Below are 72,089 nucleotides of genomic sequence, written 5' to 3' on the forward strand. Positions count from 1 at the left end.
TAAATTATAACGTGCTCCGTGTTTTGATCTCTAGGTTTATTAACGCGATATATTAACTTTTTTGCTTATTTAAAATGACTTGTTTTGTTTTGAAGTCTTGGTATATGTTGTGTAAGCACAGGCCACGGATAACTCCTGAGGCTATACAAAAAATTGCTTCTCCATAAATTGATTATCGGATTTCCCATCACTGTTGCGGGTTCGAAACCTCCCTTGGGATGAAAAACTCGTTCATGTAAGGAAAACATCCAGTCGGCTTACGGGAGGTCGGTGGTTCCATCAAGTGCCCGCTTCGCAGCTGAGGTTTTCCTCCGACATTTACAGCATGACCGGCGTTAAAACAAACAAAAATATAATTGGACCGTAGTGGGTTAGTAGAAGTGAAAAGACAGAAATGAAGAAACAGCCTAATGATGTCAATAAAAAATATCTAGTCAGACAGAATTTAGCGCCTGGGTCGCATTTGAAATAATAGCCCAAAAATCACTATTCTAATTGGGTTGTTGCTGATATGTTTTTTTTTGTCCTGTAAATAACTGTGTTATAAAGACATTCAAACTGAATCTGTCTGGACTCTTGAAACATAAAAAATATTAGTAACGCTGTTCCAAGAACTGTTACCATAAACCTAAAGTGTGCAATATGCTCTGCATAAATGTTATCATAAACCGTATAAAAAGTGTGCAATATGTTCGCAAAAATGTTATAAATCGTACAAAAAGTGTGCAATATGTTCCGCAAAAATTGTATCATAAACCGTGTGCAAAGTGTGCAATATGTTCTGCAAAAATGTTATCATAAACCGTACAAAAAGTGTGCAATATATTCCGCAAACATTGTATCATAAACCGTGTGAAACGTGTGCAATATGTTCCGCAAAAATGTTATCATAAACCGTACAAAAAGTGTGCAATATGTTCCGCAAACATTGTATCATAAACCGTGTGCAAAGTGTGCAATATGTTCTGCAAAAATGATATCATAAACCGTATAAAAAGTGTGCAATATTTCCGCAAACATTGTATCATAAACCGTGTGCAAAGTGTGCAATATGTTCTGCAAACATGTTATCATAAACCGTACAAAAAGTGTGCAATATATTCCGCAAACATTGTATCATAAACCGTGTGAAACGTGTGCAATATGTTCTGCAAAAATGATATCATAAACCGTACAAAAAGTCCGCAATATGTTCTGCAAAAGTAAACATCATGCTGATCTCACTTGATCTTTATTTAAATTTTGCCGATCTCATTATATCTTATATGTCTTTTACATAAGCGCAAATAGGAAACTGCATTACACTTAAATAGTTTCCAAACGCAATCACTGTCATAAATAACCAAAAGCGTAAAAAGATATGCAAATAGCTTTTCAAATGTCTTATCTCGTGGTTTTTATGCAGACGGATGCGGTATCTGCGTATTTATATCTTGAAACGTTATTGAAATGGAAGCTTATAGTAATAACCATCTTGTTGCTTTAGATTTATGGGCTGGTTAATAATAATAATTGTACATAACTTAATTGTTAACTAATCTATATGGTACATTTATGACGACAAAATTTCAACTCATGTCAAATGCGCTCCGTAAATCCTACCACATTATTGTTAACGTTCATTTTTGAATAGGTTTCTAAAAGTTTTTATGATGCTTTACCTCTCTTTGATATAGCTTTTGATAGGCGCAAGAAAGGTTATTTATGGGAATCTTGTTATATTTAATTTATTTCATATTCGACCTCGTGCTATGTGCAGATTTAAAATCGGAGAGATAACATTGCCCTAAATTGCCATTAAAGCGGTGTGCTTGGCCGCACTTTTTAACGTGAATATTAGCATAAATTTGTAATTGTTACAGTGGTTACAATAAGAGCTTTTATAGCAACAAAATGCGTTTGTTACACCTCAGATGCTTAATACTGAAACACCCTCGCAATGTTCATTTCCTTATTTCGGATGTAATGGTTTTTCGACGGTATAGGCATCTGTATTTACTTGTAGTTAATTATATTTTTATGGAAATTTTCTAACCTTTTACAAATATAAATTTTATTCGGCGTTTGACTCTGCTTTTATTTCAAAACTGGTTATTATTATATTTTTATTAGTGTATTGACATTGAGTCCACTTTTTGCCACCTTAAGTTAAAGAACTTTAATCTTTTCTTTTAATCCAAGTGCAAAAAAAAAATCTGGCGTGAACGAATGTATTATAATCAATTACATTTACCCGTATCTACAATCTATACCCAAAATCTATACATTAAACTTTTCGTTACATGCATCTGACCCTTCAAGACTTTTGAGGTAATATAGATCTAAAGATCTGCGATTAACTCAACGAACATTGATATTAACCCAAAGAACACGCTTTTCAACAAAAAGAATGCTGGTTATCACTTAAACCACGTAAGTATCGAAACAATGAATCATTGTTAAACAACAAGATGCTAAGTGCAGATAGATATGTGATATTCTGCAGTACTGTTCCCTCCTCAACGGAAACATTTTTTGTGTATTGCACTGTCAGATCCGAAGATAAAACAAGCGGTCTGAAAGATTTGAAAAATAGGTTCTTCAAAGGTTTGATTGAATTAGTGCAGAATAATTGCACTATAAATAATGCTAAATGTTACAGATCTGTAGAGTTCATTGCAATGTTTATTTATTTGACCAAAATGTTTGTTTTGTTATACGTCCGTATATTTGTATATTTTAATAGTTAAGAAAATGATAAACGTTACAAAAATGGATATAGCTTAACATAAAAAACAACTACGACATGAATGACTAACGCCCCCGAAAAAGAGTCCCCTTGTCTTTGACCTGAACAGCGCAGGAATTGACCTGAATCATGCGCGAAACATTATGCACCGTGCTTTAATTGTATGTAAAGTTTCATTGGATCCCCTGAATCGTATATAGGTTGAACTTAACACTGATTCTTTGTTTTTGTTGCATTAAACAACACACCGACACAATTATAGGTCATATGGCGACTTTGGTACTGATTCTGAAGGACAGTGAGATTACCATTCATTCGGATGCATAAAAAACATAGAGAAATCATAATTAGGAAATAAATCTTTTAACCAGACTCTTCAAAATTTGTTATAATCTGACTTTGAGAAATAGATCATAAAAATACACTGGTCCTATGTTGGCTCTTAAAATTATTTCTGAGTCTATTGTTTCTAATTTCCAATTTCCATTTTGACTGGATTTGCGGAGCATTATCAAGTTAAGTCACGGACGGGTACATGGATAAAACCACCGACCTACTGTAAACCGGCTGGATGGCTCACATCAAAATATTCTACACACCTGCGAGGTTAAGACTCCACAGCGGCGATGTGTAAACGACACGAAGTCAGCGACTTTAAATTTAACCTCTTGGCCGCGGAGCCCCATTCCCCACCCTGTGTTGAATGGAAGCAAAATATCTCAGGCTTTGTGAAATTCATACTAATAGTAAACATTCAGTTAACTTATTATATACATGCTTTCGTATAGTTTTAAAATTGTAATGTGTTGCCAAAGTTAGTAAAACGTTAAACAAACAAACAAATGCAAAACAAGTTTTTGACAGAAAGACAAAAAAATATATATAGTTGTAGACATTTGGTATGAAAGCACAATAATTATACACAACAGTGTTCAATGTCAACTTGTATATAGTTCACTATGCAAAAACAACAACAACATGAAAACTGTGCATACAAAAAAAAATCAAATTCGTAGGAGAAAGAAAAGCTAAAAATATAACCCAAGAAATTTAGACTTTTTTTTTTTTGCTTAACATAATTCAAGACCCGTTGTAACATCTCAAGTGATCATTGAGGGTTTTCTTTACAAGCATTCAACTTGCAATATGTGGTGTTTCTTTCCATCAGAGATCGCAAGGTCAATAAATTAATTTAAATGTAGGACAGTAGCGCGATAGGAATGAAGGAAAATACAAGTTGAGACCACATAAAACTTCTTTTTGGCAGTTGCGCGCCGTAAATATGCCACTCTGTATAAAATACATACTGCCAGAGCTCGAGTAATGAATAGATTTTTTCCTGTTGGCTTAAATAGCGTCTTAAGTGTATGAATGTATGAATTGGGCCGAGATAGAAATAGTTGAGAAACGAAAAAGAAAAATGAAAGTTATATAAAAAGAAACCAACTTTCTTAACGCAAAAAAAAAAAAATATAATTGTTAAACAGATCTGTTCATGTTTTATTATAGCATATATCTGCAAAGGGGATTTAAAGGCTCATAGTGCGTTTGTTTAAACTGTGGCTGCCACATTTTCCGTTATGGACATAAAATATATTTATTTCTTGTAAAATCTTATTTCCGATAATTGTTTTCTCTAATATTTGTTTAATGTTTGAATATTGACGAACACAGAAAGGAGTTTTATTGAATCTATTGTTTTTATTACCTCCCTTTATGGCTCTAATTGTGAATGCTCATGCGCAGTATTAAAAGTAGCGTTTTTTCTACCCATATAATTATGTATAACATCTATTTGGGTAGCTGTTACATCTGTTTTTGACATAAAATTTAAAGCCTTGTGGGACCATTTTAAAGACCTAGTTAATCCTTTCTATTTTCTTGTAAAAAATCCTAGTAGAAATGCATATATACGTAGTCAGAATATTCAAAAAGTAAAGTATCAACATGAAGTGTTCTATTATCTGGAAGTGTTGTGCATCGGATGCTCACATTTTCGCTAGGTGCTGTTATTATAGTCAATGCACATGGTTATATTTGATTGGGTTCCACTAAATCAGCTGAATCAACCGTGTTTCATCCTTCTATAGCCACTATGATAAATGTAAAATAATCCAACTCTTGCCTTTAAAATTCCTTCAATATCGATCAACTTATACAATATCAACTCGCACTAATATCAATCTATTCAATATCAACTTATACAATATCAACTTACATTAATTTCAATCTATTCAATATCAACTTATACAATATCAATTTACACTTATATCAACTTATATAAATATTAACTTATACAATATCAACTTATACAATATCAACTTATACTATCTAGCAATTTATTCAATGTCAACTTATACAATATCAACTTATACCAACTTATACAATAACAACTTCAAGTTCAAATTTTATTGCAAATTTTCGGCAGATCCTTGCCTTTGGCAATACATACAAACCATAATATATAACAACATATTCAATATCATCTTTTACAATACCAGTTCATATACTCTCAACTTAACTAATATTGATTTATTTTATTTTTTACCATTTTAAAGACATGGATATAAGCTCTAAAACATATATAACCAATATGATGTACGTCTAAGCTATGTCCCTGAAAGAGCCTCAAAACCGAGGCATTGAATTCTTCATGTGAGGAAGCCATCAAGCTGGCTTACGGAAGGTCGGTGGCCGGGCCGTGCTGAAATAATGCACGGAGGGACACCTGGGGTCTTCCTCTACCATTTAAGCTAGAAAGTCGCCATATGACCTATAACTGTGTCGGTGCGACGTTAAACCCAACAAAAAACAAAAACAAAAAATATCTTTGAAAAGTGCAAGGAAAACGCTCATTTCGACGGATAAATATCAAAGTGTGCATAACGTACATTATTAAGAGAAATAAAAAGGTTTATTACCATTGTTAGAAATAATCTAACATCATCCGTCTTCATAAATTGTTTCAGAAGAATACTGCTGAAACTCAGAAACAAAAATATTCTGAAAACAACATGTAACAAGTGCTAGTGTAACCGCCAATCTGATTAAAAGGACAAACCATTAAGCAATATGCAGTATGCAGATAAGAATTTATGGTCCTTGTCTCTAAAACTAATTTTAAGCTAGTGTGAAGGTGTAGCAAGTAGTTTGGCTATTACTCAAGTAGTATTTAAGACAAGTTTGTCTGAATAGACATGGAAAGAAATAAAAACAACATATTCACATACTGTAGAATCATTTAAATTCATGGGCATAAAATTTCGTGGTTTTTGTCTAAACGGCAATTTCGTGGGGATTTGAATTCGTGGATTTCAACTTTTGAACATAAAATTAATGGGAACTTTACTTTTTCGTTGGGATTAAATTTCGTGGATTGACTCAACCATGAAATCCACGAAATTTGGTCCCCCACGAATATTAATAATTTCACAGTAGTCAAAAAGGGCCATAATCTACAGATCATGCAAAACAGAGTTGCGGTTCTTGTTCTCTGTCGGATTTCTTCATGAAGATGAGCATTGTAACATGTTGTAAGACCATATCTTCAACTTGAGAAAAGCCGAAAACACAGACTTTTGCAGAAACACACATTTCAAAGTACAAAGAGGACATGTAAAACAAAGTTACAAATAACTTTTACGATCAATGTTTCATGCTTTTTTAAAGAAAACAAAGACATGTGTTCCAAATCCAATTGAATTTTTATCCATAACAACGAAATTGCGAAAGGGTTTGGGCTTCTTGTATGTAAAATCGTGGATATATTAAAACAAAAGCAGCTGTACTGAAAGTTTGTGTACAGTTTAAATTTGAAAGTAATTACGACATAAACTAAAAGAAATTAGAGAAAATTGTTAATTTCGGTTTATATAAACTCACTTAGCCTCAATCCTTCCAGAACATTAGCATGAAACCTTATCTACCGAATTCGTCATAATAATTTAGATAATTTATCATGATTTGCCCATCACACTTGGCCTAATTCTTATCCACTGAAAAGCAATTTTCTTTTATATTATGCATGAGCATAAAACATATTATATAGACAGTATCTAATAGCGTTCTCGTTTGATCACTTTAGTATGAAACAATAAATAGTTTTTGAAATGACCTCTGCTAGGCAATTTCAGAACGAACTTTGAGCTAATTCTAAAATTAACTGATACTCGACAGTTCTTTACAATTCTATTATATGACTATGAATAAATTTGAGAAAGCAATCATTTAAAATGCCTCTTTATCAATAACTCATAGAGATTTTCTTTTCATAACATCAGTCAAAGTCTGCAGTGTTCCGATTTTAGCACAAATACTTTTATCGGATATTGTTGAAAACTTATTTCTTATCTGGTAGACGATGATGCACGTTTCTACGCGACGTCAGTTCCAGTCTCGAGCTTTGAACGATCTGGCCACACTTTCTTATTTGCTAGGATATCTTTAGCTGATAAAATGGTTTGCCGATGCTCAGTTTCTTGACACTGACACAAATTTGTCGACTCGGCTCAAGATATAGCACTCTTTAAATTGTGAAACTATATATATAGATTAAGTATAAGATCGAACAGTTTTGAGTTATGGTGTATTAGCCTGACCTGGAAAAAAGAAAAACAAGAAGTATCTTTAAAAAAGATACACGGCCGCATTAGTCAATGCACGCGTGCATGCACTCTGCTCTTTTACATTATGATCAGGTATTTATAAAGCAAAACAAAATGTAGTTTTTAAAGTAAAATTTTCATGTTTTTTTATGTAGAACATATATTAGAGAACACATATTTAACATCATAATTATATTAATCATAATCTAGGAAACTTTGACAAAAAAAAAGAAGACTAAAAAGGAGGACCCGGAAAGTGATGGATGAAATGACCAATTCGAAATCGTCAAGGGATCAGAAATGACCAAAATGAGGACATGTTGACTGAGGGACGAGTTGACTAGGGGACGAGTTGACTGTAAATCGTTTAAGGGAGATCACTCCGTGTCTGGATTTATTCAAGAACTTGGCCCATATGGGCACCAGCCTTGTAAAGGCGACAGACTTTACATGCAAATACATGCACATAAGACAAAGCGCATACATGTAAAAAATACATCACAGTGGCGTAGTCGAACTCTGCTGCAGTTTCACTACCAATAGGATTCAACTTTTTCCACAGGAGTCTTGCAACGGATTATGCTGTGTGACAATAAAAAAATATTATCTATTCCAATCGGAAACCTGTGAAATTTTTCATCCACCAATTAAAATGTACTGTTTTAATCAGCTGTTAAATGACCTTCACCCCAGATATTCATAGGAAGTAAAGGTGAAATCAAGACCGGCCTGTGGCCGGAAAAAAGTCTGAAAAAAGACTGCGCATATTGCAGATCTGGTAAATATTGTACGTATTATTCATTCAAAGATTCGCATAAAACGATATCGTATTAGATGTTTTGAATTGCTGCATTTCACGTGCAGGACATCGCATTAGGCGCTACCAAGGTAAACCTAGTCAAAAGAAAGTCAGGCCGGTCAATCTTGATTATATTGATTTCAAAATACTCTTGTCTATTTATTACAAATATTTTTAAAGATGCCATAATTATTTGCTGTTTTTATTGCTGGCAAATCTTTTAAATATTTAAGCAACGTCGATAAACAAACTGATTCTTAAGCGCTCTTATATTAAAATGTTCAAAAGGAAAAAAAACGCCCATCTTGAGGTAAAACAACATACATGTACATTCAGGCGGAAGCGGAAATAAATCATTAGGCTACACCTTGTTTTTGTTCTGTTACCTACAAACATTTATCATTTTGAAAACTTATGTTCATGAAAATACACGAAATATTATTTTAATTATTTTTAAGTATAATGCCACAATTTATCAGATAGATATATAACTTTTAAAACCTTTCATGTTCTTAGTTAATGTCTCGTGAATTATAAATGTTCTCAGATCCCTGGGCATGCAAAAAAGTTACTCTTGAGAATTCAAATCTGCATTTGAGCCGCGCCATGAGAAAACCAACATAGTGGGTTTGAGACCAGCATGGATCCAGACCAGCCTGCGCATCCGCGCAGTCTGGTCAGGATCCATGCTGTTCTCTTTCAAAGCCTATTGCAATTAGAGAACCTGTCAGCGAATAGCATGGATCCTGACCAGACTGCGCGGATGCGCAGGCTGGTCTGGATCCATGCTGGTCGCAAACCCACTATGTTGGTTTTCTCATGGCGCGGCTCATTTTGTTATGAAATATATCAAAGTCAGTTTTGTTTTGTTCGTTTGGTTGGTTTAACGTCGAACTGACAAAATTATAGTTATACGGTAATCTTCAAGCTCTTGGTGGTGGCAAAAGATCCCAGGCGTCCCGGGCATTATTTCAGGCACGATGGAGCGGACACATGGGGAGAACCACCTAAGCCAGCTGGATGGTTTCCTCACATAAAAGAATTCTACACACAAGCGAGGTTTGAAGCCCACAGCGGTGAAGGACCAGTGATTGGAAGTCAGGGACTCTAATCACTGGGTCACAGAGGCCCCTGTATTAAGGTAGGACATCAGCAAATAGCTTACAGGTTAAAAAATTGCTTGAACAATTAAGCAGAAGAATTGGGTGAATATACCAGATTACTTAGAGAAAAATCAAATTTTTATGGACAAAATCTTTGGACATATCTCAACGCTTACATTGAAAACAGATAATGCTTTTTATGTCTTGTAGGAACCAAAACATGTTACATTACTTTTTAGTGTCAAAATTTATATATAATTATACATTGCCAACTTGATATTTAGATACGTCCGTTTGTATGTGTTTACTTACAATTAAGATTTTGTTCATAAAAAACTGAAGTAATCTATCCGAATTAGATTTTTCGTTTACATAAATAAATACAGAAGTAATTATAAAGATTCTAATAATTAAGGTTTTAAATTTAATAAACAAAGCTTTAAAATAAAAACAGTATTCAAAAGCAGTCAAATATTCTATACTGACGTATAAAGGGACACAACTACTATATAAAGTCATTGCACTGACATCAAGAGTTAAAGAAAGCAAGCGATACAGTTGACTTAAATTACACAAAAATGTAATACATAACTGAATATATCTTTGTAGATCTATCTTTCAGTTAACAATGTGCATGTTTTCTTTGTTTTGATTTTTTTAAAATTTAGAATGCTAACTATTGCAAATAAGAACTTTTTCAACTTTTCGAAGTTTTGATTTCAGTTTTCTTTCTCCCCTTCCCTCTCCGCGTAAAAAAGACAAATGAGATTTTAATGATCATATACAACTCTAATGACCAATTTACCACTTCAAAACCTTCTATATTCATTGACTATGATTCGTCAAAATCTGACGATACATATCTATGGTATATCTTTCGTATTAATATCAAGTTTTTGAAAAACGTGTACATTTCATTTGTTTAGATATCATCTCCAAGAACATTTTGACTGATGTATTTGCACGCAGTAAACCGAGATAAATTTGAAGTCTTGTCAATTTCACAGTAGAGGTAATGATACACTTATCAATCACCATTACACGTCTAAAATATACACTTATATCTGTTCTCTGTTGTTAGCAAAGCTCTCACGATAAAATACATTCTTTACGTTATTACACGTGTTTCTTATTATAACAGCACCGGGGAAGCCAACGGAAGTAGTTAACTAGAATCTCACGTCCGACTGTGAACACTAATCGGACGTCACACAATTTCGGACATTATTCAAAACAGGAAACACTCGGTGACCTATGGACATTATCATATTTGATAAATTTACTAAAGCTGACGAAACTGCAATTTATTCGACCGTATTTTTTATGAAAATGTATTTCTTTTTTCATTTTTCATTGTATCATTGTGTGATTTTTTAAAATTTAAATTCTACAGATATTCGTAGTTTTCATTAACATTACAAAAAATTAAAAAAATAAAACAAAAATATGAGTATTGAATTTCTGGAAACAATTTTCAGTCAAATAAAAGTACGCATTCCTAAAACGTATACTATATTTAATCTTATTAGAATAGTTCTTGTTGCTAGGGTGCGTGAGGGGGTGTTGCAAATTTCTTGTTGCTAGGGTGCGTGAGGGTGTTTGCACATTTCTTGTTGCTAGGGTGCGTGAGGGATGTTGCACATTTCTTGTTGCTAGGGTGCGTGAGGGATGTTGCACATTTCTTGTTGCTAGGGTGCGTGAGGGATGTTGCATATTTTTTGTTGCTAGGGTGCGTGAGGGATGTTGCACATTTCTTGTTGCTAGGGTGCGTGAGGGATGTTGCATATTTCTTGTTGCTAGGATACGTTAGGGGTGTTGCATATTTCTTGTTGCTAGGGTGCGTGAGGGTGTTTGTACATTTCTTGTTGCTAGGGTGCGTGAGGGATGTTGCATGTTTCTTGTTGCTAAGGTGCGTGAGAGTGTTTGTACATTTCTTGTTGCTAAGGTGCGTGAGGGATGTTGCATATTTCATTAACTCACAGGTAACAGACTGACTCAACCCATGTGTGCTATATATTTGCTTGGTTGCGTTCTATGCTACCAAAGGACCTCCTTAGATTTCTTTGTTAAAAAATCAGTTTAATGCCATTTTTCAAACACTTTTTAGATCAATGAACATTACTGGAATTAATTTGGTCTCTACACGTACCAGTCAACATCACAACAAAAAACGAATGACTAAGGTTGCAGATCGTTCACATCACCTGGGGACCGAAACTCTGTGCTCTACCTACGCACTTTGTTGGCTATAATAATGTGCTGTAAGGGAAGTAACTCTGGCAGGCTTGTTAAAAAATTAAATCATAACAAACAGTTACGCTCATTGAAATAATGTCTCACTACGTATTTTTACTTCTTTCTGAATATATATAATTATCTTGTGCACTACTTTGGTAATAGGTACTTTTACGCTGAAAGAAGCAATTTGGTAATCCCGAGACAATACGGCAGCCTTAAGATCTGGTAGGGTAAAGCAAGGACGCATACGTCTATGCTTAGTGATGAACAATCAAACCGTTGAGGAGAAGTTATTTTAAATCAGACATCAGACTCCTGAGCGTCCGCTTATACTAACAGCCAATACAGAATATAAATACTGGCATTGGTAAATGTGGAAGGTTCATCATTATCATCATTAAGTCTCTGATAAAGATGAATCATCAACATCATCATAATAAGTTTCATCATCATCATTATCATCATCATCGTCATCATGATTATTCAAAGTCGCTACCGTCATCGTCAGTACTATTATCATCATCATCATCATCATCAACCGCAGCATCATCAACAACAACATCAACACTCATGGTTAATATATGATTGATATGGTGAATATTGCGTGGATGCTACTGGTATTAATGTTGATGATAGTGATGATAAACAAGAAGCTGGCGATGGTAAAGATGACTATTCTGGTGATGAAAGAGATAATATAATAATAAAAAAGAATAATGATGAAGAAGATCAAACTAGTGTTTATGAAAAATCGATAATGGTGGTGATGATGGTGATGTTGTTAATAATAATCATGATAAAACTGATGTTAATGACTAAATTATGAGGTGGTGATAACGACGATAGAAAGTAATAATGACGACGACCTTGATGACAATAATGCTTATTTTAATGAGAATAACGACGACCTTGAAGATGGCAATGTTGTCGACAAAATATCAAAATACGTTCCTCTCAAAAATCCGTAACATCTTTGCCACGCATTTTAACGCTATCAGAAACGTGTCCGCATTTTGGCTAATACTAACATACTGTTTTACTGCAATTTTGGGGTGTAAAATGCTGCACTATTTCTGTGACTGAGTTGATATTTGTGTATAACTGAGACTTTAATATAGCTAGAAAAAGAAATATGCGATGGATAGCCATTTACCTGGTTTGACTTAGTATAACTTTATCAAGTTCGAACAAATATACTTAAGGTAGCTGACATATAATGATAAATGGCAATTTTCGTGCTATTGAGTATTCTACCTTATGCGATTTCGGCGAAAAGTACCGAAATTACAACACATAGATTACATCATTGAACGGAAAATGCTGATTTTTATCACAGGTCCTCCATCTTAATTCGAAAAAAGGAGTTTCCTTTGAATATGACATTAACCGGAAAAGATAACCCTTGTATTATTTCAAACAAGTACATGTACCGCATTATGGAACCAAATCTCGTTAGAAACTGGTTATACATTTTGGTAATAAAGAAGCAAAAATGCTAAGAAGTACAAAAAGTAAGAATACAAATGGCCATAAAATGGAAAATAAAGTATAATAATGAAATAAATGCAACAAAAACAAAATTTCATAAAACAACTAGGTCGATATTGTGATAAAATATTAGGATATTTTGCCTGAAGATATGTATAACTAAGTTTCAAAATGACCGTAACTTTGATAGATTCTAAAACAGGGTCATGGCTTTTGTCCAAACTACCTATCTAATAATGTTGTACAACCAAAGGGTTGAAAGGGAAATGAAGTTTGAAAGCTACCACTCATACAACAAAACTTTGCAAGACAAAAGAATCTAAAAATAACCTTTGTACCATTTTTTATGTAGAAAAATGTCGATAATAACTAAAACTAGTACAGAGTAAAACGTTATAAAAGTCAAGAAGATGGAGCGTAACAGAAAATAACTAGATTTGTATCCATAGGACAACCAACAACCAAGCCCGCCCCCCCCCCCCCCCCCCCCCCCCCCCCCCCATCCACAATCTTGTCACTGTACATGGTTTCATGACTGTAGGTAAACTATTTTTGAAGACATATGCAACACAAACAATTAAGCACTTTTTGTGTATTTTTCACCAAGTGAAGGACCAAAACTCTAGTTAGCTGAGTGAAATCCCACAGAAAATACCCGGGGCACAGCTTTACATGCTATAGAAATATCCCCTAATGTTTATGACACTAGGTCAAGTACATTTTGATATACATGGCACAAAAACTTTTATTTTTTGACTAAGTCAAGGGCCATATAACTCTGGTCTTACAAACTGAAGTGATTAAAAAAACATAGACCTGTGCACAAATCCGCATGCTGGATAATAGTCCTACATGGTTTCATGACTTTAGGTGAAAATATTTTTAAGATATATGCAACACAAACTTTTAAGCACTTTATGGGTATTTTTCTCTCAGTGAAGGGCCATAACTCTAGTCTGGTTGAGTGAAATCCCAAACAGAATACCAGGTGCGCAACTTTACATGTTATATAACAATTCCCTAAAGTTTTATGACTCTAAATCAAACACTTTTTGAGGTACATGCGGGACAAACTTGTATGTCCTGTATGCATATTTTTGACAATCAAGGGCCATAACTCTAATCTGACTGACAGAAGTCCGGAACAAAATCCCAGGTGAACAACTTCAAAACTGCTGAATAATATTCCTATAATCTTTCATGACCTTAGATGCAACACAAACTGTTCTGTCCATTTATGCATATTTTTACTAAGTCAAAGGCCATACTTCTGGTCTGGCTGAGTGATATCTCTAACAAAATCCCAGGTTCACAAATACAGAATAATATTCATGTAATATTTCAGAATCCTGGTTCAAATACTTTTCAAGATACATGCAACACAAATTTAGGCCCTTTTATGCATATTTTTAACTACTTCTAGGGCTATATCTCTGGTTTTGCTGTGTGAGATACCAATTCAATCCCCTGGTGAACAACTTCCTATGCTGAATAACAATCCTGTGAGGTTTGATGATTCTGGGTCAAAAACTGTTTTAGATATGAATGACAAATATTCGGACGGACTGACGGATGGACAAGGGCAAATCTAAGTGCCCCCCCCCCCCCCCCCCAAAAAAAAAAAAAAAACTCAAAAAGTTTTCGGGGGCACAAAAAATAAATACAAGTATTCTAAGTATTCAGAGGGTTATCATTTTTGACCTACTTATAAATATGTAAAACGTATCAAAATAGTAGAGAAATGCTATGAAATTGACAGTAGGGGATACATATCATGTCCGTATTCACAGTATTAAAAACAAACTTACCTAATCATCAAGTCACGGGATTTAGGCTAGCGCATTGGAAAGGGCAAGTGTTACTGACATGTACATACATGTATATAGTACTCAGGCAGCACACGTCTCGCTGAGAATTTAAACTATCAAATGACACCTGGGATATTACCCATTTTTAAACTAAATATATCAGTTTCTCTATTTATTATTTATTCTGCGTGTTATCCAACGATAAAACACGAATGAGGACAAAGGGTCAACGACACTGGAATACCAAAACTAATAGCGTTTCAACATGATATATGCAATGTAATTCTAAAAATATTTTAAAGAGAAAGTTTATAGATCTCTTTTTATGGCGCTACCAAGGATATGTTTAAATTGTTAAATTGTATATTCATTATTTCTTACCAATAACACGCAACTTGTATCTGGTTTTACAAATGGCGATTTATAATCTAAGGGAAGTAACTTTTTGATGAAACAGTATATTACATCGAATTCACAGGTCTGATATCGAGTTGTTTTTTCTGCTTTGACGATATACTGTTCGGACCATTGTTAACACACCAAATGTAAATAAGCTCATCAAAATTATTTTGTTTCATGTTGTTGCTACTCTCGTATCTATTGTCCACTTGTAAAAACTGCAATTTAGATATAAGGGACGTAACTTATCAACGATTTATTAATACTGTTGTTACAAGCATATAGCTATATATTTGCCAGCCTGTATAATTTTGGAAGAATCTAAGAAACGTATTGTCCAAAGTGTTAAACAAGAAAATGCAAAACTACTTCAGACACAGGCGAGTACCTGAATATGACTGGGTAGAACCAACGACCTTCCGAAAGCCAGCTGAACAACTTCCTCTCGTGGAAGGATTCTACTTCCCGAGAAGGGTTCCGAACCCATACCGACGTTGCTCAAGTTATTAGAAGTCAGCGAACTTAACCACCTTATCACGGAAGACCATAAGTGTATAGCTTGTTTGACATCCATCTCTTTTTTCATGCGTGGAAGTTGTTAGATACTACGGAGAATAAGTTCATACAGGTACGGAACGTTGACTGACCGCCGTGATTTAACTGAACATACTATTAAAACATGCTTATCACAATGAAAACATGCGAAAGATTTATAGAACGGTTAAATATATAAATACTACGCTGCAAGTATTGAGACTAAAGAGGTACTTTTCTGAATATATAGCTAATGAAAGCGATTTGTCCTGACATTTCTGATCCCTGGTATACCTGACACAACTAGTTTTTGTGTGGAAACAGAAAAAAATTAAGAAGATAAATGTGCGCTTCCGTACTATGCGGATACATTACAAAAATAGTTACAATTTATATGCCACAATAAATTAATAGAGCAATCATTAGATAAATACTCTACAGCGCCATATTCCTACTGCCGTAATGTGTCAAGAGTCATTATTGCGACACAGATTTTAGTGTAAATAATCATTTATATTGACTATATTTGAGCTTATGTCAATCAAGGATTATTGTACGTGAATTGCTACTGTGAAATTGGTTAGTATCTCATTTTATACAAGTATATACAAGATTAAAAAAAAGTGTAAATATTTGTAGTTATAATTTCTGTTCCTGATATTTGTAATGCGTGCCCATCTTGATGTCATTTTCATTTTTTGCAGTATCAATTCGTTGAGGAGCAATGCAGTTTGGGTACCCTGGTCTTCACACAGCACGTACCTCTCTATGGAATCATATGATTCACTCCGGTGGAATTAATTCTTACAAATCATGGATATCGCAGACACGCGACAGTCAGTTGGATTCAGTCCTTACTTTGTGCGCAGACAATGTGAGAGATGGAAAATTTAATTTTCTAAAAGTGATTTACTCATTATTCAAATGTATATTTAATGGATAGTTTGAGCTGTTAATTGGTAGTCGGAAAGACATTCTAGAATGCTTTATATCAGTTACGTTTTAAATTAAACGTATTTATTATATGTATTATTGAAAAGACTTATGTTAATATCAATCTCTTGTATAGATCTGATTTAAGTATCATATCATAAATACCTAGTATAAATACTTATTAATATTCTAAATTAATTTCTGTGCATATCATGACTGCTCAAAATGCTGAAAGTTAAGCAACGCTTTAATAATTCGTTATCGCGAAATGTATAGCACTCAAGTTAAGTGTAATGCAATTAACTGGGATATGCATCACTATTTTCTTTATATATTATCTAAATCGTATTTGATTTCAGCCATATCTATTGCTGTCTAAATACTTTCGATTTCGATTTAGACATTACTATTAATAGAACTTGTGGTGTAACTATATACTTAACAGTGAACATAGGACTTTCCTAGTAGTTTTATTTCGATTATCTACTAGGAAAATCAAAAATGTATAACTCTGTCAGATACGATACGATAACCAATGATATCTGTACTTATTTGTGATTTAAATTTAGTGTGTATGTATGCATTAGAAAATATTCTCGTGTAATACACTGATAATTGATTTTCCTTTTAAATTATTTTTAAGGAGACTTATATTTTGTAAATAATGTTTGATATATATTATATAATTACCCGTGTTAATGATAATTGGATTTGTTCTACAGGTATATCAAAATGTCTGTCTGTAAATATTGTCGAATGTGTATGTTTGTGTGTATATATGTTCAGCTCTTCATGTATATTGAAGGAAATAAAGTATCTATCTATCTAACGGTCTCACTCTATCCTGATCCGATATTTACCTGTTGAAACTCATAACATAATAGCCCTCAATATGTTTGGCGATATCCGTTTCATGATTCTTTTATGCATTTATCAAATTTCTTGTACATTTAAATAAATATATTTGTAATAGCATAGATCAATCGTGCAAAGATTTTTTCATTCAGTTGGCGGTCCCTATTTTGTTTTTTAAAAGTCACTAACAAAAAACAAACACATAAAAGTTTGTTTTATAAAAACGAGTAAATAATAAGAGTACATTGATACTGACTTTTCACTGATATATAGTTAAATGCAAAAACAGATTGAAATGATTATATGCGTTAGAAGTTTCGTTAAGTGTATCTGGAACCAGGTTAAAGAAGAGTTTCGTGGCTGGCTACAAACTCGAGTGGGCCTCCATGGCCGAGTGATTAAGGTCTCCGACTTAGAATCACTTGCCCCACACCGACGTGGGTTCGAGCCTCACTCGGGGCGTTAATTTTCCATGTGAGGAAGCCATCCAGCTGGCTTACGGAGGGTCGGTGGTTCTACCCAGGTGCCCGCCCGTGATGAAATGATGCACGTAGGGGCACCTGGGGTGTTCCTCCACCATCAAAGCTGGAAAGTCGCCATATGACATGTAAATGTGTCGGTGCGACGTTAAACCCAACAAAAAAAGAAGAGTAGAACTCGCATTTGCACACATTGAATACAATATAGTTGATGGTGTAATAACAATATTTCGATTTTATTTATTTTTTTTATTTTTAACATTCTTTCAGGAGTAAACTTATATAGATAATATTGACCTCTCTCCTACTATAAATTCTGTTCAGTTTTCTTACATGCTTATCCTGTATTAGCATCTATGCACTCATTTGCTTATTTACATTTAGAAATATTCGGTTAATTAATTAAATACGGTTCCCAAGTAGGAAGGCCAATTCATAATTTTGTCAGAACATACACATGTATTTTCCAAACCCATTTAGCATTTTGCTATTGTCACATTGTGGAATCTGTGTATAAAAATAAGCGTTCTTTCATTCATTCTTTGTTTGATACTTGCGTTTATGGGAGCCCGCTGTGACAGAAGCTGGCTTCGTATCATTTGCTCCTCATCGCTGTGGGTTCGAAACATACCTTGAGATGTAAAAATCAGGTGCCTACCCGCGATGAAATAATGCAAAAAGGAACACCTGTGATCTTCCTCCACCACCATCAAAAGCTGGGAAGTTGCCAACCGATCGTTGGACTGCTATCCTGCCTAACCAGGCCAACTCTTGCATACTCCTGATATCATAGGGGGAAAAAAGACCATGTTCACATTCACGTTCTTGTGGGATACCGCAGCAGGCCTATACCATGTTCACATTCACGTTCTTGTGGGATATCCGCAGCAGGCCTATATGTATGCCGTATTTTTCATATTTTTCTCGCAGTAGCTATATACACTGTGCTGAGCAACGATATTTCCTTCTCTGGCCTCTCGGCAAAAACGTATGCGGGTTCGAATAGGAGAATGAAAAATGAGATTGCGTGTATTTTTAGTTATAAAATTCAACATTCTTACGTATCAACAGGTAAGGCTGCTCACTTCGAATCACTTTCCAGTCACTCCTGTGGGTTTGGCCCCCTGCTCGGGGGACTTCCGGAAGGTCGGTGGTTCTATGCAAGTACCCGGCCGTGAATGAAGGGGCACTCGGGGTCTTCCGCTACCACTTAAAGCCTGAAAGTCGCAAAATGACCTTAATTGTGTCATTGCGATATAAAACCGAACAAGAGGCAAACCAAGCATGCAGAGGTTATCTACAGAATATGTATGTCTGGTACGGTAGCAATAATAGACATCATACAACAACAGATTTTTGAAACAAGGAAATAAGGTTTCTATTTTTATTTCAAGCAATGAAAAAGAGTCAAAAGTTTTAAAATCAAATCAATAAATGGAACTATAGCTGGAGACATTAGAGCGTACAATATAATAAATATACCATTCTACAGGTTTTAATTCTAAGTGGCATTTTAACAATAGCTATATACTCATTAGTAGAAACTGGCAAGTGTAACGTTACCCCCGTCTCGTATATCAGCTTAAAATCACTTACGAGTCTTTGCTATTCGATTGATTTTACCACACCAATAAAACTTTATTTGCCGGCCCCAGTCAGTTTGTTATCAATGCTTTCGTAGAGTTAGACTGTTTACAATGCTTTATCTTTATTCGAAGCAATTATTCTGTGGTAAATTAAGATAAATTTCTTAACAAGATTCATGAATATTATCAGGTTTGTGCAAGTTTCTAATTTCCATCAGCGTAGCTGGTCAGACCTTTTTTCGACAGGGGACGTCACATCCGACAAATATCACAAAACCGACGTGAACTTCATTCGTGCAACAACAGTTGGCTATAAATTAAATTGCGAGCGCAAAATACAAATCCTAATCTTACTTTGAAAATAGTACCACGATATTCCATCTTCGAAAATATACTAACTTAATTTGCATTTTTGGTAAAATTTATCACATTTAGCGTATGTCACTGCATTCAGGGCAGACTTTTACACTTTGTTGCATTGAAGGACAAAAGTTCTTTCGAGTGTAAATTGGGATATGTCAAATCAAACCTTCGTTCAAATATGTGCAGTTTAACATTTGTGAGTATTGTTTCTGTATACACTGTATTTTGGATATGCACAAGTATGCAAAAGCTGTGCACAAATATGCAAAAGCTATGCACAAGTATGCACAATCCATTTACACGCAATAAAACGTGTTTGCTATGCTAGCTGTCATTAACCTGTCGGCCTGCGCACACGAAATGTATATATCTGTATATGTTTTAAAATAATCGCTTTAATTAATTTGTATTTATTCCTTTGCTTTATTTGACAGGATTTATAAAAAGCTAGATACAGTGTAGATTATTTACTAAATATGAAGATGTTAGGGCGGAAGACAAACAAAATGACAACGTTTAAAATATAGTATCTTCTTTTTTTAGGGAACACAATACACACAAAACTATTGTAACCAATGAAACGATGCAACGTAATCCTTAAAAAATGCATAATACCCATCTGACACCAGGAAGTGTGCTAAAAGAAAGGTAATATCTACTACATGTAAGTCCAAACTAATCACGATAAACAAGATTAAATTGACATCAAGACAGAATTCTGTAAGTACCAAACTTTCTTAAATACTTATATACAGTAAATATCATATATTCTTTAGCTTTCAATTTTTGATCGTTCTTTTCAGGAAATGTTTTGTTTTATTTGTTGTATACGTTCAGATATAGAAAACTGCAATGGGGTCATTATAAAATTACACCACGATTCAAGTCTTTACTTTTTTGCGTGTAAAACCTGATTACGATATTTGTTCCAGCTGAACATTAAGATTGTTGTTTAAGTTAAATCCTCCTCCATGTCTATGTATCACTCCGCGCGTAATTATTATTTCACTACATGTATCTTGCAGTAGCACAATTTTGTTGTCTACCCCTTTAACTTTCTGGCAGATCCGCACGTGGTGTCACTTTCTGTCCCGGTACGAATCTCGTTCCTGAAATCTGAATAAACCCTAATCAGTTTTATGGGGTCATGTATATAAGGCATCATGTGTAATTGTAAGGCATACGGATCTTAACTTCAATGGCAAAAGTTGATTAGAACAAGCAATTTAATTACACGACATTAAGATGCATCGACATAAGCTAATTTCTAATTTTTGTACAAATATACAGCCCCGGCTTCTTTCTGGAGGAAAGACGGGAGATTGGAAGGAGGAGGTTAAACAGTATGTACTTTCATTTTTGTACCATTTCAAAATGTAAATAATTTATTTAAAATATCAACGATTAACATCGTGTAACGCTGAAAGCTATTCAAATTTTTAGTTGTAAATGTGAATACATTTTCTTCATATGTTTACCAGCTTATTCAAAGTTAGCTGAAACTAGAAACAATTATTAGGAGTGAAGCAATATGACAAGTAAACAAGACACGATATATTTAAAATTTTGTGACATTTTTTTGTTAAATATGAACACCATATTCATTTTAAACGTTCACCTTAGATAGAAAATGAACTAAATATGTGTTTATCTTCTGGCATGAAGTATGAAGTTTCTAGGGTAAAATGAACGCACTTAGAAATTTTAGACTGCGTCATTTATAAAACTTTTTCGGCAGATGCAAGTTTTTATTTTGGTAGTGTACAAAATGGCGGAATAAATGATATATATACTTAAAACAGCTGTAGATGGCCATCAACCAATAGAAATGTTTAAAATTTGAGACTGAATTTGTCAAAGTCATATATCATAATGCCTGTTGTCATGTTTGTGTTTAATGGGGGAAACATTAGCCACGCAAAATTGAACTGAAAGTTAAATTGTGTTTGATGATTGGTAATGACTATTCTACCGTGGTGAGTTTTGCTTTCCTTTATCCTCAATTTGCATCAATTATATATGAGCTGCAGGCTGATTTGATGACATGCTTGGCGTGCTGTATTCTTTGTTTACGTTTTTTTCATTAATACATTTCGAGTTATTTGAGAAGGTAGAAAATATTTGTTTTTTAATAAAGATCCTTTTTTAAACTTCGTTCCGACATGACAGAAAAAATATTTGTTAATGAAGCATAGCTTTTTGGCCATTTCATGTGTTGATGTTGATGTACATGTACTTAGTTTGGCACACAGTGTATGTATATTATATCAGGAAATTACATACTTTTTAAAATAGTTTTATTTCCCGGGAAAAGACACCATTAAGACAATAATAGTGTAGATTATGTACCATCATATAAAATAGGCTGGCTATTGTTCAACATATATACACAAAAACTTGTTTGGCACCCTAATTATGTTAGCAAATATCGTTTTAAAAGTTCTTGTGCTGAAAATTTTCAAACTTATTCCTCAGATAAACACGAGAGCCAGACACAAAATTAATGTTTAGAAACCCGCTTTGCATGCACACGTTTAAGAGTTTACGCGTAAAGCCAAAATCATTATAAATGTAAACAAAAATCAATTACAAAACTTGGATAAGACGATGTTTTGACAAATTGCTAACTGATACAGGAAACATGATAAAACTAAACACCTGGTAATCTAAGACATTTTTCTTAAACGTTATTATTTCGAAATATTAAGGTTAACTTGATAAAAGAGCTATACATGTATTCTTACTTCGTTATTATAATGTATAATTTCACAAATTAATGTACACGTAGATATTCGCATGTCTATAATCAGGTATTCTGTTTCGTTTCTATGCGCAATGACACTGGATAAATTATACGTCAAATTTGATGCAAACAGTGAATCATTATCCTTGCACATGTGCAGTGAAAATCCTGAGAAGAAAAAAAAACACATACATGTGAGACATACTTGCGTAAGTAGTAAGTTCGGTAATTCATTAGTTTCACCCATTTTGCACGCAAATTTTATCTGCCGTCTGCAACCCCAGCAACATTGCAGCAGACGAGAGCTCTTTTGTTACGATGACCTCTTTCAAGCTGACAGTCATGATGTATGTTTCACAAACGCTCAAATACTTCCTCTGAAATGTAAAATATCAGCTATCAGGATCATACATCTTTTTCATGAATAAAGTATTTTGAAACGAGATATACAATTTATTGTTTGCACCTTATGCGGATAATGTTAAGTGAATACCTTCTCAAAACTTCTTCAAAAGTATTTATCTTCTGGTGCGTGACGTTGACTTTGGATTTTGAATTTTAAACACGATACTACTGTTACATTAATGAATTAGCATAAAACACAAAAAGACGGTTGCCCGTCATTGTATCAGGCAAAAATCTACTCGATTTGAATTACCTTCTTCTATACCTACTGAGCGTCTACCAGTTGCCGCCATCTTTAAAAATGGCTGCCTCCAGGGAAGGATGAGTGAGGCTGAGTGACACTGACGTGAAATATGAAATTGGAAGTAACGTTTGGTCAGCTGTTTCTATTTTCGGATACATTTGGATTCACCGTGGATCAGTGACCGGCATATACCCTGTAGATCCGAATTTGTGTGATATTTAGCTACAAATTCGGTTTTGCAGGATTTCTGCGGCGCTATGTTAGTCAACTATGAGGAAATATCATGGACTTACATTACTCGGATTTCGTAGACAGGTAAGCGTTATAATATAATTGTTCTTTTTATAAACAGGTAAAAAACATTTAGACTCTTCGAAAATGATGGGAAAAGTTACCTATGTATGTATCTTTCGTTTAACCATGTAAGTAGAAGATACAGTACGTTGAATTTGCATAATGATAAATCATACATTATTATTAGTCAATCTCTATGCGAATTCTGTTTTCTTTTATGTATATATATATATTAAGATTTTATGGAAAGATTAACGACTGCAAGTGTTAAACGAGAAGGCTGAATAATGTACGCGTTGTTCACATAAATTTCTTATTTTATATGTAATTAACAAGAATTTTATGAGCGTGCATCTAGTTAATTATATTTATGATATAGCTAGGGGACATCGTAAACTGATAACGTGTAAATTGTTATAAACCATTAAACCATCAAACTTTGTATCCTTTTCAAAAGGCTTATCAGCTACATTTTACACTTAGCATAAATTAGACCATATCGAGGTCGACAACGGTACAATAAAAGCTAATAAAAACGACGCAAAATTTATGTGTCTTCAAAACGATCCACAGAAAATCTAAATGTACATATTATGCCTAAATTTATCTGAATTTACGGACCTTAAGTGTGTGTAAACGTTACCCGCATGTGCTATTCATTCTTTATTGCATATGGTAAATCAATCAAAAGTATTTGTTAACAATCTGGGAATTAGATAGCGCCTTATCACCATGCACAAATGTTGCAATGTAGTTGAGATTTTCCAGCGTTATATAGACACTGGGCTTAGCGCGAGATAAACTTATCTCGTGCTGTATTTCATCTAAAGACGCGACTGCGTTGCTCTCAGTTCTAGATGTGCAAAACTATGTGAGGATATTTTGAAAATATGTATGCAGCTCATTTAGACAATGTGAAGTGAAACATACGTTATTACGATGTTATAGTCTTAATGGGTCTTTTACATAGCCGTTACATTTATATATGTTACAGCTTTTCTGACAGCATTAGAAGTGAAGAAGTATTTTGAAAAGTAAAACTAAGTTGATGTTTTCTTTTGCTGAAATTTTATGCAACATATTTGTCACGTTTATAATCCAGACAGATAGGAAAAAAAAATAAACATATAAAGGGTAGATTTCATTCATTTGAATAATAGAATGACATTAATTTACATCTAAATAAAATTTCCTTGATAAGAGATATACGAGACGTGATGGCAATAAAACTTAGGCCTGAGAAATCAGTATTTTGTTTACAGTACGTCCTCGGCTGAGCCCGTATGGAATTTATCTAATTTTACTTATTTTCTTCACAACGTCGTGTTTTATGCACCATACAAGTATCAACTTCATATTCACGACTTAGTATTTTTTTTAAATCATATTTCAGACTGTTTTATAAGATGCTGTTAACTAATTAGTTTTTGTTTAGTTTTCACAATTTCTTATGTACATATGTACAGATGAGGGAAAACATTAGGTGTTTACGGTCTGGTTACACTAACCAGTAAATTTTTTATATCAGGTTTTATATGAATATACCTTGTAATTAAAGACAGGTATTCCCACTTCTACCGCTTATATTACCTTTCAAACACTAAAAATAGTTTAAAATCCATATGTATACACCTTGAAAACATAAACATTTATATATTTTATTTGTGTTTTAAAAAGAAGTGTGACTTTTCCTTATAGACTGGTTAATTATGTAAAATAAAAAATACCTCCAAAATTAAAATTTGATTAAACTAAACAATACTTCAGACAGTAACAAAACTATTTTTTGACATTGGGGCGTAAAGTCACGAAAACTCAACAGTTGTCTGGCATCTAGCACAACAATGTCCACCATTGATGTAGACTTCTTTAAGATGTATTATGGATGCCCTTTTTCATTAAGCGAGAATATTGAAAGGTGTGAGCATATTGAAAGGCGTATGTAATAGCTGTAAAATATCCAATTTCAAAACTATTCACAGTCAGAATTCAAATTTGGACTTTTAAGCTGTAAAATCGCTTTATGATCTGGCGACTTGTACATTTTTTCTGTTATAATGACATGAAATGCAACTTAATACACTATACAATCTATCCATGATATGTTTAAAGCATTTTATGTTTGACTCATAGGGATAATTAATCAATAATATGGTAGGCAACATATTGTTTATGTATAATGGGAAATTTCTATTGTAATTTCGATCTGTTTGACAAATAAAGATTATTTATCATACTTAATGTCAATTTTTTTTTTTTAAACAAGTAAATCTATTGTTGTGTTGTTTTCAATCTGGGGCCGAATTTATAAACGACTTTAAAATGCCAAATTTTTCAATTCGCTTTATACTCATATGATGACTACAGCCTTTCATTCAACTTTCATACAACTTTAGGAAAGTTTGAAAATTTCCTACAGTAAAGAACTGAACCTGAATTAAGTCTGAGACTTACATATATAACGTTGACGAAACTATGCTAGAAGTATGTTGGTAAAAAAGGCAAATGATACCTTAAAAAGCCAAGACGGTATTATTTCAACTCCGGATACCTTTAATATTACGTCTTATAAAATAGAAAGAAGCTCAAGAAAAAAAAGACCGAATCTGTTTCTCTTATATGTACAGATACGCAAGAACATTATGTTTTTAATAATTTTATAAAGAATCACGCAATAAACAAAATTTCTAGGCTACAGATTTACCGAGTACAGCGCAACATCCTGTTAGGCTAATTTATTTACTTTACACTATACATGTTTTTGTTATAACAAAACATGAGATTGGCTATACATAGTTTGTAATACTGACAATAATTATGAGTTGGAGAAATATTCATTGTCACACACAATTATCTTTTTTTACTGAAGCTGAAAATGCATGTTAGTCGGATTTTCAATGAGATATTGAAGTTCGAGTGAAGTAAACTATTTAGAGTACAGCAAAACATGTACTGTACTTAAGATAATCTGTCTTTCACGACATTTTAACCTGTGAATAAAGACATTAATGAGACATTCTGCAAACAAGGACTACATATCGACCATAGTAAAACACGGACTATAAGCATAGGTTTGACTGTACGCTGATTTTCGAGGTTTATGAATGTCTTATATTGAATTGAAATGTATTTATGCCACACGCTATCTATCAAACATATTTCTAAAAAAGTTTTTTTTTTTTTCAATATTGCATAAAATTGCGTGAAGTGAGTTTCCTTTTCAGTTTAAATTTTAAATATCTAATAAACAAGACACTAATATAACCCTTAAGCCTACTATGTCTGTAATATTGCAGCTCATTAAACTTGAATACGATCTAAAAAAAAAATCTAATGCTACCCGTTTAGTACTGAAATGGCCATGCAACAACAACAACAACAACAACAGCAGCAACAACAGTATTTAACAATTACAATAAAATAATGATTATCAAATTATTATGTACAGTATTTCTCTTTTCAATTCCTAACATCTAGAGACATGTATTAAATGTGCCTTATTTTGCCGACGTACATAGAATTTCCCTAGAGAGAAAAAAGAGTTCGTTTTTTTATTAAGAAAATAAGTACAACTAAAATTCATTTACTTCGCTAAAGATGAGTTTAAAGGCTGTTTTCGCTTCTTCAAACAATTTTTCAGTTAAAGGTATTTTATCAGCTAAGTTAAGAAACTCTGACTGAATCAAAATTGCGTGAAAAGCCGATCTGATTTCAAAGGCAACATACTGAGTTCATGACAAGGTTTTCAAACATGTGAAATATGATAAATTACCTGGCTATTATTGTGTATCGAAACCAAATATTATCTCATTACCTTATCGACTGCAGAACCTGATTCGGCTCATCCAAAACATTTTAAAGGGAAATTTTAGGTTGAAAAGTGGACAAAAAAATCTTTGGCTCAAAAAAAAAAAAATACAAAAAGAGTATAGAAATAAATAAATATTGATTACTATAAATTGTAACTTTTCACATGTTTTTGTAGCATACATTTATTTAGAAAAAAATATTTCTAAGACGACTTTCATGTATTATCCAAACCTTCTGTCAGATGAGGACATTACCAAAAATTCGCTACAGAACATAGTACTTACTTTTCTTTGAATTTTCGCTATATTAAACAGCTACTCACTAAAAATAGACATTTTCAATAATATTTTAGTTGAATATTTATAACATATATTCGCGACCTTAGATGTTAGATACGAGACTTTGTTTGATAAAATGTCCTTTATCTAAATAAGTACACTTCTTACAAAAAATGTACATTGATCTATTTGATGAAAAAAATAAACAAATAATGAATATCCCTTTAAAGTGTGTTACCTATCCTGAGGTCAAATTGCATTCGGTAGATCTCAGTTCTTCGTAATACTTGTACGTTTATTTTGTTATGATCATTTAATTAACCTTTACCCTGCTAAATTTCTAAAACGGACAGGTCCATCATTCAATTTGGGCAGTACCACTTATTATTCAAAGGGGTGTTCACTTAAAATTTACTGACTGAATAGCGAACAGTGCAGACCATGATCAGCCTGCATGAATGTGCAGGCTGATCTTACTCTGCACTGGTCGCAAAGGCAGAATCACTTGCCACCAGCAGGCTGAAGGTTAAAGATGAGATGCAATTCCAGATCCACTGTCCATTTTACTATGACTTTCCGTGACCCAATTTTCTGACAAATAGATTGCAAACGAATAAACTGAAATACATTTGTATATTACTACTAACTTTCCAAGAAAAGTAGCTATATATTTTTCCAACACTTATAAACTTAATAAGAAGAAATGCATTTTATACTTATTAAATAAATACTTGTTCAAATTCTAACAATATCTGTTATGGTATCTCTTTACATTGTTTTTGATTTGATGATTTACAATTTTGGGCAGATTTAAATTTGTATATGATATAACTTTTATTTTCATGTGTTATAATATTTCTGTATATTTGTAAACTAGGTGACTTATAGGTCCAAATTACCAAATACATGTACAAAAATATTCAAAATAAGACACAAACTGCTGATATTACATATACATATATGTTAGACATACAATTAAAACTTCTTTGGTAAGTTTTAGTTTCAAACAGTGCAGATATCTCATTGGCAAACTAGTCAAAATATTTATTTAAAGGTCCATTACTAAGGGAAAGTGAGTTGGCAATTTTTTTTCATAGCCAGTGCATAGACTTCTGCAAGACACTAAATAATGAAGATTGGCAGGCCAAAATTTACAGAAAGTCTTTGGAACTCAAAGAAATGTATGTGTATTATGTTGAAATTTCAATGAATCGACAGAATGACCCCCCAGGTCTTTTTAACTTTCTTCATACTTCATAGAAAAATAATTGTACATATACTGCGATTTATTTCGAATTTCTACATACCAACTTTCATTTTCCAATAAAATGAAATAGTTTCTGTGCTTTTTAAAAGAAATTAAAATGTTCACTTTCCTTAGTATTGGACCTTTAAGTTATAAAGGCAAACATGTTCTTTTACAAAACACAGCAAGTCATCCACAAAGTTTCTCTTACTTTGTTTGTCTATGAAAGATAAAGTGTGTAACAATGAATAAAATGATATAAAGTATACGTTATAAAGTAAATAATGTAATAAACTAAATAATGAAATAGGCTCAATACCCATCTTCCAGCCAACTTCACAGACTTAACAGAAATAAATATAAAACATCCAAGTAATGGAATAACCAGTACCAAACAGCTGACATAAGACAAAGGTGTTAAATAGGTCAAAATAGTTGTCATTCACTAAAAGGGGTAAAATATAGAATAAACAAACAAGTTACTTAACTTTCAGTAGTTAATTTGTGACAAATGCCATTAAACATTATTATACCTCACTTTTGTCTACAATGGTAAAATCCCATTACCCGAAAAGGAGATATTTTGACTATCAGAAACATTTTCAGTCTTTTTGACACGTGACCAAGCGAAAGTGACTGTCAGGTCATGTGACCGCGCTGATATTTTGAATGTCATATAAGGGCAAATAACTGCTTCAGGTTTTTAGCCATATGATTGCGTCCCTTGTACACAGTGTCATATTGTAATGACGTCGCTATTCAGTGTGTACACAACTGATTACCGCGCTAAAGATGAAACTGTTGAATTAAATGAACCAGAAACGTTTTTAAAACTTTTTTATGTGTTTAGTTTTGTTCGGTATAATAAAATAAATACCATATGGCAGCGTGTGTGACATTGATATTGTCAACCCTCGGAACAGAATGTCACCACTCGGCTATCGCCTCGGGTGACATTCTGCCCTCGGGTTGACAATATCAATGTCACACACGCTGCCATATGGTATTTATATAATATTAGTTCTGGAAATCATTAAAAACTTTGAGATCCCAGGAGTAAACATATTAATTATAAAGTTCTTTTAAGGAAAATTAAACTGGCATTATTTTGACTTTACATATTCTGGTGCTACTGCTACTACTATTATCAGTTTTATTATTATTATTATTATTATTATTATTAATTATTATTATTATCAGCATCATAATGCAATGAAAAATGGACAAACATTCCGCCCTACTCCTACCGACATGCTGTTCGTCGGCTTACAAGGTACATCGCAATTAAACATACTTTTGACAAGCACATATTTGTCTTAACTATCTGTCCAAAATCTTGTTCAAAAGATGTTTCGTGGTTTGGGAGCTTGATACCTGGCCTTGTGTAATACACAAAATGCCAATCAAAACAGGGTACTCCCAGAATAGTGGCATCATTCTTACATGACATTTTACATTAATCTAAAACGTGTTGCATCCCGTATCAACTCGATATCTTCATATCTGTGTTTTAATCACCAGACTATTTTATGCCAACTGGCAGGTCGTTTTAGACATTTAAACATTTATTAATCAAGAATAATACCTATATTTTAAAACTAACAGCTAAGAGAATATCAACAACGCCTAACATTTCATGAAAATTGTAAATTTGTTGCCCAGAATATTTAAAACCCTTATCACTTACCATGATCAGAAAGAGTCATGCTTTTTGGTCTTGACGGTGGTCAGTCACATATGGGCAACATTTTATTAATTTTAATAATGGACTATTTCTTTAGATTTCAATATAATTTCTAGTTTTACTTTTGTATTTGATAAATATTGGGATATGTCAACAAACTGAAACAAAAAACAATTTTAAAACAGCTGGTTGCGCAACCAAAATAAGCAAAGGGAGGTAATAATAATTTCATAAACTTGGATTTCTAATTAATTTTGGCAAAATATATACTTTTCAAGGCACATCTTTGACAAATTTAATACAACAGTGCTTATATTCATATTATACCCTAGGAAAAACATGTTTTTTAGATTTATACTTATGCTAAAATAACGCTGGGCTACCAGGAGATGGAAATCAAATTGTAAAGATACTTCCAGTGAAAATCGAACATGTACGAGTATATTTAAATAAGTGTGAATGATTAGTTGTTAAAGTTTTGTAGAAATCCGTTCGTTGAACCACCTTTGAATGGAGCAACCGTAATTAGCTTGTCCATTTAAGCATAAATTTCAAATTCATACCCAGGACCTATAGCAATCATCAGAGCTATAGCCTTCTTTTTGTCAAATGGTTGTCGGTCGTATATTTAGAAGAACAGTTATTGTATATCACAAACAATGTGGTCTCATAACTTAAAATATAGACTCATGACAGTATAAATCTGTACCAGTGTCTCATAAACCATATTTGGCTGGGTGTATAACAAATGATGTGGTTCTTTTAGTTTTAACTATATGTGCCGAAATATGCATATACAGTTTGCATAGTTGTGCATGTGACACTTTAATAAACAATAAAATTGTAATTGTAAAATTGTATATTGACTGCACGAATTTATGTTGTTGTTGTTAAGTTTTTAAATTACCTATTGCATTAGTTACACATACATATTCTACTAAATATTCTCCAGCAACACAGTAACACATAGAAATTCTATGATCTGTCCTCTAGTAACAGTATTACACGTAGAAATTTTATAAACTATCCTCGATTAGTTACACGTAGAATGTTTTTAAACTATCCTCGAGGAGCAGTTAGTTACATGTAGAAATTTTATAAACTATCCTCGATTAGTTACACGTAGAAATTTTTTAAACTATCCTCGAGGAGCAGTTAGTTACACGTAGAAATTTTATAAACTATCCTCGATTAGTTACACGTAGAAATGTTTTAAACTATCCTCGAGGAGCAGTTAGTTAAATGTAGAAATTTTATAAACTATCCTCGATTAGTTACACGTAGAAATGTTTTAAACTATCCTCGAGGAGCAGTTAGTTACACGTAGAAATTTTATAAACTATCCTCGAGGAGCAGTTAGTTACATGTAGATATTCTCTAGAATACGCTGTAGTAAACTTAAATCCATGAAATATGCCCTTGTGACGATTAGTTACGCTTACAAATTCCACGAATATTCCCAAATTACCTAACGAAATTCTTTGAAAGATGCCCGAGTTACCATTAGTTGCGTATACTCACATCAAGTCTTCGAAATATCGTCAATGAACTATAAGTCTATCCACTTAGTGAATGTCTTGCCGGTCAGTAGTCAAGACTATTGCCCGAGGTCTGCGGGACCGAGGGTCAACATTTTTGTTTATTGACGTGCAAGCTATTCAGTAAGTGTTTTTTTTTATTTGATATCAAAAATTAATTTCCACGGTTTTATTTTTAAAATAGTTTGACTTGTTAGCCCAGTAAACACGCGTAGAATTTAGACCAGTCATGTAAAACAGACTGTAGACCGGCGATTTATATACGGATTCTTGTAACACTTACAATTAATTTTCTTTCAAATTATATAAAGTATGCCCTAGTAACCGTCAGCTACGCGTAAAATGCTATGTAATATGTACAAGTAACTATTAGGTATCTATACACATTTTATTTAAATATGCACAAATGACTGTTAGGTACCTGCAGAGGTTTTATGTATATATACACTAATGACTTTTTAGCTACATATACAAATTCTACGTTACCATTAGTTTCACATACAAATCCTGAGAAATATGCTGAGATAATCATTAGTTACAAAACACTTATTGTATAAAATTGGGCATAGTTACCATTAGTTATGTATACTTAAAACAAATTCTGTGTAATATGCTCTAGTAACCATTAGTTACACGTAACAAATCTTATGTAATATGCTCTAGTGACCATTAGTTTTACATACAGATCCTATGTTATATGCTCTAGTGACCTTCAGTTTCACATACAAATCCTATGTAAGATGCTCTAGTGACCATTAGTAACACATACAAGTCCTTTGTAATATGCTCTAGTGACCATTAGTTACACATACAAGTCCTTTGTAATCTGCTCTAGTGACCATTAGTTACACATACAAGTCCTTTGTAATCTGCTCTAGTGACCATTAGTTACACATACAAGTCCTTTGTAATCTGCTCTAGTGACCATTAGTTACACATACAAGTCCTTTGTAATCTGCTCTAGTGACCATTAGTAACACATACAAGTCCTTTGTAATCTGCTCTAGTGACCATCAGTTACACATACAAATCCCTTGTTATATGCTCTAGTGACCATCAGTTACACATAAAAATCTTATGTAATATGCTCTAGTGACCATTAGTTACACATACAAATCCCATGTAACATGCTATAGTAACCATTAGTTACACATACAAGTCCTTTGTAATGTGCTGTAGTAACCATTAGTTACACATATAAACCTGTGTAATATGCTCTAGTAACCTTTAGTTTCACATACAAATACTATGCCATGTACATTAACACATACAATTACCCTGACATAAGCTGTAGGAACCATTTGTTACTTCACAAATAATCAAGGCCTTCGAGTGGTTTATCGTCTGATTTACCACGGTTCAGAGTTCAGATGCGTTAGAATTACTGAAACATCTGAGCGATGAACCGTGGTAAATTAGATGATAAATCACAAGAAGGCCTTGGCTGTTTTCATTCTGACATGCTCATTGATATATTTTAATAAATATCATGCTGGGCTTCATTTACGCGAGGAGTAATGTATCGGACGTCATGCTGCAATTTGACGTCATAATTGACGTCATAATGCTCTCGCGCATCAACCGTTATTCTCGCAGAATATACAGGGCTTGATTTGATTTCCTTCTTTGTTTAACTGGAAATCAATTCGAGCCATGTTAGAAATATACATGTTCTATGATATATACTGCAGCAGCCATATGTTACCAATATCATATTAACAAGTCTGTGCATTCTTTTCAAACTTGAAACGCTATATCTGTTACTATAGCGGCTTGGTTATGTTACGAATTTGTATATAATACTTATGAACACCTGTAACATTTATTTCATCATGTTCTCTATTAACATGACCCTGCTAAGTTTCTATAATGAACTAATGAACTTGTCCATCTTTCAGTTTGGACAGTACCATTAAGGTAGTTCTGCACGTTTGATAAACCGGAAGTGATGGCGTAACGTAATTTATCCGGAATACGTGGAATAAAGCCTAGATTCAGCGTACGGAAATGAAAATCATTTTATTAATTAATAGCGGCCTATGAGTAAACTTATTACAATGGCACTGTTACTGTCTTTCTAAAGTTAAAATATGATATTAAAACATCTGACACGTTAAAAATTCAAAATAATATCTTAAAATTAGCGTGAAAAGTGCGGTTCACTTTAATCAAGGTCAAACCACATTATAGGCCATATGTTTGTTTACAACTGTGGGAAGTTTCATTAAATTCTACATTGTAGAACAATTTCTATTCGCGAAAATGTTATGAAAGTTATGGTTTTCCCATAGACTTTCATTATGAAAAGTTGCGTGAGGTCTAACTTTTTCAAATCAGTCTAGCGAAAAATCAATCAAGCACACGACCCTATCTTTTTTATTTGGTGAATTTTCTAGGTATATTCTGAAGTTTTGAAAAATCATAGTTTCATAGTTTTATCAAATTCTACATTGTAGAAAAAATTTCGATGCAAACGTGCAGAACTACCTTAACTGTTAAAAGGGGTGCTTACCAAAAAGATACTGACTGAATGGCGAACAGTGCATACCATAGGCTGATCATGATCTACACTGGTCGCAAAGGCAGAATCATTCGTTTCCAGCATGATAAGGGTTAACATGCCCCTTGTCTTTCTCCAAACTGGGACCACTGTAAAACGGAAACGCCCCTAAACTGCACGAATGTTGGTAAGATGTTTCTTTATCATTTGATTATAAAAAATAACCATATAACCAGACCCCACCCAATTTCTTATTCCGGACAGTACTTTTTCTGACCGTACCTCCTTTTTATGTACACAAAATTAATCCATGTAAGTTAAAAGGTAGTTTTACTTTTGACAATTTTGCCTTTTATCACAGTAAGCTCAGTCAAGTAATTGAAATTAGATTCACTGTAATCATATACCCACAAAAGATAAATGAGCCGCGCCATGGGAAAACCAACATAGTGGCTTTGCGACCAGCATGGATCCAGACCAGCATCCATGCTGTTCGCTAACGGTTTCTCTAATTGCAATAGGCTTTGAAAGCGAACAGCATGGATCCTGACCAGACTGCGCGGATGCGCAGGCTGGTCTGGATCCATGCTGGTCGCAAATGCACTATGTTGGTTTTCTCATGGCGCGGCTCAAATGTTGTAATTCAATAAAGTAAATAAACAAGATCAGGATTTTAAATATTTACAGATTCAATGCAATTGAATAAATGTGTAAATGAAGTCAAACCTTACCCTGCTTAATTTCTATAATGAACTTTTCAATCTTTCTATTTGGACAGTACCATTAACTGTTAAAGTGGTACTTACCAAAAAAGAAATTCTGACTGAATAGCGAATAGGGCATCTAGACCAGACTGTACGGATGTGCCGGCTGATCATGATCTACACTGGTCGCAAAGGCAGAATCAATCGTTTCTTTCGAACTTAGTTATAATATTTTTATGTATTTTTGTCAAATCTTAATCTATTTATTCGCTTTTACTGCATTGTATCCGACCATAATTTCTATCTACAAATTGAGGATAATTAGGGGACATAATTATCTAAATTTTGAATTACTTCAGGGGCTATCTCCTATGAACAAACAGAGGCTGGAGCTATCTCGACGGAGAGATATTACATATATTTTTCTGTGCACCATTCAATTTGCCATTAAATTTGCAGTTAGGAATGATGTTTTCAGAGGAATTAAATGAAGAGGGTTTTTTTTTTCACAGATATTTTAATTAGAATTTTAGGCGATTTCAGGCAATTTCCCATTACTTCCAATGCTAATTCGGAAAGTAACGGTCATGTTTTAAAACATAATTTCTTGCAAAAATTAACCTGGTAAGGGTACCTTTACCTTGCATCAATAAAATTGTCGTTGAATTTCCTACAGAATAACAAAAAATAGTAAAAATTAAATGAAGGAAAAAATATTGTAGCTAACGCCTTTAAACGTACAAAAATGTAGTTAATGGAAGAAACTATTTGACTTCGACTGCATTAGAATGAATAGTTGACTAATATCGACTTACCCTGGCTAAGTATGAGAAGAAAATCATATCCTTTGCTCATTTACCCTTATTTAAAATTTAACCATTTAAAATTTGTTTTTAAAATGTCAATACGCAGTTTTCAAATTATATATGATCTTAAACAACATTAACGCAAAAAATGTCTGCACAAAATATTCCTTTATTTTGAAATTTACTTAATTTTAAACGTTGCTCTTACTACGACAGGCTTTAATGTTCTTTTCAAAATATTAGGAAAATGTAAGTGATCCATACATCTTAATGTTTCTGCTATCTTTTAGAACTACTGATTAATGTTCGAGATAATTCAAATGATATTTGAATGCTGAGCCGGTGACAACTTTCACATGCTCCACTGCTTACAGACATTTTTGGTCGGAAAAATACATTTGTAAGCATACGGTGTCTGTTTCTATTTTGGCGTATCGGTGAATTACCTCCCCCGAACCTTTATTAAATGAAGATAGTCGAATGTTGCTCGGAATGCATATTTCTCTTCATCAGGTTCTGCATTTCCTATACGTTCATGATGGCATATTAACGCATACCATGCTGGGCACGATTGATTCTGCAGTCTGATCATGATCTGAACTGTTCGCTGTGCAGCCAGTATCTTTTTGGTAAGCACCCCTTTTAACAGTTAATGGTATTGTCCAAATTGGAAGCTGGACAAGTTCATTATAGAAATTTAGGGTTAATTAGTAGAACCTCTTTTAGAGTTAGGAGTATATCATCAAATCATAAAAATATTTGACAAAAGAACAACATGTTTACCAACAATCTACATGTCCACTACATGTTCTACTGTACTATCCCGTACAACTGGATACTTAAAATATTCTCAAAAGATTGTCCCCCTTTAAAAATGAATGTCATTTGTAAAGAAATAAAAAAAAATCAATTGCTGAAAACTACGTTCCACCAAGTTATGTGAAATTTGCAAATGCATCAAAACGAAGATATGTAACAGTTCTTTGAAAATAGTGAGTTTTTAAGGCGTTGAACTGTCTAAAAGTGTGGCCCCTTTATGCAGTCCTTTTACGGAATTCAATGTACATATCAGTAAGCTGACAGTTGTTTTGTAAAGTAATATGTATATGTTTTATACTGTCTAACTGCGTTCACTCAAACTCGGCCAGACCAGCAAAATTGGTTCGAGTTATCGGTAGTTCGAACAAAATACAATACACGGGGATTAAGCGGGGACCTGACACGTTCGAGAGAAGGGTGGTGTACGAATATCCGAGTTCAAGCGGACGAAGTTTGACTGTATTCTGTTTGATTTTCATGTGAAGCAATCCTTTCTTTCTATGATTTGGTGTTGTTTGGATTTTTTCTCAAAAGGTAAGGCTAACAGGTATAAATGCTGTAAGTCAGCGTTTCTCTCTTTGATATGAAAAGAACAAATGATATGAGACAGTAGGAGATGTAGAGGTTTTGGGCAGGATGGGGGAGGATATGTGAAGGGTACAGGACAGGATGGTTGAGAATATGTTGAGTATATTGTGGGCAGGATGGAGGATATGTGGAGGGTAATGTGGGCAAGACGGTTGAGGATATGTAGATGGTACTGTTGGTAGTATTGGGGAGGATATTTGGAGCGTAATGTGGACAAGAGAGTTGAGGATATGTGGAGGGTAATGTGGACAGGATTGGGGTCGATATGTGGAGGTTAATGCGGACAGGAAAGTGGAGGATATGCCGCGGCTACTGTGGGCAGGATGGGTGAGGATATGTGGAGGGTAAAATGGGCAAGATGGTGAAAGATATGATGAGGGTAATGTGGACAGGATGGGAGAGAATTTGTGGAGGGTAATGTAGACAGGATGGTTGTGGATATATGGAGGATAATATTGGCAGGTTGGTGGAGGATGGGGAAGGTAATGTGGGCAGGATTTGGGGGGATATGTGGAGGATATGTGGAGGGTAATGTGTGAAGGGTCGTTAAGGATATGTTGAGGGTAATGCGGGCATGATGGTTGAAGATATGATGAAGGTAATGTGGACAGGATGGGAGAGAATTTGTGGAGGGTAATGTAGACAGGATGGTTGTGGATTTATGGAGGATGATACTGGCAGGTTGGTGGAGAATATGGGGAGGATAATGTGTGTAGGATGGTGGAGGATATGGGAAGGGTAATATGGGCAGGGTTTGGGAGGATATATAGAGGATAATGTTTGAAGGACGGGTGAGGATGTGTGGAGGGTAATGTTGGAAGGATGGGGGAAGATATGTGGAGGGTGATGTTGGCAGGATGGTTGAGGATATGTTGAGGGTAATGTGGGCAAGATGGGGGTTAATGTAGGCAGGATGAAGGAGCATATGGGGAGGGTAATGAGGGAAGAATTTGGGAGGATATGTGGAGGGCAATATGGGAAGTATTGGGGGATGTGTGGAAGGTAATGTGACCAGGATGGTACATGATATGTGGAAGGTAATGTGGGAAGGATGACGGAGGATACGTGGAGGGTAATATGGGCTGGAAGGTACATGATATGTGGAGGCTAATATGGGAAGGATGGCGGAGGATACGTAGCGGGTAATGTGGGCAGGATGGTACATGATATGTTGAGGGTAATGTGGGAAGGATGGCGGAGGATATGTGGAGGGTAATGTGGGCAGAATAGGGGAAGATATGTGGAGGGTAAAGTGAAAAGGATGGGGTAGGATATTTGGAGGTTAATGTTGGCAGGATATGGGAGGATATGTAGATTTTAATACGGACAGGATAGGGAGGATATGTGGAGGATAATGTGGGCAGGGTAGGGAGGATATATGGAGGATAATGTGGACAGGGTAGGGAGGATATGTGGAGAGTAATGTTGGAAGGATGATGGAGGAGATGTGGAGGGTAATGTGGGCAGAACGGAACGGGGGAAGATATGTGGAGAGTATTATGGGCAGGATGGGGGAGGATATGTAGATGGTAATGTGGGGAGGATTGTGGAGCATATGTGGATGGTAATGTGTGCTGAATTGGGAAGAATATTTGGAGGGTAATGTTGGCAGGATGAAAATGGATATGTGGATAGTAATGTGGAAAGGATTAGTGAGAAGAAAGTATTGTGGACAGGACTGGGAGGGGATGTGGAGAGTAATGTTAGCAGGATGATGGAGGAGATATGGATGAACGGGAAATTATACGGAGGATTTTAGGGCAGGATTGGGAGGCTATGTGGAGGTATTTGTGGGCAGGATTAAGGAGGAGATGTGAGGGCATTGTGAGCAGAATTTGGGAAGAGATGTGGAGGGTATTGTTGGCAGGATTGATGTGGAGATGTCTAGGGTAATGTGGGCAGGATGGAGAGGAGATTGGGGGGTAATATGGTGAGGTTGGATGTAGAGATGTAGTGGGTAATGTGGGTAGGATTGGGGAAGAGTTGTGGAGAAAACTGGACAGGATGGATGTGAAGATTTGAAAGGTACTGATAGCAAGATGGATGGGGAGAGATAAAGGGTATTGTAAGCAGGATGGATGTGGACAGGTAGGGGGTATTGTAAGCAAAATTGATGGGAAGAGGTAGAGGGTATTATAAGCAGGATGGATGGGGAGAGGAAGAGGGTATTGTAAGCAGGATGGATGGGGAGAGGAAGAGGGTATTGTAAGCAGGATGGATGGGGAGAGGTGGAGAGTATTGTAAGCAGGATGGATGGGGAGAGGTAGAGGGTATTGTAAGCAGGATAGATGGGGAGAGGAAGAGGGTATTGTAAAGCAGGATAGATGGGGAGAGGTAGATGGTATTGTAAGCAGGATTGATGGGGAGAGGTAGAGGGTATTGTAAGCAGGATGGATGGGGAGAGGTAGAGGGTATTGTAAGCAGGATGGATGGGGAGAGGTAGAGGGTATTGTAAGCAGGATGGATGGGGAGAGGTTGAGGGTATTGTAAGCAGGAAGGATGGGGAGAAGCAGAGGGTATTGTAAGCATGATGGATGGGGAGAGGTAGAGGGTATTGTAAGAAGGATGGATGGGGAGAGGGAGAGGGTGTTGTAAGCAGGATGTATGGGGAGAGGTAGAGGGTATTGTCAGCAGGATTGATATGGACAGGTAGAGGGTATTGTAAGCAAGATTGGTGGGGAGAGGTAGAGGGTATTGTAAGCAGGATTGATATGGACAGGTAGAGGGTAATGTAAGCAAGATGGTTGGGGAGAGGTAGAGGGTATTGTAAGCAGGATTGATGTGGACAGGTAGAGGGTATTGTAAGCAAGATGGGTGGGGAGAGGTGGAGGGTATTATAAGCAGGATTGATATGGACAGATCGAGGGTATTGTAAGCAAGATGGGTGGGGGAAGGTAGAGGGTATTGTAAGCAGGGTGGATGTGGAGAGGTAGAGGGTATTGTAAGCAAGATGGATGTGGAGAGGTAGTGGGTATTGTAAGCAGGATTGGTGTGGCCAGGTAGAGGGTATTGTAAGAAAGATGGGTGGGGAGAGGTAGAGGGTATTGTAAGCAGGATGGATGTGGAGATGTAGAGGGTATTGTAAGCATGATTGGTGGGGGAGGTAGAGGGTATTGTAAGCAGGATTGATATGGACAGGTAGAGGGTATTGTAAGCAAGATGGGTGGGGAGAGGTAGAGGGTATTGTAAGCAGGATTGATGTGGACGGGTAGAGGGAATTGTAAGCAAGATGAGTTGGGAGAGGTAGAGGGTATTGTAAGCAGGATGGATGCGAAGAGGTAGAGGGTATTGTAAGCAGGATGTATGGGGAGAGGTAGAGGGTATTGTAAGCAAGATGGATGTGGAGAAGTAGAGGGTATTGTAAGCAGGATTGATGTGGACAGGTAGAGGGTATTGTAAGCAAGATGGTTGGGGAGAGGTAGAGGGTATTGTAAGCAGGATGGATGTGGAGAGGTAGAGGGTATTGTAAGCAGGATGGATGGGGAGAGGTAGAGGGTATTGTAAGCAGGATTGATATGGACAGGTACAGGGAATTGTAAGCAGAATGGATGGGGAGAGGTAGATGGTATTGTAAGTAGGATGAATGTGGAGAGGTAGAGGGTATTGTAAGCAGGATTGATATGGACAGGTACAGGGAATTGTAAGCAGGATGGATGGGGAGAGGTAGAGAGCATTGTAAGCATGATTGATGTGGACAGATAGAGTGTATTGTTAGCAGGATGGATGGGGAGAGGTAGAGTGTATTGTAAGCAGGACTGATGTGGACAGGTAGAGGGTATTGTTAGCAGGATGGATGTGGAGAGGTAGAGGGTATTGTAAACAGGGTGGATGGGGAGAGGTAGAGTGTATTGTAAACAGGATGGATGGGGAGAGGTAGAGGGTATTGTAAATAGGATGGGTGTGGAGAGGTAGAGGGTATTGTAAGCAGGATTGATGTGGACAGGTAGAGGGTATTGTAAGCAAGATGGATGTGGAGAAGCAGAGGGTATTGTAAGCAGGATGGATGGGGAGAGGTAGAGGGTATTGTAAGCAGGATGGATGGGGAGAGGTAGAGGGTATTGTAAGAAGGATGGATGGGGAGAGGTTGAGGGTATTGTAAGCAGGATGGATGGGGAGAGGTAGAGGGTATTGTAAGAAGGATGGATGGGGAGAGGTTGAGGGTATTGTAAGCAGGAAGGATGGGGAGAAGCAGAGGGTATTGTAAGCATGATGGATGGGGAGAGGTAGAGGGTATTGTAAGAAGGATGGATGGGGAGAGGGAGAGGGTGTTGTAAGCAGGATGTATGGGGAGAGGTAGAGGGTATTGTCAGCAGGATTGATATGGACAGGTAGAGGGTATTGTAAGCAAGATTGGTGGGGAGAGGTAGAGGGTATTGTAAGCAGGATTGATATGGACAGGTAGAGGGTAATGTAAGCAAGATGGGTGGGGAGAGGTAGAGGGTATTGTAAGCAGGATTGATGTGGACAGGTAGAGGGTATTGTAAGCAAGATGGGTGGGGAGAGGTGGAGGGTATTATAAGCAGGATTGATATGGACAGATCGAGGGTATTGTAAGCAAGATGGGTGGGGGAAGGTAGAGGGTATTGTAAGCAGGGTGGATGTGGAGAGGTAGAGGGTATTGTAAGCAAGATGGATGTGGAGAGGTAGTGGGTATTGTAAGCAGGATTGGTGTGGCCAGGTAGAGGGTATTGTAAGAAAGATGGGTGGGGAGAGGTAGAGGGTATTGTAAGCAGGATGGATGTGGAGAGGTAGAGGGTATTGTAAGCATGATTGGTGGGGGAGGTAGAGGGTATTGTAAGCAGGATTGATATGGACAGGTAGAGGGTATTGTAAGCAAGATGGGTGGGAAGATGTAGAGGGTATTGTAAGCAGGATTGATGTGGACGGGTAGAGGGAATTGTAAGCAAGATGAGTTGGGAGAGGTAGAGGGTATTGTAAGCAGGATGGATGCGAAGAGGTAGAGGGTATTGTAAGCAGGATGGATGGGGAGAGGTAGAGGGTATTGTAAGCAAGATGGATGTGGAGAAGTAGAGGGTATTGTAAGCAGGATTGATGTGGACAGGTAGAGGGTATTGTAAGCAAGATGGTTGGGGAGAGGTAGAGGGTATTGTAAGTAGGATGGATGTCGAGAGGTAGAGGGTATTGTAAGCAGGATGGATGGGGAGAGGTAGAGGGTATTGTAAGCAGGATTGATATGGACAGGTACAGGGAATTGTAAGCAGAATGGATGGGGAGAGGTAGATGGTATTGTAAGTAGGATGAATGTGGAGAGGTAGAGGGTATTGTAAGCAGGATTGATATGGACAGGTACAGGGAATTGTAAGCAGGATGGATGGGGAGAGGTAGAGAGCATTGTAAGCATAATTGATGTGGACAGGTAGAGTGTATTGTTAGCAGGATGGATGGGGAGAGGTAGAGTGTATTGTAAGCAGGACTGATGTGGACAGGTAGAGGGTATTGTTAGCAGGATGGATGTGGAGTGGTAGAGGGTATTGTAAACAGGGTGGATGGGGAGAGGTAGAGTGTATTGTAAACAGGATGGATGGGGAGAGGTAGAGGGTATTGTAAATAGGATGGATGTGGAGAGGTAGAGGGTATTGTAAGCAGGATGGATGGGGAGAGGTAGAGTGTATTGTAAACAGGGTGGATGGGGAGAGGTAGAGGGTATTGTAAATAGGATGGATGTGGACAGGTAGAGGGTATTGTAAACAAGATGGATGTGGACAGGTTGAGGGTATGAGGAGAGGTACAGGATATTGTAAGCAGGATTGATATTGACAGGTAGAGGATATTGTAAGCAGGATGGATGGGGAGAGGTAGAGTGTATTGTAAGCAGGATTGATATGGACAGGTAGAGTGTGTTGTAAGCAGGATGGATGGGTAGAGGTAGAGGGTATTGTAAATAGGATGGATGTGGACAGGTAAAGGGTATTGTAAGCAAGATTGATGTGGACAGGTTGAGGGTATTGTTAGCAGGATGGATGGGGAGAGGTAGAGTGTCCTGTAAGCAGGATGAATGAGGACAGTTGGAGGGTATTGTTAGCAGGACGGATGGGGAGAAGTAGAGGATATTGTAAATAGGATGGATATGGACAGGTAAAGGGTATTGTAAGCAAGATTGATGTGGACAGGTTGAGGGTATTGTTAGCAGGATGGATGGGGAGAGGTAGAGTGTCCTGTAAGCAGGATGAATGAGGACAGTTGGAGGGTATTGTAAGCAGGATGGATGGGGAGAGGTAGAGGGTATTATAAGCAAGATGGATGGGGAGACGTAGAGTGTATTGTAAGCAGGATTGATATGGACAGGTAGAGGGTATTGTAAGAAAGATTGGTGGGGAAAGGTAGAGGGTATTGTAAGCAGGATGGATGGGGAGAGGTAGAGGGTTTTGTAAGCAAGATGGATGTGGAGAGGTAGAGGGTATTGTAAGCTGGATGGATAAAGACAGGTAGAGTGTATTGTAAGCAGGGTTGATGTGGACAGGTAGAGGGTATTGTAAGCAAGATTGGTGGGGAGAGGTAGAGGGTATTGTAAGCAGGACGGATTGGGAGAGGTAGAGGGTATTGTAAGCAAGATGGATGTGGAGAGGTAGAGGGTATTGTAAGCTGGATGGATAAAGACAGGTAGAGGGTATTGTTAGCAGGATGGATGTTGAGAGGTAGAGGGTATTGTAAACTGGATGGATAAAGACAGGTAGAGGGTATTGTTAGCAGGATGGATGTTGAGAGGTAGAGGGTATTGTAAACAGGATGGGTGGGGAGAGGTAGAGTGTATTGTAAGCAGGATGGATGCGGACAGGTGGAGGGTATTGTTAGCAGGATGGATGGGGCGAGGTAGAGGGTATTGTAAATAGGTTGGATGTGGACAGGTGGAGGGTATTGTAAGCAGGATGGATGTGAACAGGTAGAGGGTATTGTTAGCAGCATGGATAGGGAGAGGTAGAGTATATTGTAAGCAGGATTGATATCCACAGATAGAGGGTATTGTAAGCAGGATGGATGGGGAGAGGTAGAGGGTATTGTAAATAGGATGGATGTGGACAGGTAGAGGGTATTGTAAGCAAGATGGATGTGGAGAGGTAGAGGATATCGTTAGCAGGATTGATGTGGACAGGTAGAGGCTATTGTAAACAAGATAGGTAGGGAGAGGTAGAGGGTATTTTTAGCAGGATGGATGTGGACAGGTAGAGGGTATTGTAAGCAAGATGGATGTGGACAGGTTGTGGGTATTGTTAGCAGGATGGATGCGGAGAGGTAGAGTGTATTGTAAGCAGGATTGATATGGCAAGGTAGAGGGTATGGTAAGCAGGATGGATAGGGAGAGGTAGAGTGTGTTGTAAGCAAGATGGATGTGGACAGGTAGAGGGTATTGTAAGCAAGATTGATGTGGAGAGGTAGCGGGTATTGTAAGCAGGATGGATGGGGAGAGGTAGAGTGTATTGTAAGCAGGATGGATGTGGACAGGTAGAGTGAGGGTATTGTAAGCAGGATGGATGTGGACAGGTAGAGGGTATTGTTAGCAGGATGGATAGGGAGAGGTAGAGTATATTGTAAGCAGGATTGATATGGACAGGTAGAGAGTATTGTAAGCAGGATTGATATGGACAGGTAGAGGGTATTGTAAGCAGGATTGATATGGACAGCAGGATTGATGGGGAGAGGTAGAGGGTATTGTTAGCAGGATTGATGTGGACAGGTAGAGGGTATTGTAAGCAGGATGGATGGGGAGAGGTAGAGAGCATTGTAAGCATGATTGATGTGGACAGGTAGAGGGTATTGTAAGCAGGATGGATGGGGAGAGGTAGAAGGTATTGTAAGCAGGATGGATGGGGAGAGGTAGAGGGTATTGTAAATAGGATGGATGTGGACAGGTAGTGGGTATTGTAAGCAAGATGGATGTGAAGAGGTAGAGGGTATTGTTAGCAGGGTTGATGTGGACAGGTAGAGGCTATTGCAAGCAAGAATGGTGGGGAGAGGTAGAGAGTATTGTTAGCAGGATGGATGTGGACAGGTAGAGGGTATTGTAAGCAAGATGGATGTGGACAGGTTGTGGGTGTTGTTAGCAGGATGGATGGGGAGAGGTAGAGTGTATTGTAAGCAGGATTGACATGGACAGGTAGAGGGTATTGTAAGCAGGATGGATAGGGAGAAGTAGAGTGTGTTGTAAGCAGGATGGACGTGGACAGGTAGAGGGTATTGTAAGCAAGATTGATGTTGAGAGGTAGCGGGTATTGTAAGCAGGATGGATGGGGAGAGGTAGAGTGTATTGTAAGCAGGATTGATATGGACAGGTAGATGGTATTGTAAGCAGGATGGATAGGGAGAGGTAGAGGGTATTGTAAGCAAGATGGATGTGGAGAGGTAGAGAGTATTGTAAGCAGCATGCATATGGACAGGTAAAGGGTATTGTAAGAGGATGGATGAGAAGAGGTAGAGGGAGAGGTAGAGGGTATTGTTAGCAGGATGGATGTGGACTGTAGAGTGTATTGTTAGCAGGATGGATGTGGAGAGGTAGAGGGTATTTTAAGCAGGATGGATGAGGACAGTTGGAGGGTATTGTTAGCAGGACGGATGGGGAGAGGTAGAGGATATTGTAAATAGGATGGATGTGGACAGATGGAGGATATTGTAAGCAGGATGGATGTGGAGAGGTAGCGGGTATTGTAAGCAGGATGGATGGGGAGAGGTAGAGTGTATTGTAAGCAGGATGGATGTGGAGAGGTAGAGGGAGGGTATTGTAAGCAAGATGGATGTGGACAGGTAGAGGGTATTGTAAATAGGATTGATATGAACAGGTATAGGGTACTGTAAGCAGGATAGATGTGGAGAGGTAGAGGGTAGAGGGATGGATGGGGAGAGGTAGAGAGTATTGTAAGCAGGATTGATGTGGACAGGTAGAGTGTATTGTAAGCAAGATGGGTGGGGAGAGGTAGAGGGTATTGTAAGCAGGATGGATGGGGAGAGGTAGAGGGTTTTGTAAATAGGATTGATGTGGACAGGTAGAGGGTATTGTAAGCAGGATGGACGTGGAGAGGTAGGGGGTATTGTTAGCAGGATGGATGGGGAGAGGTAGAGGGTATCGTAAGCAGGATGGATGTGGAGAGGTAGAGAGTATTGTAAGCAGGATGGATGGGGAGAGGTAGAGGGTATTGTAAGCAGGATTGATATGGACAGGTTGAGGGTATTGCAGGCAGGATGGATGTGGAGAGTTAGAGGGTATTGTAAGCAGGATGGATGGGGAGATGTAGAGGGTATTATAAGCAGGATGGATATGAACAGGTAGAAGGTATTGTAAGCAAGATGAATGGGGAGAGGTAGAGAGTATTGTAAGCAGCATGGATATGGACAGGTAAAGGGTATTGTAAGAGGATGGATTAGAAGAGGTAGAGGGTATTGTAAGTAGGATGGATGAGAAGAGGTAGAGGGTATTGTAGTCAGGATTAGGGAGGAGATGTGGAGGGTGATGTTGGCATAATGGATGTCGAGATTCGGAAGGTAATGTTATCAGGATTAGGGAGCAGATGTGGAGGGTAACTAGAGCAGAATGGATGATGCAGAGATGTGAAGGGTAATGTGGGCAGGACGGATGTGGTGATTCGGAGGGTAATGTTAATAGGATTGGGGAGGAGATATGATGGGTAATTAGAGTAGGATGGATATGGAGATGTGGAGGTGATGTAGGCAGGATTGACGGCAGCATACAAAGAGACAATATCGAGAAAGACAAGTGAGAAAGTATCATTGAGAAACTAACTCGCTGACAATCAAACCATTGAGGAAAACGGTAAAGTACATAAAAGGGGCATAATTGCTGTGAAACATTGCGCCGGGCAAGTTAGAATGACCTTTAAATATACTGAATAAAACAAAACCTATTTAATATCTTGAAGGTATAAAATGTTCGAGACAGCACATCTCACTGACGTTTGAAAAGTGTAAATCCTTTGAGACAGAGCACCACCTCTGGTGTATATATGGTATAAACACATTGAGACAGAGCACCACCTCTGGTGTATATATGGTATAAACACATTGAGACAGGGCATGAAATGTATAAATGAAGTGAGACTGGACATCTACCTAATGTTTATATATGTGGAGACAAGAGGCCAGTCTACGCAATGGAAACAATATATAAATCTGTAGAGGATACTGATTATTTTTGCGTTCAAGATTTAAAGACGCCAAGTTGGTGACTTAGGATTCCCTGCTCCTCATCGTTATTGATAGGGAGCAGAGACAGTTATCTAAATGGTGCCATTATCCCCTCCCCCAGGTGCACGATACTGTTTGAAATAATGCCAAGAGCATTACCTGAGTTTCTCCTCCATTAAACCTATACTGTCGCCTTGACCTTTGTCTTAAAACAACATATTTACATGACAACTATTTTATCTTCGTGGATCCGCGTTGTTTCCTAGATAAAGGTCAAAATTTCTTTATAAACAAGGAAAATAAATTGTTTACACGTATGCTTCGCTTGAAAAACAAATTGATAAAATCTAAATGTCGACACTTTCTTTGTTTGTTTTTACTACATTTTGTAAATTAGTATCATTCCTTAAATAGTGTATGTCGGAATGGCGAAATATATATAGTTACATACTTTCTTTAAAGATAAACTGTGCTCTTTTTTTTTCCACAAAATTATTTTATCATTAGATATTAATTTTCTTGCAGAAAACTCTCATGCATTTAACTTGTCTTCTGTATATATAGCCTAACTGTGTAGAGCTGATTTCACAAATAAATGTCATGTTGTAACATTCATTTGCTTAAAAAAAAGCTACAAATTCAATTGTGCTTCTCTATACACTCATTTAATATACTATTTTAACCTATCACAAAATACTGATTATACACGCAATCGTGGTTTAGGTAATGTGCAGTGTTTGTTCATTTTTTTTCAAATGTTGAAGTTGCACAATATATCTTTAATGTAGTGCATGTCAGAACAATGAAATATGTATTTACACACGTTATTTAGTATGATATAATTATACCGTCACGATAAAAAATGTATTGTGTATTGTAACTCAAGAAACGTCATTAATGTTACTAATTGAAAAGATTTATATGTTACATCATACAGTCTACTAATTAACAACAAGAATATAAATGACGTGCCTGGTAAATTTGTCAAAATGTTATATCATTGCATATTCGGCGTCTTTTGTAGGCACGTAGGATTATGCAAACGTCAGAGGCAAGAAGATTCGCACCTTTGAAAGCTCGACCCTACGCTTATGTGGGCCAAATAATTCGACGTAAAAGACCATAATCACGTGGCAAAAGGACGACCCGTTTAACAACTGACGTCATATTTTCTGTGATTCTAAGGGACAAGAATGTAGTCTGGTTTTATATGCAATATTCAACAGCTGATAATATCATTGCAACGATACCCTTTATTTATTACCTCCCTTGACTGATTTTTCTATCAAGTCTTATAAACATTCTGTGCCAGTTTTCGTTAAAGGGTTAATCTAACAATTTTTACTTAATCCAAGCCAGTGCTAACTACGCAAGCAACTGACGTATTCCACACAGTTAACCGAGGTGGAGGACGAATGATTTCAGACGCATTACAAAACCATTGTCGATCTTAATCTTTTTATTTTTGTCACAATTATAGGTCATATGGCGACTTTCCAGCTTTGATGGTGGAGGAAGGTGCCCCTCCGTGCATTATTTCATCGCTGGAGGGAACCTGGGTAGAACCACCTACCTTCCATAAGCCAGCAGGATGTCTTACTCACATGAAGAATTCAATGCCCCGAGTGAGGCTCGAATCCACATTGGTGAGGGACAAGTGCTTTGAAGTCAGCGACCTTAACCTCTCGGCCACGGTGGCCCCTACAGACCATCGTCAAATCATCAGGCACATTGACCGTTATCGTACTATTATTCTTCGTTGTAATTTTAAGGTAGTGGACCCGTATTGACTGTCGGCAAATTATATGATCACCGTATGCCATTTCAGCGTTCAGTGGTGTTTTGGCGGGAGAAAGCCATGTGCGCAAGGAGTCCGAAGAATGCCGAATTTCCTAACGAGAGTACGAAATCACACGGATGTCGCTGATTGTTATTGCTGGCCTACTACTTTAAGATGAAGACATTATTCCCGATGCGCAGCGAGTCTAGTCGAACAAGAGTCGTTCAAGGTAACCTTTTCGAACAATGTGAGGCATTCACTTAAATTCTTTCAGTGTGCATAAGTTGAATCATTTTCTTCAGCAAAAGCTATAAAACATGTTATTTCAATTTTATATTGTACTTTTATTACTTCTGCAATATTTTCAGACGAAAAACACGTCTGGGTGGCGGCAATTGTTTTATTTAGCTGGAAACGTTCATAAAATGGTGAAAATACAACCATAAGACATATATCTACCAGAGTGAATCAGGATCCACGCATAATTCACGTCCCGTCAAGAAATGCAACATTCCACCATCTTGATCATTGCGCTGGAAGATGGAAAATTCGTGAAGGTTTGTCGTAATATTTCATAAACTTTTCGTATGAATTCTTTCTACTGAAGACAGATTTGTGAACCATAGTTCTATAGCTAGTGTCTGATTTGTTTTTTGTTTATTTATGATCGTGGAGGAAACTAAACAGTTTTTTTTGTTTTTTTTATCATCATCCCGACCTTGGGTAATCATTACATTACAACCTTACAACCGGGACACCTAACATTGCAGCATGTTAAAGTTCCTTTATGTAGCTGAAAACGGATGTTTTTCCTGTTGATTGAATTGGAGACATGGGGAGGGGGTGATAGATTTCAATTATGTAAGGGCAGTCAAATGATTTAACCATGTGCCAGAAGCAACTTATTCTCCGCAAGTATAGCTGACAACTTTCAAACAAGAATTTCAGACACATTATCTTCTGTCAGACCGTAACATAGAACTTTCGCTACCAAGACCTAAGAATCCGTATGCGTTTCTTCTACATACATAACCAACCGGCCGCAAAAGGAACAAGTGGAGTGTGACACATGGATATGTAACATTGCATTCCGACAGACGGACAGACTAGCCGGGGTCAGTTTGTAAAGAAACTACTTACTGCCTCTGCAAAAGTAATTTCGTATAGTTGAACATACTGTTTTACTTGAAAATAGTGAGGTGTCGGTTAAAGGGAAATAATTGTAAACACTGGTTTAACTATAAATGGGGGCGAACTTATACGATCTTATCGTAGCTAGGGTTTGGTTGAATTATGTCCCTTCATGCGTTAAACTATTGGGTATATGTTGTCTTTTTTAATGATGTCACAAAATTATGCGACAATGACTCCATTTTTGTCTATTAATATTAGTTTTGTAAAAAATAGCAACATTCCAAAAGAAGATTGACCAGTACATTTCAATCTACGGCACTTCTAAATGTAAAATATCTGATAAGCTTATGAAAACAACAAACTTAATAGTATATCATTAAAAAATGAAAAATTGATGTTTTCTTTCCGGTTACATGAAGAGTCATATTTTACCTGTAATTCTGATAGGCCTATAAATTACACCATTGTATTTATACAATCGTTATACATGATAAGCCATTTCTAAAATAATTTTCCTTTTACCATTTAGAATGTCCATTTTTAGTTTTTAGTTAAGATGCTATAATGCAAACACCGTTATATTTATTTAGCTTATTAAATAATTCTTTCCATTTATTAGCACTATGAACGGCATATCTCTAGATCTACAAAACACTGAAATTGAGAACATCCTTTCATTAACTAGTTATTTTAAATAAAAGATAAAAACAGTCTTGCGAGTTCTGTTAAAAACGCAAGTAAATATTTTATATTCACTCGTGTACTCTGTAAAATGCACGAATAAACACTTTCTACAGCGTTAGCGACGCATAATATTTAGGAATTTTGTTATAATACTACATCTGTTGCATTAGCAAAGCAGTAAAATATACTGTTTATCTTAAAGGCTAAAAGACATATACATATCCCAATGGCGAGAAGGGCTACAAAACGCAAGTTCGACGACATTGTATCACTACATCAAAACAGAGTTTGAGATTTCTGACTATCTTTCAGTTACAAATAATCAAAAACATAGACACAATTTATCAAAACTTAGATTGTCATCACACAAACTGAAAATTGAACAAGGGAGGCACTATAATATACCAAGAACAGATCGTAAATGTGAACTTTGTACGAAAAGTGACTTGGAAGACGAATATCATTTTGCGCTGGTTTGTGACGCATATAGACATTTGAGACAGCAGTATATTCCATCTTATTACACGCGGAGGCCCAGCATGTTCAAACTACTAGTATTAGAACTGTTTAATAGCATTAATAAGACATTATTACATCGCCTATCAATTTACATTAGTAAAGCATTTCTTTTAAGAGATGACATGATCAACGTTCTTGTTTAAAGTGTTGAATAGTTTTAGAATGTTTACCCTCTCATGATTTTGATAAAACTCATTTCTGCAACATATTTGCATGCTATTTATTTATTTTATTTATGATTCATATAGATGATAAGCTGTAATGCTCAAATTTTGAATAAATTCTTTGCTCTGTTCTGTTCTGTTCTGATCTTTAGGAATTTGGTTGTAATAAAAAATGTTAATCCAAAACAATATTTACTTGAATAATACTGATTTATTGTTGCTTTTTAAAAAAAATATTTTACTGACTTCGTATGTAAAGATTTAACTGTGTGTTCGGTTTGAAATAGTACACATCAAATACATGTATATATAGTTAAGCATTATAAATGTGTACTTCCACTAAAAAACTGGAAGTTGTTTTAACAAATGAATTTTATACATGACATTTATCTGTGAAGTTAATTAGTTCCTATATCATATTTTAGTCAAGTTAATTTCATTTCATGAGTATTTCTGTATTTCAAGATTGTATCCAAAAATAAACTATTTTAATGAAAGATGTGCATCCGATATCTTTAATATGCAATTTTACGAGTCTAATTGCCTTTCCCACTTTTTTCTCATTCTTGTTTTTTTTTTTTCAGGGGAAAAATGCCGATTATCCAGATTGCCCATCCACATATCAAGTTTAACACATAGATTCCGTGATTTATGACGTATTTTGGAGCGTTCGACGGTTACCATAGAAACGATGGAAAATCAATCATGAGAGTATGTTGATCATGGCTTAAATGACTGAATGAGAGTTTTACAAGTATCATTAATTGTTTTCTTTGATTTATGACTTTTATGCACGCAGATATTAAAACCTTTTCATGAAAATGTAGAAAAATACGAGTAATATATTATTTTATACTATTTTTGTCATTTTTAACTAAGAAAGAATAGAGTATACAACTTCTGTGCAAGTTTACTCTAAAAGACCTAAGACCAGTGTGACATAACAAACAATATTTTTTAAAACGGCGGCTGATTATCAGAAGTAAATAATTCACAATTGCAAGGGTATAAAATATTTTTGAGAAATATTGTTTTTTCTTTATTTGTAATTCAACAGTGTGTATTGATAGTTATTAAAATATTCAGATTTTGTGTAAGGATCTTGAACAAAATAGACCGTTACAAGCATTAATTGTTGTTGTTTTTTATCAACAGAGCTGAGAAAATGTTGTCGAAGATAAGAAATGAGATGACAGTAATATTTATTTTATCAAGAAGCAGTGTTGAAAAAACTTTAAGAAATGAAAAAAAAAATATATAGGAAAACTAGAGTAGAATTTTTTAAAACTATTCCCTTCGCATTAGCCGTATGATATCATGGTATACCTGTATTACTTATACCGCAATATCCGAACTGAAAAATGTACTTTTACCCGAGAACAAGTCGAGAGGAATCAGGAGTGACATATTCCTTTTACGAAATATATAAATTATTTAAAAGGAAAAGATCAAAAGGAAAAACAGTAACAATAAAGAAGGAGAGGGAGGTGGGGGCGGGGGTTAGAGTAATAAAAATATTAGACATTGAAGCAACATCTAATTTGCTGATCAAATTCTAATTTTCACAACATATCATAAAAGATAGGAGATAGTATTCAGAGACAGGACCCTTATTTTCGTATTTATCAATATTCCGATTCAAAAATTTAAACTTGAAAATTTAAAATAATAATGAGACGTTGCAATACAAACGAACCTGCAAAAAGGTTGATGCATACATGTATCAATGTGATGGCAAACTGAATATTCTTGCACTTTAAATCTCAGTCTAAATTCATACTTAAATCGTTGACGAATACGGATCAATTAAGTTTAAAACCACATTAGTGCATCACATACTGAATGAATGCAGTTGTTTCACCTTTAAGTACTTTAAATAATAAAACTTGTGTACTTTGTAATACGTAGATATGACTCACACTGGCAAGAAAACAAATAAATAATGGCGACCGTGAAATAATTAACTGTACTGCATTTTGTTTGTCACCCTCAATTTCTCTTACTCAGCATACCTGTTATTTTCGAACCCTGGTCGTGACCGCCGAGCCGGCCGTCTATCTATCAAAGACCTGTTTTAAACCGTTGACAGAGTAAAACAATTTCATTTATCTTCGCGCCAAATTCATTAGTATGGCCAGGAAAAGTGACCAATTACTTAACAAGCCGGCCAAGTCAGCAATAAGCACAATTCTGTCTATTTCAATGCAGATGGTGTTGTGGCAGAAACCCATTTTTCTTTCCGCCATAATTTGATAACGCTGACCGGAAGAAAAATGAAACGTCAGAAGTGAATAAAATGAAAAATGGCGGGCGGTTGTCAGATTTGTGTACAATTTGAATTTGATGCTCGCAGGCTCTCGAACGCTGGGCGAGAGATTTTAGGGGATTGTGTGAAAAAATGAAACACAGAGAGTGCAATATATCACTGAATTAAGTTCTTATTATTTAAACTTTTGAAATTTGACCTTTAGTCTAAAATATAACGAAAATTAAAACTTCAGAGGCGCTTTTTCCGTTGATCTTTGTAGTGGAAAATCATTTGAAGTGGTTATGTTCAGTTACTAACATATATTTAAAAACAAAATCCGCAATCGGTAATAAATAATATACTTTTAAATGTTAAACACTGCCAAGGATGATTTAACGTATATCTTTATAAATAAAAACATTTTTTTTATTTAAACACATTTTTACTTTCATTCTATATGCAATGCATTTGTCATCAGTGACATTCCGTATCAACACTTCAATATAAAATATGAACAACGGTAGGCCACATATCCTCTAAAAACAGCCTCTTAGATGTTCACACTAAAGCTATTACTTAATTAAAAAAATATGATTCAGTCTTTAAAATATAAATTCTTTTCCATTTTTTCTTTAAAAATGGGAAAAATCCCATTTAAAAAAAATAGGAATATTAAGTAGATTGAACCAATTCGATCTAAAATATTTCACATAAAATCATGTATTTCTTTCGAATGAGTATCCTTTCTTATTTCATTTAGGTATTATACTTTGCTGATGTGCATTGTGTTTTAAAAAACATTTTAGTATTCATGAATCCAGTAATATTATAAAAAAAATATGTAGCAGTTTTATTTTGAAATAAACTGAAATAAAATAAACTAAACTGCGAAGGGCAAAATAAATACTGAAAAATAGCATTTCTTATTTTAATACATGTTTCAGTATGGGTGACAATTTTAATATTTACTGACATTTTTGAAGACCTGTTTCCCGCTAATAAATATTCTTACACCCCTAGTCGTTATTCTTCACTTATTATCAATTTAATTGAGGTCTTGGCTTCTATCACTGTTGGTAATAGAAATACTGTTATAATCATATATTTCATACCAGGAATTTTCGTGCATTTCTACAGAAAAAAATATACTTTTACTAAAAATTCTTAGGGAATCATTCAGCAAATAAAAAAAAATCAACAACATTTTTTAAAGAATTCAATGTGTATCATTTTTAAATTTGTTATGTTAAACTTATTTTGAATATTACTTAAAATGTATTCCCTGTAGAAAATTCCGCCATTGTCCGCAAATAAGATACTCAGAAAAATGCAATTCTGATTTTTTATTATTTGAACTGCATAGAATCTTCATTATTTCTAATCGTAAAATGCAACATAACAATGGTATGACTAAGACGTTTTTAGTAATGTAGAAAATACGCCGTGACTTAAAAATCTACTTCCGAAAGATACTAGTATCCTCTCGACTTAAAAGTTTCCCAAGATTATCTTTCTATCAAAAAAATAATCCAGTGAGAAGAATTCAAATGTTTCCCCAAAAATCAAAACGTTCCATCAACCATTGCCAAGGAAATCTATATAATTATGATGCGTCCTTGCATAAAAACGTTATATGACTGTTTTTATACAAGTAAGAATTAATTTCACAAAAACAATATGTTACGGAAGATATCAAATAAACAGTAGCTCGATTCCCATGATTTATTGTGCATGAAGCATTAATTTCTAAACGAAGTTCTCACATTACTTCATGTTTAGATGATTTATTTGAACTATTTTAAATTAATTTTCGACAAGAAATGACAAAATTAATGTGTTTTTGTTATATCAATTTCCTATTTATGTAATGAATTTTATTTGCCGCTGTATTGAAATAAGTTAGCCTCTATAGTTAAAAAAACATGAAAGTTGGGCACATCGCACAAGTATAAATGTGGCAACATATTTCCTAACGACAAAATCTTTAAAATAATTTCGTTTACATACCCGTGCTTGACAAAAGTTTCGATAAAATGCTTTAACAGAATCCCCAGATACTGTAATATTCATTGTATGAATATTAAAAGGTAACGAATTTCAATTGATTTTTTTTTGTAAACTTCTTTATTATTTTTTATTACAAGTTTTTAATGAACTATTGATATATAAGAGAGAAATATGGTATTGCGAAGGTCAAAATCGGTAAAATGTTATCACGATAGCTTTCACTTTTGAACACCAGATCTTAAGTTTTTACTCATAGCAAATTTTGCAACCGGTGTTCACTTGATGAAAGATATTTTTATCTTACAAAGAAACAATACAAAAACTCCTTAATTTTTCTTTTCCGTTTATATATAAAGCGTCAATAAAATATCTTTCTAAATATCTTTCTAAAAAAAAACTCAGACAAACAAATACTAAAACCACTTTGGCTTTTAAAATATTATTTTGTGTTCATTTCTGAAATTTGTTTCAAGAACTTTACCTGGTTAAAAGAAAGGTAGCATTTTGATCAATTAACCGCTAGATTTAAGTTGTTCCTTTTTAATGAGTTCATTGCCAATACTGTTAGGAAATTAATTCATATATTTATATTTATGATATTGAGAGAAAACGCGCTGGTTACCATTATTGTATGTAGTAGAAGAAATCTAGCCGTAATTGTGTAATTCCAAATAGTTAAGATATTGATTGCGACATGGAATACAACCACTCGATCCGCTCAGTCTGGGTAGATCCAATGCTGTCGAAAACAGTTTTTCTAATTCCAATAGGATTTGAAAGCGAACAGCATGGATCCTGACCAGACTGCGCGGATGCGCAGGCTGGTCTGGATCCATGCTGGTCGCAAACCCACTATGTTGGTTTTCTCATGGCACGGCTCAAATATCCTTCCATTTTTGTTAAAGTTTGTGTAATGTCTGTCTTGAAAGATAGTAATTAATGTATTTCATATTTTGATTGCTAGTATATTGGTAATACTAAACAATTCGAAACTACATGAGTCCAATCATTCTATGTCAAGTGGAGACTGAAGCAAAAAACAAAAACGTAAGTGAACAAGAAAAAAAAAGAAACCCAAATAATCTAATTTGGGTCAATACAATGCTCCTGTGTTTGAAGATATAATTTTACATGACGTATGTTTCTGGATTGTATAGCAGAAAAATATGCAGTTCGTTCCAAGAACATTTAGATATTTGCAAGCCAAAATAAAAAAGAAAGAAAAAAAAAAACAGAAAAAAGACTGAAGATCCAAAATGTAATTTTATAACATCAAAAATGTTGAACCAAATATCGATAGAATCCCCATGTAAGGACGTGATACTTAGTTTGTAACCTCCACGTTTTTTAACCGAAAAATCGACATAACATTCATTATTCAGGTTGTCTGAATGCGCATTTCGTTTACTTCATTTCTAATTCGAAAAGAAAATGTTATTACTTCACCAGTGGACATCTTGCGGGATGCCATGTCCAATGTGAAAGAAACCATTTATCTAGATAGCGAAAATTAATGTTTTCTGTCGCGTGCGGGAATACACTCATTTTTATCCGTTACTAAGCAACGGCAAACAACCGCACACACAAAAAACAATAGTTTTCTCCTTTTTTTGTATTTGATGTGCAAAACGGAAAAGATAATTGTTTTATTTCACTTTTTTATTTGTCTGTTTTAGTTCATTTTTAAAAACACGGTTATGTTAATAGTGACTGAGAAGTCACTTTATCTGTACAGAGGATTACATATTAAGGCCAAGCATAAAATTTTTATAATGCCAGTAGTTTCCGGCTGATTTTAAGTTAAGTTTAACATGTTTGCCATACTCAAAATATCTGTGTACATACTCGACGACTTGAAAATGTGACACAATAATTCTTTCTCAAAAAATACATGTTCAAATGTCATTTTCTTACCTTTGAAAAAATGTCATTCCTTTGCAGCTCTTCCTTTACTGATCCTGGATGAGTAACACAATATAAATATGTTGGTTCCTTTGCCACGTTCTTAAATTCTCTATTTGTATAAATGTAAATATATAATTTTCTTAACTGTCAATTACATACCACTGTATCAGAAGTGTATTTCACCAGTGTTTATCCCGAAAGTCATATACTTTATTTTTGAAAAATTACCAAAAAAACTTAATTATTTTTTTACTTTCATAAAGACTTAAAAATACAGCACTTAAAATTAAATTCCATCGTGGAAGTTTATTTGCATTTCCATGAAACTTTGGCAAATTGAACATGCTATATATGAGCCAAATGAAAATAATTCAGTAAGTGCATGTTTTTTCTTCGCTAAAATGCTAAGTTACAAGCACGTAAAACACATGCCTTGTTAAACTAAAAGAATGTCAGTTGATTTGTGCATAATTGTAATTTAACAAATGAAATGAAGTCGTGATTAAGCGATATGTACTTTGAAGAACATGTGCGAAGTTTCAAAATGGTACGACAAATCAACATTTTAAATGCCGTTTCTACGAAAGTTTAACAAAAGACTTAAATTGAAGCAATTCACTCCAGAAGATGAATACAGTTGAAACTCGATATCTTAAACTCGCTTATCTCAAAATTCCGGCTATCTCGAAGACATTTTCAAGCCGGGTCCCAAATTATCGAATTTCGGTTATCTCGAAGTAAAACGCTCGATCTCTTTGAATTCGAGATAGCCGAGTTTCAACTGAGTCGTGCCATGGGAAAAGCAACATAGTGGGTTTGCGACCAGCATGGATCCAGACCAGCCTGCGCATCCGCGCAGTCTGGTCAGGATCCATGCTGTTCGCTTTTAAAGCCTATCGGAATTGGAGAAACTATTAGCGAACAGCATGGATCCTGACCAGACTGCGCGGATGCGCAGGCTGGTCTGGATCCATGCTGGTCGCAAACCCACTACGTTGGTTTTCCCATGGCACGGCTCATTACTGTATTGTACCTTTTCTACATTATTTCAGTCGTTTTAAATAGTCAAAGTTATCAAACACTAAAGCAATCTTAATACTCGATGTAAAACAGTTTCTTGAACTTTTGTTTAACTGGCTGGAAAGGACTTTTGCAAAGTACCAGTTCAACGTACGATCCAGTGTTTCTGGATTTGCTTCCAGTTGCTACCTTTTCTGTTGTAAAGAACTTTCCTAATGTTTAGTACAACCCTAAATTTGGGTGATTTTCGTCTTTTCACATGCATTCAAAATATGTATTGATTTAAGGAGAGTTCGTTCCTAATGTAAAAAAGTCCACCAGGGTAGTATAAACATTGAAAGTAATATAGTTATTCAGTCTTTCAGTCATGTTAAATGATGCTTTGTTGACATATTGCTGATATAGAAATTTGGTTAATCTCAGAAGAATTTTTCTCGGAGAAAATTCAATTTATTCTTATACATTAAATTCAGAACCGGTCAACATTTGAAAATAAAAAGTATTATTTTATCAATTAGTTGCATCAATAAAAGTTAATGTCAGACTTATAATGACTGTATGCCTAATGCAAACCCAGCTATGAAATACTGTAAATAAATACATTTGTATCGTGAAGCCTTCAAGTAATCTATACTAACGCGAAATGTAGTGAAATTAGTCACTTTCTACAAAGCCAAAACAGGACAAGTGTTGGCAGACTGTTACACTTTTAGCTGAATTTGTACAGCATTTCCACCAATAACATAATCATAATTCTGTTCTGTCTGTTCTGATCATAATACAGCGTTTTTGTGAATAGCTTATAACTTTTTCTAAATTTTCTCTTGCATCTCACTAAATGATACACGGCTTGTCCAGAACGAACTTTCTTTACAACATTCAGATATCTTTAGAGTTATGGTATTATACTTTCAATACTTTTATATAATTATAACAGTATTATTTATAGACTTTTTTCTCACTTCCGGTGTTGAGAAAATAATGTTAAATTCTTTCGGCCTCAGACGGTGTCGCGTATTTCTGGAAGAGACTTAACCTATATTCTGTTATTAAAGACCACCGAGACAAAATGAATTTCTCATTTTTGGAATGTTGCTCCGAGCTTCACATCTTTATCTCGCTCAAATGGAATGAATTGCCTCTTGCCACCGCGGTCATTTATAACCAACTTACAATTTGTAATTATTCCATTTTCAGTTCGGGAGATTTATGAGATTTTGTCTCAGAAAGGAAACCCTCCTATATTCCGGAAACACAAGCTCTTGAATTGTCAAAACATGACGTTAAGAACTGGTTTGAACGGGTTTCTCGAATTTTGCTTAGCAAAGTACCAATTACTGCGTATTATTGCAAACAGTTCTAAACTCTGGAACATAATCATAACCGAATTATGTAGAGTGAAACTCATGCACTTTCACTAAATGTCTTCGAAACATTTTAGGTATGTAAATGCTTTATTGCAAAAAAGACCAAAAAGGTATTGCCAAGATTCAGCGTCATTTTCAATTCTAAGTGTTTTAATTACTAGTATGTAAAGCTGAACACCTCTACGATATTCTGGATTCCGACAACCACTTACTCACTCTCTGCAAGTAAGTGACAACATCCTCACAATAACACATATGAGCCGTGCCATGGGAAAACCAACATAGTGGGTGTGCGACCAGCATGGATCCAGACCAGCCTGCGCATCCGCGCAGTCTGGTCAGGCTCCATGCTGTTCGCTTTTAAAGCATATTGGAATTGGAGAAACTGTTAGCGAACAGTATGGATCCTGACCAGACTGCGCAGATGCGCAGGCTGGTCTGGATCCATGCTGGTCGCACACCCACTATGTTGGTTTTCCCATGGCACGGCTCATATTTAGACTGAATAATTACATGGGCATTGGCTTTGTCAAATTATCACTGACATTATTCTGTTACACCGAGGAAAGAATGTTTGGAAGTTTGAAGTCAATATGAACTGAGGTATTATAACAACAACAAAAACAACAACAACAAAACAGCATTGCATTAAGAAGTATCGACAAACAACAGCTTGCCTTTGGTTAATGAACAGAAAAAAAAACACATACAAGATAATGATATGATCGTACATGGCATATGCTGTATAGGTTTTCTGTATGTTATATCTGTATAACGATAACGTATATATGATGGCAGTATGAATAAAACAAATAAATACCACTTAAATAGTTTTCAGACATATATATTTATGAATTTCTAACAATATATACCACTTTAAGGTATTTACAACATATTTATAACATATAAGGATGAGTATTGCAGCGCATCTGTGCTCGCATCTACACCAATTCACAGTGTCATCGATGCTCGCCTACCTGTGCTCGCATCTACACCAATTCACAGTGTCATCGATGCTCGCCTACCTGTGCTCGCATCTACACCAATTCACAGTGTCATCGATGCTCGCCTACGCCTTTATTTGATAGCAACGCAGTTCGACAGACGTTACAAATAGTGAAACTCCGTAGTTAATTACATGTACATAAGTTGACCCCAACAACAAAACGGTTTCAACAATAATATTCATCACTAAAAAAGTCAAGGAATGTGCAACTTTGAGTTTTTTTTTTTTAAATGGGTTGCCACTTTATTCGTTCGTTGGTCTGTCCGTACATTGCATGTTTGTTTTGCTGTGCTTGTGGAGTCACATCGATACAACTAAAAGGTTATATTGCGACTTTTCAAGCTTTTGTTGGTGGAGTTAGGTCCCAGGTGCCCCTTCAGGCATTATTTCATCACAAGCCGGCACTTCGGCACAACTATCTAGGTGGGCGGCAAAAGATTCGAAGCCAGTGACCTTAAACACTCGGCCACGGATGCCAATCCAATCGTTGCAATGTTGTTGTAAATGATGATGATGATGATGATGATGATAATGATTATGATGGTTAAATGAGGACCATTTCGAGGCTTGGTAATGATTGCTACAATAATTTATTTATAGACAAATTTGCTGATCAGTCCTCATCCGCAACTGAATCTGTTAAATTTACAGAACGACAGTTATTCATAAAGAGACTTATAACAATATCAAAGATACAATAACAATAACGAAATATAGAATAACAATAATGACTTTTACCATAAGAATATCTATCTCTGGATACTGCCAATCCCTCTCGCGAGTATTATAGGCAGGAAATAAGTGCACATCGGATTGTTAGTAAATAGGTGAGAGAGAGAGAGAGAAAGAGAGAGAGAGAGAGAGAGAGAGAGAGAGAGAGAGAGAGAGAGAACCTGTCAGGATAAGTGAGACTGGAAAAGTGTTCTAGTCATGATTAAATGTAAATAGTGAGAAAAAAATGAAGATAAAAAGTAAAAACACAAAGAGCCAGACTAATAATGCATCTTTACAACCGCCCGCTTGAACTGATCAAGGTCGGGCAGGGTGGCAATGTGACTTGGGAGTTTGTTCCAAAGTACAATGCTGTGAGGAAAGGAGTACTTGCGATAATCAGAGAAAACCTGTATTTGTCGAAGAGATAGAGGGTGCATGTGTCTTGTTAACCTATGAGGGACTTGGATATATGGCGGGAGATTAACTGCAACTAGGTTATGGTATATTTTGTAAAACATGATGAGCCGGCAGTCTAGTCTGCGATGTTCAAGGGAACGCCTGCCTAGGTCTTCCTGCATGCCAGATATGTGTGTGTTGAACTTAAGGTCAGCGGATAGATCCAGTCCGAGATATTTAGCATTAGAAACAGATTCTAGAATTTGGACATGGAGCAGATATTGGTGTTTAATCACGGTTTTGTTTCTGGTTATATGAATAACTTGGCACTTTGAAGGATTGAACTCCATGTCCCACTGCTTATCCAAGAGCACCATGTTGTTTAGATCATGTTGGAGTGTTGGATGGTCTGAGGAGGAGTTGATGGTAAGGTACACAGCAGTGTCATCAGCAAATAATCTGACCTGAGATTTTAACACAGAGGAAGATAGCAGGTTGATGCAAAGAAGAAAACAAAGGGGGCCTAGGACTGACCCCTGGAGAACCCCAGAGGTATCAGGCACTTCGGAAGAACAGTCACCATCCGCAGCTACTGTCTGTCTACGGCCAATGAGAAAAGATCGAATCCAGTTTAGGATTTGAGGACAAACACCATGTTTTTGAAGAGTGTATAAGAGTTTGAGATGGTTTACTTTATCAAAAGCTTTAGAAAAATTAAGGAGTATAAGATCTGTTTGTTTACCTGAAGAGGGGTTATTCACAGGGTAATCAGTTAATTCAATGAGCTGCGTTTCGCATGATCGTCTTTCTCTGAAGCCATGTTGAAGATCATAAAGTATGTTGTGGGTTATAAAGTGAAAAGAGAGTTGAGAGGCAACTATGTGTTCAAGGATGCATGTAAGGGAAATTGGGCGATAGTTTGCCGGATCACTGGTATCTCCTTTTTGTAAACAGGGCAGACATTTGCACTGGTCCAGTCATAGGGAATATTGCCGGTGGTCAGGGACTTTTGAAAGAGAACAGTGATGATGTCAGCAACCTCCTCTCTCAGCTCCTTCAGGACAATTAGCTTTGTTGGCATTGGGGTTGACAAGCTTTAATACACAGACTTTACTAATGATGATGTCACTCATTTGGGGGCATTTACAGTAATTTCTAGGGTCCAGGAGCCTCAGTTTTTGTATACATGTCTGTTTAAGTGAAAGTGGTGAAACTTGGGAAAAACTGACTGAAATTGTTAAGAATATTTGCCTTTTCAATGTTTTTCAATGTTGTTACTTTTAAGAGAGCCTGAGTGTTGATCTTTTAGTGGGGATACCTTTTGTGAATCTTGTTTTGAAGTTTATTAGGGTATAGAGCTTTTTGGTACAGACTTGATTTTGTGTGTCAGTTCAATCATCACCTGCACGATTCAGAATGTTTTCTAAATAAGAATCATATGATTGTTTGATTTTAGCCTTTGTCTGAGATTTTAGTTTCTTAAATTTTACCCATTGTTCACGATCTGACTTGTTTTTATAAGTGTTTGGTCTTTGATATTTTTGTAGAGCTGGTCTCTTTTGTGGATTAGTTTCTTAATGGATTTAGTTATCCAATCAGAGATGGTTTTGCTTTAATTGTTTTAGTAGGTATGTATTTTGATTTTCTTCATGTGTGTGTTTGAACTGGGCCCAAAGGTCTTCAACAGAGAGATTCGGCTTTCTGTAGTATTTCTGATGTAGAGATTTTAATGGTTTTTTTTTAATTCAGTCCAGTTGGCTTTTTTATACAATGTGCAAATACGGGGCTTTTGTTTGAGTATAGTAGGCCAGGAACATATTTCTGTGGAAATGATTTCATGGTCTGATATGCCAGGTAAGATCTTGACTTTATTAACCAAGGTATGGTTTGAAATGAGAAATAATTCAAGAATATTGTCATTTCGTGTATTTTCTTTGACCATTTGGACAAGGTTATGATCATCAATGATGTCTAGGAATTTGTCATAGACAGGACCTGTGTTTGAGCCGGCTTTAAAGGTAGGTGTGTGGTCTGAGTCCCAATTTAATTCTGGGAGGTTAAAATTACAAAGAATTAACTTCGTGCCTTTTAAGTTACGTGCAAGATCAAGGGACTTTTCAAATCATGTCGAGTTCCTGTGGCTTGTAATAGGATGCAATAAAGAGTTACATGTAATTTCAATTTTGATCAAAATTATTTCACAATCAGTGTTAAGTTTTGGTTGTTCACACGTTAAAAGACTGTTCTTGACAAGAATAACACTCCACCGCCCTTACCTTTAGTCTGTCACGGCGAAAAACTGTGTAGCCAAGATCAGCTGGAAAAAATTCACTGTTATAGTGCTCTTTATTTAACCATGTATCGAACATACAATAAGAATAACGACATATACAATAACAATGGCAAATTTTAGAATATGAATATAATTCAGCAACGTTTGACATGGCATATGTGTATTACTCTACAAAACAGTTGTATGTTTACTGATATATACATTGAATTCCATAAAGGGGCCACACTTTCGGACATTTCAATGCCTTTAGAAACTCACAATTTTCTAAAAATTGTCGGAGAGCTGGAATTTCACATAACTAGGTGGAACGTAATTTTCAGAAGTTGCTTATTTTGTTTCTTTACAAATGGCGTTAATATTTAAAGGGAGACAACTTTTTTTAAGAATATTTTAAGTATACAGTCGTACGGGACAATACGGTAGAACATGTTTGTTGGTAAAGATGTTGTTTGCTTACCAAATATTTTTGTGTTTTGGCTATATTCTCCTTAATCAAAAAGGCAACTTAAATTTAAGTTTGGTAATATGGCGACTTCGACCTTTTAAGGTGGAGGAAAACCCTAATCATATGATAAGTACTCCGATGTACGGGACGGTACGGGACGGTACTAGGGTAGAATCATCTAGCTTTCGTAAGCCAGTAGAAAAGAGGGGTTTCAAATCCAAAGAAGTGAGGGACAAGCGGTTTAAACTTTAAAGTCCGCGGCCTTTTCCGCTCGGCCATGGAAGACACTTTTGTACAGATGTTTCCTTTTTTCCCACGATATTATCACGGATATCACTTTCTCGCTTACCTTGAAAACTGGGAGAGTATGTTAATATGTCCACTTTTTTCTTATTTATGATAATTAATTGTTATTCATATTTGTCAAAAACACTTTCTTTATGACTACCTCCCAAAGAGAACTATCATAAAATGATTATATATACGCTGTAGACGTGAATGGTATGTTTGCTTATGTAGCAAAAGTTTTAGGCAATACGTAACAAGATTTTACAACAAAAATAGATTAATTTTCAAAAATAACACTTTGTAAAGAATTACCCATAAATACGTTTAGATAGTTCGTAACTGAAGTAAGTTACGGTATTTGTAGGGTTCATTACTGAATTACATTATTTCATATCAATGAAATTTTAGTGTGATATTACGACAGCATTTTCAAAAACTGTAAAGCAAATGACTAAATGAGCCGCGCCATGAGAAAACCAACACAGTGGGTTTGCGACCAGCATGGATCCAGACCAGCCTGCGCATCCGCGCAGTCTGGTCAGGATCCATGCTGTTCGCTAACAGTTTCTTCAATTCCAATAGGCTTTAAAAGCGAACAGCATGGAGCCTGACCAGACTGCGCGGATGCGCAGGCTGTTCTGGATCCATGCTGGTCGCAAACCCACTATGTTGGTTTTCTCATGGCACGGCTCAAATATCAAGTGTTACATCAGAGATTCATTAAGTGTATGCGGATGAAACGGCCATCCGTTTTTGTTTTTGGACACTAGAATTAATGTGCTGCACAGCCTTTTTTCAAAGTTCATAGTTCAGTTCGAACTTAAAGTTTGTATTCTACCTGAATGAGAATGCTTAGCACAGGTTTATAATTATACACAAACATTGCTGTAAATCCAAAAATGATATTCATTTGCACAATACATTTTCTGGCGGTACGGGACATCGTTATTACGGAGAGAGCCTGTACTTACAGCGTATTTGTTAGTCTGTACGCGAATGAGAAGGTCTAAAGATTTTATTAACTCTTTAAACACCTTGTGCTGACTGTAAAAAGTCTACCTCTACTTGGACTCAGTGTTGTTATATTTTCTGATGCTTTGGTTCATGCAGAGCATTCATTTTTACTGTAGTAGAAATCGCTTAAGCCGGTTCTAGGGGACGTGAAAGGTGTTGCACATTTCGTTACCTCTCATGGACAGAATCAATCAAACTAAGTCTACTATCATATTGCCTGGACGCGTTCTGTGCTTCCAAAAGACCTTTGTGTACAATAATGTTTCGAAACTAACCGCCATATAGATTATACATTTTGGCCAGTATAAAACACTGATTTTGACCACGTTATTATTACCAAATGTAGAAAGCTTACAAAGAATGTTCCAAATATCCATATCAAAATTATTACACTTAAAACAAACGTTTGCATTTCAGATGAAAGAAGTTTTGCTTGAAGCCATACTGCATTTCAATATTTTCCTTTTTTGAAGCTCATTAATTTGGATGAATCAGCTTGGCCGTACATAACGTTATAAATTACGAAAACTGCCGTTGTAGGACACTAGAATTTACGCGGTGATTTTCATCAGTGTATGCTGTCATTTCAGCAGCCCTGGTCTCGTATGGAAAGTGCATGCAACAAGCTAAAGATGACGTTTATTTGTCTCTACAAGAATGAAAATGACCAGCACTGGCTTATGAGTGTATATGTCGTCAATTTCCGAAAACAGCCGTCATATGAAAAAAATGTACTTTGGCAGTAGGGAAACCAGAATTGTACCTCACTCTTAATTGCCACAGGCAAGGTACTATTAGATTGTTAAAATACTCGAAGGAAAGGAAATTGAATACAAGGATAGTAAATGAAAGTTCAATACTGTAGGAATGCAGAATTTCAGTAAATAATGCGCTTTGGTGATGTAGAACAAATACGTTCACTTCAGGTACGCCAGAGCTGTACAAAGGTTAGTAGAATACCCGAAGGACACGATAGCCAAAACAAAAAGGAATGAAAAGGAAATAGATAAAATAATTTTATTGCCACAAGCTGATCAGTGCTACACAAAGATTACAAACCAAAATGGCGGAAACCAGTACTAGTATCGTAAAATAGAAACAAAATATCTAAATAATAAATAAGAATATAAATATCTCTCTATCTACACTGGTAATTGCATCTTAAAAGGACTGGAAGTATTGCCTTTTTAACATTTATAGCGCAAGTTTAGAACAATAAAGTAAGAAAAAAATGGCGGTGTCACTAAACAAATGTTCAATTTCAAATTGCAACACGGCTCACCTAGGAAACAGTGCTTAACAAGCGTGTGAAAATGGTCGAGGTCATCGCTATTAATAATTAACAATATATAAAATGAAATATTTTTTATGAAACACCTTGTCTCTGCAGCGGAAGCACATTTCATTTATATGGACATTTTATGTCGCCCTAGTATTTCTGGTCAACTGAAATTGAGGTGGACATTTTACAGATGTCCGAAATATGTCAAACGATCGTAGCTGTGTCGTGCGTCTATGAAGGCCGGGATTGTCTTTATTAATTGACCTCCTTGAAGATGATTAACGATCATTGTATGTTAGCTGTTGTCGTACATGTTCACATCACAAAATACCGCAAACCGCACGGCCTTCAGACAGTCATGCTTATGTGGGAAGGATTCCTTTTCGCACTTTAGGCATACCCGTAATACACACGTGTTACCGTACGAAAGTACTTCAAAATTATTGTTATCGTCACGATTAATCTATGTCTCCAAAAAACACTTATCCTGGGATTCGGCAGTATTGAGGGGGCATTTGACATTATCAGGCAATCTTTCGTGTTTTTTTTCACTTCCAAACTTTAATTTTTGATGTATTTTTGTTTGTGATTACTTAGTTATACATTTTCAACACTGTAATAGATCTACCGTAATTGCCAAGATACAATAATTGCATGACAAGTATCGAAACAGATATATAATTATAAATGTTAAATTGTTTTGCATTTTTTCCTTCTTCTTTTTTTTTGTTTTTTTTTGGGGGGGGGGGGGGGAGGGGGCGGTGGAGGGTTGTCGCTAATGTTGTTAAAACTTGTAGCCCAACCCATTTGTACTATATATACAGGGTTTCAGAAATCCCATGTCCGGAGCCCGGGGGCTACCAGAAAATTCTGCCGGGCTACTAAATTTTTTCAGAGCGTGCCCGCCAAGCTACCTTGAAACAATATGCAAACCAGTCTTAAAATTACGTCATTTTAGCGCCATCTGCCAAAGTGTACTTTCGGTTTCGCTGACCTCAATATTTATCGAGCGATCAGAAAGATTTTGAGGCAGTTTAGTGCCTACATTGATTGTCTATGCTTTTCGATTTAAATACTTGCTTAACATGCAAAAATCGACAATGATTTGGCAAAATATCAGAAAGTATACAGAATTTTGGACAAACATAAATTCGGATAAGTGAATACACAGTGCCAAGAATCTGAGTGACGTTATATACTCGGTTCTAGTCCGTTTATTAAACCAGACAGATGTTTAGAATCAGACAGAATTATTATGTCAACTTTAAAAAATTTTGAGATAAATTACAATTCATACAGCTATAAGGAAATTGCAAGTTTATAAAAATTGATTTGCGTTTCCTTTATATTGCCATGTTGCAATAACTATCAGGAGTACTCCTGATAATATTTCTCAGTTTAAATACATGTACCGGTTTTATCTTTTAAAAGGAGAAAAAGGAGTAATGATAATTGCTATTTAAGAGAACAACATTTATAACAATGTGCATATGGCTAAAATTATGAAACCTCTAATAATTTAATCAGTCGATCCATCCACTTTAATATAGAAGCACATAGTAAATAAACCGAAATGGCCATTGCCAAATAAATTTAAATGTCCGGGCTACCAGATATATATATATGTATACATATGAATTGTTATCACTCATGTATCTATTATTTATTTGGGTTTTACGGCGCACCAACACAGTATAGGTTATATGGCGCCAAACAGGACTACAAATTTTGGTTTCACATCTCATTTACATCGAAATAAAAACATGAGGTATGGAATCAAAATTTGCATACCTGCTGGAATCACAGAGTTACAGCAAAACCAAGTGTTAAGACCCTATTAGTCGCCTCTTACGAGCATGCAAGGGTAAGACAGTGGTTCCAATTCTTTTCATACACAGATCGTCCCAGAACCACATGGGGCACCACTCATGTAATTGTTATACTTGCAATAAAATATTATTAAACTATCCAGACAATCCACGAACGTATTTTAATTAAATATTTTTCTTAAGTTTGAATTTGCAGAAAACTAATTATAATTGTTATTGCAGTTGGATATATTAATGTCACGAATACATATGATAATTTGAAAAGCTGTTGACTTCCAGATTGGAAATGGTTGAGACATGCGTGCATACCTGTTTCCAATATAGCAATAATGGGCCTGCAAAAATCGTTCTATTTAATAACTGAGGTTACTTTACATGCAGAGCGCCAAAGGTGTTCCAATTATTTTGTTTTGGTTAAAAGTTCAATATCCTGATTTTAAAACCGTAGACAATCATCTTTTTTCTTTGTTAATAAAAACCTTACATGCTTCTTTTTTATATATTTAATTGACCAAACGAATCACGAATTGAACATATTCAGTATAAAAGACACAGTTGTAAGACAATATGGTAGTACACAAATGTAATTCAATGTGGGAAAACACTCAGATGGAATTCACATACTAGTAAGTAAGAAAATATGGAAAGACACAAATGTAAGACAATGTAGAAAGACACAAATGTAATTCAATGTAACAAAAACAACAACAAAAAAACCCAAATGTAATTCATAATTGTATGGCAATGTGGTAAGACAAAAATGTAAGACAATGTCGAAAGACACAAATGTAAGACAATGAAGAAAGAACAAATGTAATTCAGCGTGGAAAAACAGAAATGTTAGACAATTTGGAAAGATACAGATGTAAGGCAATGTGAAAAGACACAAATGTAAGGCAATGTGAAAAGACACAGATTTAACACAATGTGGAAAGACACAAATGTAATTCAATGTGTAAAATATAAATGCTACACAAAGTGGAAAGACACAAATATGGTTCAATGTTTAATAGCACTAATGTTAGACAAGACAAATATGGAAAGACAAAAATGTAAGACAATGTGGAAAACAACAAATTTAAGGCAATATGGAAAGACACAAATGTACAACAATGCGGAAAGACACAAATGCACAACATTTTAGAAAGACACAAATGAAAGACAATGTGGAAAGACACAAATGTAAGACAAAATGGATAGACACAAATGTAATTTAATGTGTATAAACACAAATGGTAAAGAATGTGGAAAGACACAAATGGTAGACAATGTGTAAAAACACAAATGGTATACAATGTGGAAAATACAAATATAAGACAATTTTGAAATACACATATATAAACAATGTAGAAAGACACAAATGTAAGACAATTTGAAAGACACAAATACTATTCATTGTGGAAAACCACAAATGATAGACAATTTGGAAAAACACAAATATAAGACAATATGGAAAGACGGATATGTAAGACAATGTAAAAGACACAAATGTAAGACAATCTTAAAAGACAGACATGTAAGAAAATGTGGAAAGATACAAATGTAAGACATGCAATAAAATGTTTAAAAACACAAAAAATAGACAATTAGAAAAGACACTAGGAAAGACGGACATGTAAGACAATGTAAAAGACACAAATGTAAGACAATCTTTATAGACAGAAATGTAAGGCAATGTGGAAAGATACAAATGTAAGACATGCAATTCAATGTGTAAAAACACAAAAAATAGACAATTAGAAAAGACACTAGGAAAGACGGACATGTAAGACAATGTAAAAGACACAAATGTAAGACAATCTTTATAGACAGAAATGTAAGGCAATGTGGAAAGATACAAATGTAAGACATGCAATTCAATGTGTAAAAACACAAATAGTAGACAATCTGGAAAAACACAAATGTAAGATAATGTGGAAAAATACAATTGAATGGCAATGTGGAATGTCACAAGTACAAACATGTAGATAGACACAGATGTAAGACAATGTGGAAAACACAAATGTAATTCAAAATGTAAAAACACAAATAGTAGACAATTTTGAAAAACACAAATGTAAGACAATGTAGAAAGACACAGATGTAAGACAATATGGAAAGACGAACATGTAAGACAATGTAAAAGACACAAATTGAAGACAATCTTAAAAGACAGACATGTAAGACAATTAGGAAAGGCACAAATGTAAGATATGCATAGTAGACAATTTGGAAAGACACAAATGTAAGACAACATGAAAAAATATAATTGAATGACTGTTGAAAG

General features: G+C 35.5%; 2 long non-coding RNA genes across 10 annotated transcripts; one reads left to right on the plus strand and one right to left on the minus strand.

Moving 5' to 3' along the window:
• The first annotated feature begins 20,553 nt into the window (after positions 1 to 20,553).
• LOC123561800 (uncharacterized) lies at positions 20,554 to 53,141 on the plus strand. Of its 7 annotated transcripts, XR_008372717.1 has the most exons (7): positions 20,554 to 20,637; positions 21,208 to 21,260; positions 23,552 to 23,624; positions 34,616 to 34,846; positions 48,753 to 49,737; positions 49,877 to 50,065; positions 52,594 to 53,141. It is a non-coding gene; the product is annotated as an uncharacterized LOC123561800 (long non-coding RNA). The 7 variants fall into 7 exon arrangements; XR_008372719.1 differs by lacking the exon at positions 34,616 to 34,846 and having other exon boundaries at positions 20,556 to 20,637; XR_008372718.1 differs by having other exon boundaries at positions 20,568 to 20,637; positions 21,208 to 23,624.
• On the minus strand, positions 20,741 to 58,606 carry LOC123561799 (uncharacterized). 3 transcript variants are annotated; one of them, XR_008372722.1, is made up of 3 exons: positions 58,179 to 58,606; positions 22,866 to 23,037; positions 20,741 to 21,033 (listed from the first exon to the last, which is right to left on the minus strand). It is a non-coding gene; the product is annotated as an uncharacterized LOC123561799 (long non-coding RNA). The 3 variants fall into 3 exon arrangements; XR_006688527.2 differs by lacking the exon at positions 58,179 to 58,606 and adding an exon at positions 36,179 to 36,699; XR_006688526.2 differs by lacking the exon at positions 58,179 to 58,606 and adding an exon at positions 23,319 to 23,449.
• Between the last annotated feature and the right edge of the window lie 13,483 nt (positions 58,607 to 72,089).

The sequence above is a fragment of the Mercenaria mercenaria genome, chromosome 10 (genome assembly GCF_021730395.1).
Source record: "Mercenaria mercenaria strain notata chromosome 10, MADL_Memer_1, whole genome shotgun sequence".
Classification (NCBI taxonomy): Eukaryota; Metazoa; Mollusca; class Bivalvia; order Venerida; family Veneridae; genus Mercenaria; species Mercenaria mercenaria.